General features: G+C 34.1%; 5 protein-coding genes and 1 pseudogene across 9 annotated transcripts in view; 4 read left to right on the forward strand and 2 right to left on the reverse strand.

Annotated features, from left to right (window-relative positions):
• LOC107855931 (tRNA (guanine-N(7)-)-methyltransferase) overlaps window positions 1–10,089 on the reverse strand; it is a 36,455-nt gene extending 26,366 nt beyond the window's left edge. For 3 of the 4 annotated variants that reach the window (XM_047399858.1, XM_047399861.1, XM_016700934.2), the window contains exon 1: window positions 9,797–10,089. In XM_047399858.1, the coding sequence (XP_047255814.1) occupies window positions 9,797–10,051 (255 nt within the window). In that variant the 5' untranslated portion in view covers window positions 10,052–10,089. Of the gene's footprint in view, window positions 897–9,796 lie in introns of all 4 variants that reach the window. The other variant, XM_047399854.1, reaches the window with a different exon arrangement.
• A 3,240-nt stretch (window positions 10,090–13,329) lies between these two features.
• Window positions 13,330–22,049, reverse strand: LOC107848299 (2-methoxy-6-polyprenyl-1,4-benzoquinol methylase, mitochondrial). Of its 2 annotated transcripts, XM_016693034.2 has the most exons (9): window positions 21,692–22,035; window positions 19,175–19,301; window positions 19,009–19,070; window positions 17,458–17,616; window positions 17,156–17,300; window positions 15,391–15,462; window positions 14,539–14,647; window positions 14,281–14,307; window positions 13,330–13,803 (listed from the first exon to the last, which is right to left on the reverse strand). In XM_016693034.2, exons 1-9 carry the CDS (start codon window positions 21,792–21,794, stop codon window positions 13,702–13,704), a joined length of 906 nt encoding a protein of 301 aa, XP_016548520.1. In that variant the 5' UTR covers window positions 21,795–22,035; the 3' UTR covers window positions 13,330–13,701. The 2 variants fall into 2 exon arrangements, with proteins under 2 accessions (XP_016548520.1, XP_016548521.1); XM_016693035.2 differs by lacking the exon at window positions 14,281–14,307 and having other exon boundaries at window positions 21,692–22,049.
• A 93-nt stretch (window positions 22,050–22,142) lies between these two features.
• LOC107848673 lies at window positions 22,143–26,479 on the forward strand. Its single transcript, XM_016693444.2, has 7 exons — window positions 22,143–22,708; window positions 23,481–23,653; window positions 23,731–23,783; window positions 24,822–24,942; window positions 25,081–25,203; window positions 25,887–26,046; window positions 26,172–26,479. Exons 1-7 carry the CDS (start codon window positions 22,538–22,540, stop codon window positions 26,355–26,357), a joined length of 987 nt encoding a protein of 328 aa, XP_016548930.1. The 5' UTR covers window positions 22,143–22,537; the 3' UTR covers window positions 26,358–26,479.
• A 5,095-nt stretch (window positions 26,480–31,574) lies between these two features.
• LOC107846534 lies at window positions 31,575–35,206 on the forward strand (annotated as a pseudogene).
• A 1,381-nt stretch (window positions 35,207–36,587) lies between these two features.
• LOC107848139 (RNA polymerase sigma factor sigB) lies at window positions 36,588–42,290 on the forward strand. Its single transcript, XM_016692826.2, has 7 exons — window positions 36,588–36,992; window positions 38,702–38,994; window positions 39,410–40,027; window positions 40,852–41,082; window positions 41,215–41,355; window positions 41,507–41,707; window positions 41,822–42,290. The coding sequence occupies exons 1-7, from the start codon at window positions 36,905–36,907 to the stop codon at window positions 42,098–42,100; spliced, it is 1,851 nt and encodes a 616-aa protein (XP_016548312.1). The 5' UTR covers window positions 36,588–36,904; the 3' UTR covers window positions 42,101–42,290.
• An 18,031-nt stretch (window positions 42,291–60,321) lies between these two features.
• Window positions 60,322–72,089, forward strand: part of LOC107847637 (chromo domain protein LHP1) — a 20,585-nt gene continuing 8,817 nt past the window's right edge. Inside the window, exons 1-4 of the mRNA XM_016692018.2 lie at window positions 60,322–60,970; window positions 61,141–61,166; window positions 61,667–61,753; window positions 61,874–62,584. Coding sequence (XP_016547504.2) covers window positions 60,629–60,970; window positions 61,141–61,166; window positions 61,667–61,753; window positions 61,874–62,584 — 1,166 coding nt within the window. The 5' untranslated portion in view covers window positions 60,322–60,628. The remainder of the gene's footprint in view (window positions 60,971–61,140; window positions 61,167–61,666; window positions 61,754–61,873; window positions 62,585–72,089) is intronic.

Below are 72,089 nucleotides of genomic sequence, written 5' to 3' on the forward strand. Positions count from 1 at the left end.
TAACATCGATACCCTTTTTGAACTCGAGAGTAACCAAGGAAGACACATTTGAAAGCACGAGGGGCTAATTTATCTTTTCCCGGGGCTAAGTTATGAACAAAACATGTGCTCCTAAAAACACGAGGGGGGATAAAGTAGAGATGTGATTGAGGAAATAGTATGGAATGCAGAACCTTATTCTGGATCAAAGATGATGGAATTCTGTTAATGAGATAGCAAAATGCGAGGACCGCATCGCCCCAAAAATGCAGTGAAACATGGGATTCAATGAGAAGAGTGCGAGCAGTCTCAATGAGATGTCTATTTTTCCTTTCTGCTATACCGTTTTGTTGAGGAGTGTATGGACATGATGTTTGGTGAATCATTCCTTGATGGGTCATGAACTCCTGAAACAGGGAGCATAAGTATTCTAAGGCATTATCACTACGAAAAGCACGAATAGAAACACCAAATTGATTTTGTATTTCAGCACAAAAACTTTTGAATATAGAGAATAACTCGGAACGATCTTTCATTAAGTAAACCCAAGTACATTTTGAAAAATCATCGATGAAAGTAACAAAGTAACGAAATCCCAAGGGTGAACTAACTCTACTAGGACCCCAAATATCGAAATGAACTAATGAGAAAATAGACCTTGAGCGACTCTCAATACTACGTGAAAAAGTAGCACGGCTGTGTTTCTCAAGTTGACACGACTCACAATCTAATGTGGATAGACTAGACAAACTAGGCACCATCTTTTGTAGCTTGGATAGACTAGGATGTCCCAAACGTTTGTGAATAAGGTCGGGAAGAGCTGTAGTGGAGCATGCTGCGAAGGAATTTGAAGAGGTAAGATGGTAAAGGCCCTGTGATTCATGTCCTATGCTAATTGTCTGTCCCATTTTGCGGTCCTGCATTAGAAAAGAATCATCAAAAAAAGTTATACTACAATTAAGGGCACGTGTCAAACGACTAACAGATGCAAGATTAAAAGGACAAACCAAGGACGTAAAGAACAGAGTCTAGAGTGACAGAAAATAAGGGTTTGGCTTGTCTAACTCCGTTTGGCTCTGTTCGAATTTCATTAGCTAAAGTAATAGCAGAAAGAGATTGTGAATAAACTAGGGGTGTGCATCGGTCGATTCGGTTCGGTTTTACATACTATCGGTTCGGTTTATACATTTTTGATTTTTAAATATGCTAAACCAATAACCAAACCAATAAGATATTTTTTATCGGTTACCGATTTATCGATTTTAAGTCCTTAACAGTTCAATTTTCGGTTTAACCGATAAGAAAATACCCATAAAATAAAAATAGTAGTAAGTAATACGAAGAAAAAAAACGAATCTTAATTACAATAAAAAATCCTACATGATGTGTTTTAATTTATAAGAATCTTTAATTTTGAACTAAATGTTGTTAGGAGAAATTAAGAGTTTATATAATTGAAATACTAGGTTTGTTAATTTGTATAAATTAAAGAGAAATATATAATAAGGAATATATATATATATATATATATATATATATATATATATATTATTGGGTTATCGGTTTACCCAATAACCCAATAAGAAAAAATCAAACCGAACCAATAACCTAATAAATTTATTTTATAAAACTATTAAAAAACCGTAACCCAATAACTCAATAACAATAAACCAATAACATTTTTATCAGTTCGGTTTTTGCACACCCCTAGAATAAACAATATCAGATGGAAGTGATTTGTCACCAGAAATATGGTCAGAAGCACCTGAGTCCACAACCCATGATCCAAAGGCAGGAGATTTTGCAGTTGAGGCTATTGGTAGAAATACATGCTTGCTTGCTTGATACTGAAGATACTCATTATATTCCTTGTCAGATAAATATATACGTTGATCACCTGTGGTGTTAGACTGAGCAATATGAGCATTTTTGGATGGTCGACCATGCAAAGAATAGCATATTTCACGAGTATGTCCAAGCCTTTTACAATAACTACACTTAGGTCGAGAATAGCATATGCCACGAGTATGTTCAAACCTTTTACAATAACTACACCTAGGTCGAGATCTTCCAAATCGACCTTCCCTTCGTTGATTCTTCATAAGCTCTGACATCTGAGTTTTTGATCTCCTCATTAAGATTCAGATTTAATCATGAAAAAGAAATACTGTTGGAATTTGGCCCGGAAAAAAGGAAAGTCCCCGGATATAAGATCTAATGTTCGGAAGTTGCTCGGAATCAAAAAATAATCATATGAGCAGCCTCGGAATGAATAAGCGAAGCTACTAAAAAAAGAAACTGTCGGAAAAGTCGTCGAAATTTAGAATCCGGTGATCGAAATCTTCATAGACTTGTCAGAATCAAGAAAAAACAATTGGTACAGCCTTGTAATGAAGTGGCGACCTAGCTGGAAAAAAAAAACTTGGCCGGAATAAACCGCAAGCGCCGGGGCGTGAGGCGCAGATCTGAAAGTTCTGGCGGCACGTGGATCGCCGAAGATGAGATTTGAGCACTGGGGTTTCCTCGCCTGGGTGTTTCTCACCTCGTGGTGGTGTTGGTTTTTGCACACAACACTTAAAAAATAGACGAGGGCTCAAATTGGACTTGACAGTCGCCGGAAATTGAAGTACCGGGCTGTCTTACTGAGTTTTCTTCCCAGAAATTCTCACAAAACCTGCTCTGATACCATGTGAAAAATATGAGAGAAAATATTATTGAATTGTTGTATCTAAATTATTACATTGAGACTCTATTTATAAACACTACATTCCAATCCTATTCCTAATAGGACATTACATTACAATCCCTTTCTAAGTAGAATTCAATATGCTATTCCTATTCATATTCTAACAAGATGCATATTTTCTCTCTACTTTTTTCGATTTCTCTACTCCAACTGCATCAATGGCGCATGTATGTGATTCACCATGAGAGGTGTATCCGAGCTTAGTGTTTCTCTGTTTCTATAGATTAACATGGTATCAGAGCTTAGGGAAGTTCCTTCATACTTGTAGTTCTCAATTTCTTCGATTTCGCCAAGCTGTGTTATCCTTTATTTCGTGCTTGAATATCGCATGCAAGGTGATATTTTCTATTTCATCAATTGCTCTCTCAACTTTCTTTCCTGTTTTGACAGGTTTCCACCAGGAATCAACTCTTAGTCCGTTTTTATTTGCCTTAGTGATAGATGTTTTGACGCGGCGCATTCAAGGAGAGGTGTCTTGGTGTATGTTATTTGTTGATGATGTTGTACTGATTGACGAGACTCGGGGTGGAGTTAATGATAAGTTGGAAGTTTGAAGACAGACCCTTGAGTCTAAAGGTTTTAGGTTAAGCAGGACCAAAACGAAATACTTAGAACGTAAGTTTACTAATTTACCTCATGAGGATGACGTGATCGTGGAGTTGGATTCTCAGGCCATTCAGAAGAGGAAGAGTTTCAAGTATCTTGGGTCTACGATTCAGGGGAATGGTGAGATTGATGAGGATATCTCACACCGTATTGGTGCGAGCATGGTTGAAATGACGGCTCACCTCGGTAGTCTTGTGTGATAAGTGTCTCCAAAGCTTAAAGGTAGTTCTACAGATTGACAGTCCGAGCCGGTTAAGAATTTCCACATTCAAAAGTTAAAGGTGGCGGAGATGAGGACGTTATGGTGGGTGTGTGGACTTACCTGGAGAGATAAAGTGAGAAATGAGATTATTTGGGACAAGGTGGGTGTGGCTTCAGTAGAAGACAAGATGCGAGAAGAGAGGTTGCGTTAGTTCGGGTATGTGATGAGGAGGGACGCGGATGCTCCAGTTCGGAGGTGTGAGCGGCCGACTATGGATAGTTTTAGGTGGGATAGAGGTAGGCCGAAGAAATATTGGAGGGAGGTGATTAGGCAGAACATGGGACAGTTACAGCTTACAGAAGACCTGACCCTTGATAGGAAGGTGTGGAGGGCGCGGATTAGGGTAGAGGGCTAGTAGGTAGGAGTAAGTTCGTGATAGTAGAGAAGAGTGCTCGGGTTGTATTGGTGCTTGTAGTGTTTGGTAGCCTCTTGTTCATGGTATTTTGGTGATGTTTATGATTTCGTATGGCAATAATATAATATTACTTTGCGGGTGTCTTGTTTTTTTAATTATCTAGCAGTGTGCCACCCCTTGTTTATTGTTTACCTTTATATTTTGTTATATTTGTTATCTGTCCTGAGCCGTCGGGGGTCTATCTAAAACAACCTCTCTACTTCATCTGAGGTAGCGGTATGGACTGTGTACACTCTACCCTCCCCAGACCTCATTTTGTGAGAATACACTCCCCAGACCTCATTTTGTGAGAATACACTGGGTTTGTTGTTGTTGACATCGTAGCTTGTAAATTCACTGTTCGATTCTCGATATATTTTGTATTTCTATGCAATTTGGCACCGTAGTTTGTCTATTCACTGTTCGATTCTCGATATATTGAGTTTCTCTACAATTTACGTCTCATCACCAATGGTGGAAATAGGTGAACAAAGTGTTAGGTCTGGTACTGCTGGAAGCAGTAGTGAAGCTACAATTGACGTAAGTAATCCTCTTTACATCCATCCTTCTGATGGAGCTGGTACATCTCTTGTTCCGATCGTGTTTGATGGAACTAGTTATAGATCGTGGAAACAAGGCATTTTTTGATAGCTCTTTCTGTTAAAAAAAAATAAACTAAGCTTAATTAATGATGAATGTAAAAAGCCTCATTCGAAGTCTCCTTTGTGTCATCAACTAGGAAAGGTGTGATGATATGGTCATATTGTGGATATTGCATTCCTTGTCCAAGGAAATTGCAGACAGTATTGAACGTGTATTTGATTCCCTGGAGCTGTGGTCAGAATTGGCTGATATGTATGATCAAACAAATGGGGCTAAACTCTACCAAATCCAAAAGGAGATAAGTAATTTGAGTCAAGGTGCACTTCATGTAACTGGAACGCACACCAGAACGAAGAAGCTTTGGGAAGAGTTGAACAATCTGATTTTTAATAATCCGTGCAGTTGTTAGTGCATCTGTGGATCCAAGGAATCTCTGCATAAGGAGGAGCAAGACAGACGACTCATCCAATTCCTCATGGGATTGAATGAGAGCAATACACTGTAATCAGGGGGTGGGGGGTAGTATTCTGATGATGAACACCCTACCTACTATGGGACAGGCTTTTACCTTACTTGTGCAGGAAGAGAGACACAGAGAAATCAAGCCACACCAGCAACCTCATGGGGAATCCAGTGCAATGAATGCCAGCACATCAAAGGGAAGACAACAATTCAAGACAAACTTTACTTCCAATAGTAATCAGTTCCTTGGCACCAATTATTCTAGGCTGTTTTGTGAATATTGCAAAAGATAAGGCAGACAGTGTTCCACATAGAGATACTCGAAGCCTTGGTCTATCTAAAGAAAACTATGGAAAAATAGCTAATCTGCTGAGGCAGTTTCAGATGACCAACACTACTGATGAAAACCTTGGCAACAACACTGGTGGAGCTGTGAACTTTGCAGGTATTGTAGCTTGTAACTCTTTTATTGATTTTAACAAATTATCATGTGAATGTTTCAAAGCAAAATTTGACTTGTGGATTTTAGATTCAGGAGCCACGCACCATATGACTTTTGACAAAACCAACCTTTCAAACATATCACACTTGTCGTATCCTCTGTTGGTTAGATTACCTAATGTCTATAGAGTTAAAGTGACTCAAAATTGAAGATGTGAAACTTGGTTCCAAGGTTACCTTGTATAAAGTCTAGTTTGTGCCTTCTTCTAAATACAATCTTGTTTCAATTAGTTCCTTAGTGGTGCATCTTAAATTCATTGTTTCATTCTCTGATGTTTCTTGTCTGCTGCAGGCCCCTTCTCTGAAGAGGCCTCAGGGGATTAGTAACGCCCATCATAAGTCCATGATGGGTTATACTCCTCTGCTCAGATTGTTTCCAAAAGAGCAACACTCTCTCAGAGTTCCTCTATTTGTTTTTCTTCCGGTATCTCTTTTCCACCTAATAATGCTGCAAAACATTGCTTCTTGTAAATGTCATTCCCATTCCTGTTGCCCCTATGTAAAGAGTTCTTCTTGCAGTAATAAAGATAGTGATGTTGACGTGAATTCAAGTTTGTCTCATAAGAACACTACTGATCTATTGTAGTGGGTTGGGACATGTACCTTTTATAAAAATGAAGAAAATATCCTCTATTCCAGTAACTTTTTCAACCAAACAAACTTTTTCTTTTGTCCTATATGTACTATGGCTAGACAAACTAGATTGCCATTCCCTTCCAAAACCAAGACTTCCAATGTAATTTTTGACTTAATCCATGTTGATTTGTGGGGCCCCTATAATGTTCCCACTCATGATGGTAACAAATATTTCCTTAAAATAGTGGATGATCGCAGTAGATGTACTTGGGCTCAACTATTGAGTTGCAAGAGCAATGCTCTATCAACTATAAAAGCTTTTGTTTCCATGATCGAAAACAAGTTTAAAACCACTATAAAGATTGTTAGATCAGACAATTGTCTGGAATTTACAAACAGAAAAGTCACCTCTTTTTTTGTTTCCAAAGGTATCATCCATCATAAAAATTGCCCATCCACATCACAACAAAATGGTGTCGTGGAAAGAAAGCACAAGTATTTGCTTGAAATAGCCAAGACACTTCTTTTCCAATCCAACCAGTGCACTAAAGCTCCCGCTATGCTCAGGATCCGGGGAAGGGCCCCACCACAGGGGTGTATTGCACGCAGCCTTAAGATATTGGGGTGCGTGTGTACTTGCTGCAACCCTCCTCATTAACAGACTGCCATCAACTCTTTTCAACAACAAATGCCCTTTTAATACTCTGTCTAACCAGAAACCATAAACCATCATACTCTTCTCTAAGAAGTTTTGGATGTTTATGTTATCCTCTTACACCTAAATACCACAGAACCAAATTTGACCCCAAAACAACCCCTCATGTTTTTGTTGGATATCCATTTCGAATAATAAGAGAATAGAAAGTCTTAAATCTAGCTACAAGAAAAATTGTTGTCTCCAAATATGTATGTTTTTATGAGACTATTTTTCCCTTTGCTTCTACTGATAAGTATAGTTCTGCTCCTGTGCCCATCCCTTCTTATTTTTATGATGAGCCCAATTCTTCTTCTGTTGTCCCTCCTGTTTTTACTCCTCCAGATTTTGTACAAGGTAGTTTGGGGTGCTACAAGTGGATCAGATTCTTCATGGCCACTTAATTCAACTACCACACCAAGTCCATCTCCATCTCATGTTTCTGCACCTCCACGTGTAGGTTTATACCTAGGATGTCCTGTAGGGGGAATAAGATACTATCATATTTAGATGATTACATCTGCACACTACCTCAACTCACACAAACTCTCTCTAATCAACAACAGCCACAACAACCGATTGTTTCCTCATCTTTGTGTGCCTCTTTTTCCCCAAAACACCTCATTACTCCTGCTATATTGGATTCTACTAGTCAACTTGTTATGAATGTTTCACTTGATAATGAGTCATCTTCAAATGAAGAGGCAGCTATGCATCCTACTTGGCAGACAGTTATGATACAAGAACTTCAAGCTTTGTATGACAATCAAACTTAGTTTATATTCCATACCATTTGGAAAGAAAGCTATTGGATGTAGATGGGCACATAAATCAAGCACAAAGCTGACGGAAGTGTGGAGAGGTTCAAGGCTAGATTGGTTGTGAAGGGATACACTCAACATGCGGGGATAGATTACACTGAAAACTTTTCTCCAGTTGTCAAGGTAACATTTGTCGGGGCACTTCTTGCTACTGCTTGAAGAAGAAATGGGAAGTATATCCACTGAATGTTAACAATGTTTTTCTTCATGGTGACTTACATAAGAAGTTTACATGACAATTCCACCTGGTTGACATATCAGATTCATCACTATTTTGAATCTATTTTGCAGGCTAAATAAGTCTCTCTATGATTTAAAACAAGCAAATAGGCAGTGGTGTGCTAAACTTACAGACATATTGAATTCTAGGGGTTATACTCACTCCTTACATGATTATTCTCTGTTCTATAGAAAAGAGATAATTAATTTGTCTTTATGGCAGTTTTATGTAGATGATATTCTTCTAACCGGTACAGATCATGAAGAGATCATCAATCTCAAAGCCTTCCGTCATCAACAGTTCAAGATCAAAGACTTGGGACAGCTACACGATTTCCTTGGCCTGAAAATCCTTTATAAGGATGATGGTCTTCTCATTTCTCAAAAAAAGTTCACACTGGATCTCCTGAAGGAGTTTGATTGCCACCAGTATACTAGCTTAAGTTCTCCACTGGATCCAAACATCAAGCTTAATGCTAAGGAAGGAGTTCCCTTGTCTGACCCCACTTACTATAGAAAACTTGTGGGAAAACTGAACTTTCTCACAACCACAAGGATGGACATTGCCTATGGAGTTCAACATCTGAGTCAATTTATGCAGGATCCCAGAGAACCCCACGTGCAGGCTGCTTTCCACATGCTAAGATACTTGAAGGGAGACCCTACTCCTGAGATTTTCTTTTCTAACACTGCAGACTATACCATTAGAGCTTACTGTGATTCAGACTGGCAGCTTGCCCTGATTCTAGAAGATCAGTCATAGGATACATTGTCCTATTAGGGGAGAGCCTTATTTTTTTTTTTTTTATAACTGTGGTGTCCGGGCCAACTTGCGCGCGCCTCAACTAAATCCACGTGATACCTGTCACCTCCCACCAGCAACAGGTGGTAACTCTATCCACCAAGGTTAGAACAGATGGGAAGAAAACACCTAGTATTTGTCTCGGCTAGGAATTGAACCTGAGACCTCATGGTGCTCATCCCAACTTCATTGAACCACTAGGCCACACCCTTGGGTGCAAGGGAGAGCCCTATTAGCTGGAAGTCAAAGAAGCAAGAAACCATTTCCCTCTCTCATCTGAATACATGTCATTGAGAAAAGTAATTGGGGAGCTAGTTTGACAGCACAAGTTGTTTGAAGAACTCACCGTTCCATCCTCAGGGCCTATTCCCATCTCCTGTGACAGCCAATCTACCCTGCATAGAGCTAGAAATCCTGTTTTTCACGGAAGGACCAAACATATTGAAGTGGATCGTCACTTTGTTCGACCCAAGTTGCAAGATGGTCTCATTTCCGTGCATCACATTGCCACTGGAAATCAGCTAGCTGACATTTTGACTAAGGCCCTCCCAAGGGTTGAGCATTCTTCTTCTGCTTTGAACAAGTTGGTTGTGCTTAATGCACCCCCAACTTGAGGGAGGGTATTGATATTTAGTTGGTTAGGAAATTAATTATCGCGTCTGTTTCTCTGTTTTGGTAGTTAACAGCTCTAGTTAGTTAGAATTAGAGTTAGTGGAGTACAGCTGACAGCCGGTTAGGATTACCTTCAGCTCTAGCTTTATATTCATTGTATTCCCTTTGATTTTGATCAACTTTCATAAATTGAGATGCATATTTTCTCTCTCTACTCCTTCAACTGCAGCAATGGCGCGTGTATGGGATTCACCATGAGAGGTGTATCCAAGCTTGGTGTTTCTCTGTTTCTATTAGCTTAACAGTAACCTAGGTTAAAAGTAAAAAATCCTTATATTGTCCGTATATACAAACTATACCTAAAATGAATTCATAATAGCTGAATTTGACCCAGTATTTGGAAAAATTATTTGGCAATCATACAGGAAAACTTACAATACTGCTGAAAAAATGATAGTAGTACATTGGAATTTAAGTAAAGTAAAAAGAAAAAAGATAAATTTAATAAATCAGTGGTACCTCAGAGAATTTTTCAGGAAGATTAAGGTCAGAATATTCTTTAGCAACAAGTCCAGGACTTGCGTGATGGTGTTCATCCGTCTCAGCTACACAAGGTGAAACACGCGACACTGACCAAGTGCAATAGCTTCCAAGATAGGGGAAAATTGATGGAGTTACAAAAGGGAGGTGTTTGTTGAAGATTATTTTGGGCGAGGGAATGAGGATTGAGCTTAATGGTTTTTTGGGTATGCTTGAGTACGAGGAGTAAGCCATGGCTACTGCCCCCCTATAAAAACACTATTTTCCCTCTATTTAAGCATGGAGGGATATATATATATATATATCAAGAATAAAAAAATAAATAAATACTACTCCCTCCGTTTCAGAATAAGTGAATTATTGAGGTATTTATTAATGTTTCAAAAATAAGTGAATCGTTGAATTTTTTTTCAAATTTACCCTTATGATTTGACAACCAATTAACTTTTGAAAAGATATTACAAGGTCAACTTTTTTTTTTTTTTGATAAAAATAAAAATTTATATTAAATTTATGTCTTTGATATTTTTTCCTTAATTTTTGTGTCAAAATTCAACAATTCATTTATTATGAAATAAAGGAAATAGTATATTACTTCCTCCGATCCCTTTTACTCATCACTAATTTCCTAATTATATTCCTACTTTTACTTATCATTTTCTTTTTACATATTAAAAAAAAAAAACTTCTTTTTTCCTATTTTATCTTTACCATTAGTTATTTTTTTAAAACTAATTTCAAGACTCAATATAAATATCATTTAATAATAATAATAAATGATAAAATATACCTAATCTAGTCATACAAGTGAAATTTGAAAATTATAAAATACATTCACAACTTAGAGCCCATTTGGATTTACTTATTTTAAGTATTTTTTACGTGAAAAATAATTTTTAAGCACTTGAAGTATTTGGATAAATTTAAAAAGTATTTATGAGCACTTAATTTTTAAATTAAAATATTAAAAATAAACTAAATGTCATAAGTTAAAAATTTCAATTTATGATTTTTTTGCTTAAAAAGTTAAAAGCTATGAAAAGCGAAAAGGCAATTCAAAAAGGCACTTCGAACCAATTTGAAATTGCTTGCAGGAACTAAAGTTTAGATATAATATCTAACAGAGATTTAAAAAGAGAGAGAGAGAGATTAATGCAAGTTAAAAATGGCATCACTTAGGTGTAGTTTTGCATTCTTTGAAAATTAACCTTTTTTGTCTTTACAAAAGTTTGCTATGAAGTTTTCAACAACTTGCAAAAATAAAATTTCTCTGCAAAACTATATTTGTTCGTCTTAGCTTTTATTTTTGGCAAAATAATTTAGTGGACCTTTATACTATATTCGTTTTGTAATGTGAATATTTTTACTTATATAATTGTCATTTGGATCCTTGAACCCGTTAAAAAACAACATTTTAAATCGTTTGACCGTTGACCGGACCCATATGACATTAAAATGACTGATTAGGACAAAGTGCATGCAGGCACGCACCTAGGATGCGAATGGGGTCAATTTTATATTAAAATAATTAAAAATAAATAAATAAAATCCCCCAACTACAGCTTTTAAAATTTAAATATATTTTTAAAAGTTAAAAAATAATAAATTTTTTAAAAAATAAAAAAGACCCCTCCCCAACCCCCGAACCCCGTCCAGCCACCCCCAGCCCCTTCCCCTATCCAGCCACCCCCCACTCCACCCCTTACCCTCATCCAGCCCCCCTCCCCTAACCCCCTTCCCCCGTCCAGCCATCCCTACCCCTCCCCCAGCCCTTTCCCACTTGATAGTAACAACAATGAACCTCATTAACAAGCTTGATAAAGCTTGAAAAACAACAAATGAATCATGGAAATTTGTGAAATTAAGAGTAATACATAGACCCCTGATCTTATTCGATTTTTTCAAAAAGACACATAAACTATACTTTTGACCTATTACCTTACGAATCTTACCTAAACCATTATAAATGCACCATTTTGATTAAAAATTTGACTTTGCATGTAGACATATACCTGAAGCGCGTGAATGGAAAAAAATATTGAACCAACAAATTAAAATATGTCACCTGTCATAAAAAAGACCCACTTTTTTTATTTTGTATTTTAGTTTTTTTTCTTCATTTTCCATCTTTTTCATTTGTTTCCTCTTCTTCTTCCTTCTTCTCCATTAATCTCCATTAATGGTGTCACTCGATTTTCCTCCCGATTTCTTCTTCTTTTTTATTTTTTCTCCTTAAACTTTCGCTGAATTTCGATTTTTGTGTGTGTAGTACTTATTATTTGACTAAGACTAAAAAATATTATTTTGAATAGTAACGAGTAATATGGACAAGAAACAATAATTATCTATAACGGTGCACTCAAGAAGCATTTCTTATATATATATATATATATTTGTGTGCTAAAAAGTAAGAAAGATTTGTGATGAGTATTCTGTGTGTGCATAGTGTATTGTGGAAAGATGAGGAAGATAACAATGGAGGAGAAGAAAAGAAAATTAAAAAAAATTAGAGTTAATAAAATAAGAAAAATATAAACAAAAATAAAATAAATAAATATTTAACACGTGGCAAACTGTAATTGGTGTATGATTACACTCTTTATCTTGTGACTGAAATTCAACGAAAAATGGTATATTTGCAACGATTTAGTAAGATTCGTGGGGTAATAGGTCGAAAGTATAGTTTAGATGTCTTTGAAAAATTCGGACAAAATCAGTGAGGGTTATGTATTTTCTCTGAAATTAATTCAAACTCTTGATTGAAGTTCATTGAATTTGTATTTATTAACTTGTGATTGAAAATTTAAGCCAAATAGAAAAATATTTAAGTTATTTGGAATGAATTTTATGCCTAATTTGTAAGTAAGTGTAAAAATGGAGATTGTTAAAGGTTGTAAATGGAGGCTGTTAAAATGAAGGTTTATAAAGAAAAGAAGAAGGAGAAGAGAGAGTAGAAAAAGAACAAGAAGAAAGAGAGAGAGGGGGAGAATAGGAAACGAGGTAAAAGAAAGAAAAAGGAGAAGAGAGGGAACAAGAGGAAGAGGGAAGGGCGATTGTTTTCTTTTTCTTTTTTTTTTTTAATTTATTTTAATATTTAATATTTTTTATATATAAAAATGACGTGGAAGATGGCATGACAACTGACGTGGAGTGAGCGAAAAAGTTTAAAATGTTGTTTTTTTAGTGGGTTGTTGGTTTTTAGTAGGTTCAAGAGTTTAGATGACAAACATATAAGTAGAAGTATCCACATTACAAAACGAACATAGTATAAGAATCCACTGAACCATTTTGCCTTTATTTTTTTGTTGTTGAGAAGCAGAGCGCAGGTTTTGTTGAGAAGCTGCTGTAGATCTGATTTCTACTCTAGAAGCTATACATGCAACAATGAACGTGCTTTGATCCCAAATTTCCTTTTCATTACTTCTTTCACACGAGACGAAAAGAGAGGAAGAAATGAGCAACTACGAAGATATTTGTTAGACATAAGAACAACAGTAACAGAGAAAATTATGTCTAGTTCCCAACCGAATAACATAATTTTATTGTAAACTAAACTACAAACTGTGGTGATATTTAAGTAATCAAAAGCTATAACACCAAGTATTATTGACATCCAACTTATTCATCACTGAGCTTCAGATCTACAGTCACAACTTGCAAGAAATATAATATTAACAGTTCATGAGAAAGGTCATGCTGCAGTTGCTCCTAGGACATTGAAAGCATAGTCATTCCCCAGAACATGTTAGAACGCAATTGAACACTATCTTCTCAATTTGCATCAATGTGGCTTAGGCCTATCAGTTGTGAACCTTGAACTATTTCTTTGCGAGATCTATCTTCATGAAAAACCAGTTAGCCCCATGTTAACTTGGAAGACGACTCTAAAACTTCACCCCTGAATGGATTGCGACAACTCCACCAACAAGGTTCTCGTATTCTACCTTTTGAAATCCAGCTTCTGCAATCATTTTGGCAAATTGCTTCTGCATAAAATTAAAAGAAAAGCATAGTGAAAAAAGCTGAAGCAGTTGCACAAATTATAGGTGAATCTCTGGAAATTTTCCTAAAAGATTGACTCGAACTTTTTTTTTGGGGGGGATGAATTAATATGTTTCATTAAAAAAGCATCAAGGAGATGCAAAGTTACACGAGGCATAGTACAAGTAGCAGAACGACAAAACCAACTCAAACTTTAAAGCACCAAGTGGAGGGATTTAAAACCTTCAGATACTCTACTCTGTACATCTTACATCGACATCTTATAACATACATCCTCTGCACGGGAAACCCAACTTTTGGAGTTCACTTATGATTTTGAATGCAAATGTAAAGCAGGCTTTCCAAAGGTTGGCTTTGATATCATATAAAAGAATCTGTGAAAATATTCAATGCCAGAACCTCAAGGCAATGGTAGGAATCAAACATATGAGATTTTCTTTTTATTGCAGGTGAGTGCTGACCTTTGTCATTTCATATCCAAGCTCCACCTAAGAATTGAACTTTAGCTTAGATAAGGCATCCATCCATGATCACAAGAACACAATCTCATACCGGGAAGACAAAGTACACAAAAAGCAAAATATGCAGACGTGTTCTCAAATCGGTGAAATTAAGCAATCCCCAGATAGTGGGCATTAGCTGGGATTCACCAGCGTGAGATTACTGTAAACAAATTATCTGATGCTGCAATGAATGAAAGAAAGTTCCACGCTTAATACCTGTGGGGGGAAACGGCGGACGCTCTCAACCAAGTATTGATAAGACTCTCGATCACCTGTCACTAGCTCACCAACTGCTGGGATGACTGAGAATGAATAGAAATCATACCTGAAGAAAAAGGGGGAAAAGGAACATGCAAATTTGAGACCTGCAGGGGAAAACTCGTACAAGCTCTATCATAAGTAATGAACTCATAAATCTCAAATTTTGACTAACCAATCCCAAGGAAAACCAGCATATATTATGGAAGTAAGGCTTGCAAAGTACAAACAAAGTTCATGCACAACCTGATTTTTAATTGATTGACAGAGAGCACAACTGTTACTAATCACATTATCTAAGTATTGATCTTATGAGCAAGGATTTGGTTTTTCAAATTCAAAATAAAATACAACATACATGCAGACTTCAGTTTCACTTGAGCAAGAAAACTCTATTGATTGTCTAAGTTCCACCAGGGCGTTCCAGGCTGCAAAAGTTGCGTATACAAAGCAGCATCAATTAAAGGTGATTCAGAGTAAATAGCTATTTGAATTTCAAATTAGGCCTGAGGGAATGCTTCATTTTCTTTTCCTTTTCCCCTGTACTTGATATATATTTGGTGAACAACTTGGCAAACAAAGGAATCCCACTAAGCTGTATTGGGAAACACCATGAAAAGTGATAATCTTTGGAGTGCAGTTGCAACTCATCCAAACAAAGAAGGCAAAAGTAGGAGAAAGTTGAATATATAAGTCGAACAATACTCATGGAACTCTTATCAATCTGCTAAACAATTGCATGGTGATAATAATTAGTAATAAACAACTGAAGGCATATAGGCCATCCATTCAATGGCAAGAAAAACTTACAAGTCCTTATAAATCGGGATATCAACGTGGCTTAATTCAAGGCAAAGAAACCTTCCTCCCCTTTTAAGCACCCTGACAAACAAACCAAAACCATCAAGGTTAACATGTTAACCACTAGATGAGTGCTTGAGACAAGGGGGAAAAAGGCATCTTGATCATGGTAATCAACCATATAAACTATCGCCAAGCACTCACATGAGTTAAATTTAAAATCCTATACATACTCAAGGAGATCGATAAAAATGAAAAAAGAAGTTCCTTGATATTTGCTTTTGCATCAGATAGTTAATCAAACCATCAAAAGAGCAAATCAAAAAACGATTACTATTTAGTATAATTATGGATTAGTGTGCATGTGTTTGGGGGGGGGGGGGGGGGGGGGGGGGGGGATTTCTATTATATCTTGACTTTTGTAAGGCCCCTATATTAACTGCTAAGCTAGAGGAAACAAGCTATCTCTGTCTTTATATACCACCATGAGCTGCTAAAGCTGGGGGAGACAAAATCTAGCAAATTGTTTACCAGATCCGACCCTTTCAAACTTTGGTTTGCCCCAGTTCTTTTCAAGGCACACCTACCTATTTTCAAGTGTTAGACAAAACACACCTTTGTTATTTGACCAATGTGGAATGACTTAAGAACTTAAGATGTGTTAGCCCGTAGGCGCAATACACCTATGTACCAATGTTATTTATCCAATATGGAACAATATACAGATTTAAGATGTGCTAGCCACAATATTCTTATGATATTTGTCCAGTGTGAGAAACAACAGTATCCAACTTAAGAATTTAATTGTCTAACATTCTACCACACTCCCTCAAACTCAAAGGTAAAAATAACAAGTAGAATTTGCTTATTTCGAGAATATTGAAAGCAAACATTACTACAAAATCTTGATGGTAAGTCGCCCGAAAAGCTCCGGCCACCGGAATCTCTAAAAGTCATAGCCAGAACGTTGAATGACAGGATCCTGCCAATAGAGCTGTCACCAAAAAGAATGATGCAGCTAAATAATCACAAGAAAAAAATACACTGCCACTGGAAAGTTGCCTGAAAGAGGTGCCTCGCCATCAGAAAGAACGGCAAAGCGGAAACAATAACCGGAAAGAGGCACTGTGACACTGGAGCAATTGCCTAAAAAAGGCATGAAATCTCGACATGGTTGCCGCAAAGAAGCTAATGCTGCCAAAGCGGGTCAAGGAGGCACAATGCAGTTGTAGCGATTGTCAGAAGAGACACGGTACCATAAGAATGTTTCGAAGGAAAGAGGCAGGTTGCCACCCAAGAGGTCATTGGAAAGAAAGAAAGCAGACGAAACTTTGGTTGCACAAACAACATAAGGCTATAAGCCCGAAGGTGAAGCTACATAAGCCTACCAAAATGGTAAAAGTTTTTTTCTGATAAAGGCAAAATTTTATATAAGCACCATCATCAAGAATATGCTGCCATGTACAACAGAGTACCTCAAAAGAAGATCTTACAAGTTGCATAAAGAGCTAATAAGGCCAACTAAGTTCTCAACATCGTGAGTATCAAGTATATTTGTCATATTGCTCCAAAGAGAAATACAGTTAAGAGAAGCGAAGAAGTACATCGATGAATTTAATACATGATGAACACAAGCACGATTATTTATAATCATTAATTAGAGACAAAAAATATATTTAGGCTCATTATTCTTAGGAAAATGGTTGTGCTTCTATTCATTGAGGACGTTGAGGGTGTTTGAATTAGAGTGAAATAAATATGTTACGGAAATTACCTATATGCTTCTGAGAGAGCTTTCTCTATGTGTGTAACATTCCTGATACCAAAAGCAATTGTGTAACCATCCATTGAGTTGTCTTCAAAACTCAAGGCTTCTGCATCTCCCTCCACCCAAACGAGAGACTTATCCCTTCCAAAACCTGCATATTATCAAAAAAGAGATAAAAAAGATGTCTAACAACAGAGATGCACTATTTATTCACTTTGATTTTCTCTACGAGAAACCCCAAATTGAAATCCAACTATCCACTAAATAAAAGCACAAACCAGATAGAGCCTCAAAAAAAGGCTTTATACCTCTCTCTTCGGCCCTCTTCTTACCAACACGCAACATGTTTGGATTGATGTCACATACATAAATTCTAGTTTCTTCAATTAGGTCATCATCAAGAACATCTTGCATTGCTCTGCGTTTGACATTTTTTATATTTTCAAGGATCCTGAAAGCAACATCCCCTGTAAAATGAGGAAGTTTTTCACTCAAGTTGATAGAAGCAAATGGAAAAAAGAAATAATCACTACCACGAAGAGAACATACTCAAAGTAAAACCGGCAAGAAAATTTACACTCTGCGTCCTAGACAAAGAAGGATAAGATCATACAGAAACCAATAAAATGCTAAATCACATAAGTATCCAAGCTAAATCCAATCCTTAAGGGCATACCAGTGTGTATTTCACGTAGCTCACAGCTCGAATGTAAATCAATGTAGTTCAGCCAATCACAAGTTCAGTTATTATTTTAATGGGTAAAGTGTAACAAGCTGGGAAGAGTTACAACCAAAATCATGTGAATATAACAAGTTATGTACAGAGCTAATAAAGTCAACAATGGTCAAACTATTATATACATCCAGTGGACATGTTGTACCAAGGCCTTAGCAAAATATACAATTGTTCTTGATGTTAAGCATAGTGTTTTCCTTGTTCGCAAAAACTCCATTGCTCTTCTCCTTCCAAATGACTCACCAATCACAAGTCCATCATTATAACAAAGTTCCAAATACACAGACGTTTTGGCTTTGATTGCTTATGAGGACTTATCTCTCCCTCCCCCAACACCCCAGGCACCCAGCCAACCCCACCCCCAACCCCCACCACAGAGAATATTGGCGACCACATAGATTAAAAAGGATAAGAGAGAAATAAAAGTACATAAAAGAAAGACCTCCAGGAACATTATACCGTGTAGTTAATTCAGGTGTAGTTAATTCAGGTTGAGCTAACTGGAAAAAGGGGCAAATAGGTCCCGGTTTCAACTTTTATAATTCTGCTATTTATCTATAAAGACAAGAAATTCTAGTTAGAGTTATAAGTTGAAGAGGCATAGATAGGTGGAGATTTTTATTGCATTACGCTCCTCCACTGGACATTAAATAGGACATAAAAATAGAAATTTTCTTTTCACTTCTAGATCCTTCGTCGTATCTGCTAAAAGCATTTTCAGTTCGTATCTCACTAATCAACTGTGTTGCTCAGACTCCTCAAAAGTGTTGCCGCACCCATCTTGGATCCTCCACAATGCCCTTCTTTTGGAGGATCCAACACGCACCCCGTGGCATGTTTGAAGAGTCCGAGCAACATTTCCAATCAATGGTGCTTTCCTTCTGTGAGAAATATAGGAGAAAAATATTAATTGAATTGTTGTCTCTAAATTATTACATTGAGATCCTATTTATAGACACAACATTGGACTCCTTTTCCAAATAGAACACTAACATTACAATCCTTTTCCAAGTAGGATTCTATATAATATTCCTATTCCTACTCATATTCCAATACCTTCTTTCTAATCCAAGCTTTACACAATCACATAGCAGAGATCAATTTTCAAAGCCAAAAGTATCACCTGTTCCTCCAGCCACATCAAGATGCTTCATTCCTGGAAATGGACTCAACTTTGAAACCAATCTGACAAGAAAATTGAGACAAGGAATGAAGGAAACAAATATATAATCAGGAAATCGTTTCATTTCAAGTTTGATACTTTTTAGCGTCTTTCGGGTGGGATCTACCTGTCCTTCCACAAACGATGAAGTCCACCACTCATTAGATCATTCATAAGATCATAGTTTGAAGCAACACTGGTAAAGACATTCCCAACCATCTTGCTCTTTTCTTCTTCTGCTACGTCCTTAAAACCTGGAACGCAAACCATGAAATCCCTAACTATACCATACAGTACAAATATGAATCTCAAACAAAGTAATGTCGTCGTGGGGTTTGTTTCAATCAGCCAATGGAAAGATTAAAAAGTTTGTGTATGAAACAAAACCCATAACCCAATACCCCCTTCATCATCATTAGCAAGGACATAGGGAGGTGGACTATCCACCTTCCATTCAGTCATCAGTCCCTTTATTTTGCATCATTTCCTTGAGGGATAGCAGTAAAGAGGCTCACCTTCTTCCATTCCTATTTATTTTAACTTTGCGTTGTATTTCTGTGTTATGTTTTGAATTGTTAAATGCTTACATCTATTCCAGGGGAGGTGCCTTTGTGTATGTTATTTGAGGATGATGTGGTACTAATTGACGAGACTCGAGGAGGAGTTAATGATAAGTTGGAGATTTGGAGACAGACCCTTGAGTCTAAGGGATTACGGTTAAGCAGGACCAAGACGGAGTACTCGGAGTGCAAGTTTAGTGAGGTGTCGCAGGAGACAGACGTGATTGTGAAGCTGGACTCTCAGGTCATTCAGAAGAGGGAGAGTTTCAAGTATCTGGGGTCTATGATTTAGGGGAATGGTGAGATTGACAAGGATGCCACGCATCGTATTGGGGCATGGGTGGTTGAAATGGAGGCTCGCTTCGGGAGTTTTATGTGATAAGAAGGTGCCCCGAAGCTTAAAGGGAAGTTCTACAGAGTGACAGTCCATCCGGCTATGTTGTATAGAGCGGAGTGTTGGCCAGTTAAGAACTCCCACATCCAAAAGTTGAAAGTGGCGGAGATGAGGATGTTGCGATGGATGTGTGGCCATATCAGGAAAAATAAGAGTAAGGAATGAGATTATTCGGGAGAAGGTGAGAGTGGCCTCGGTGGAGGACAAGATGCGAGAAGTAAGGTTACGTTGGTTCGGGCATGCGAGGAGGAGAGGCTCTGATGCTCCAGTGCGGAGGTGTGAGACACTGGCTATGGATGGTTTTAGGCAGTGTAGAGGTAGGCCGAAGAAATATTGGGAGGAGGTAATTAGGCATGATATGGAGCAGTTACAACTTATGGAAGACATGACCCTTGATAGGAAGGTGTGGAGAACGCGGATTAGGGTAGAGGGTTAGGGAGTCAGAGTGTGTCGATAACAATAGGGGAGCATGCTTTATTTGTGTTTGAAGTTTCTTGTTTGTGGTGTTGAGTGTTGTCTATAGTTTCGGATAGATAGTTTTTAGTATTATCTTATGGCTAGTGGCGTTAGTTTATTTTGCAGATTGTACTAGTTTATATGCATTTATGTTTTGTGTTTGTTATATTGCTATCGGTCCTAAGCCGGGGGTCTATCGAAAACAACCTCTCTACTTCATATGAGGTAGTGGTATGGTCTGCGTACACTCTACCCTCCTCAGACCCCACTATGTGGGAGTATACTGGGTATGTTGTTGTTGTTGTTACATCTATTCAATAAGATTGTTAAAAAAGAAAACAATTTTTTCTATCCAACTTCTTAATGCAAGAATCATATGTAAAAAAAATATACCACCCATATGCATGTGTTTCCTATAAGTGAAATGGTAAGTAATTTAACAAATAAATTAGTCATCAGCTTCGAGAAATCGGCTAACTCACAGCCGCAAGCGGAAAAACAAACGTCCCAAGCCCAAAAGGTTGAAAAATAAGAACCAAAGAAAAGAGAGCTTTTTAGAAACAATACATCCAAATAACCTTATGAGGTTGTGGGTTCGAGTCACCAAGGGAGCAAAGCTCCTACGAGGAGGTCTATAAAAAAAAATTAAAATCACCCAAAGGTGTGGCACTTGGTGTTGCCTGGTGGTTAATGAAGTGGTTGAGAACCACGAGGTCTCCGGTTCAAATCTAGTGAAGGCAAAAACACTACGTGATTCATTCCTATCGGTCCTGTCCTTGGTGGAAAAGTTACATGATACTTCTTGATAATAGGTGGTGATAGGTATCCCGTAGCATTAGTAGTCGAGGTATGCGCAAGCTGGATCGAACACCACGGTTATCAAAGAAAATTAACATCGAAATTACTACTTCAAAGAAAAAATTCTCTTCTTTTGGCAAGCACTAGCAAAAGGGATTAAATCATGTTCCAAAAGCCATTATGGCTAGAAAATCACCTTGTCAATAAAACCCACCAAACCTAAATTGTGTTCCTTCCATTGTAAGACTCAAGCATAAGAAATCTTGCGGAGGTTCATTTTTTAAAAAAAACTAATATGCAATACTCATAATGCACCCACATACAAAAATAATACAAAATGCAAATAAGCATACAGAAAATTCAACAATAATATATGTATATTGAACTAACAAAAAAATTGAATTCTTTTTGCACAAGATAGAGAGATAAAACTAACCAAAACTGGTAGCATGGGAGTGCAATATGGAGGCGGGACAATACATTGAGGATAATTTGTTTCTCCTCAAATTACGAGCAACTGATCGTACCAACGTCGCCATTACTAATCCAAAATTATGTAAAAAGAAATCCTTTTTTTTTTCAATAAAAAATATTGAAGAGTCAATCAAGGTAGAAAAGAAGCAGGAAGAAGGAAGAAATTGAGATGAGTCGGTTGGGTTCGGGTATAAGGGCTAGCGGGTTTGGGTCCGCTTTTATTTGCCGAAAAAATAATTTAAACTTGGGTCCACTGTTTCCATTTTTTATTTTATTTTATTTTTTGGCAAAAAATTCCAAATATGTGACCCTCGTGATGCCGTTAATTGAGTGGATAGTATTTGTGTGGAATATTTTTTTATGGAATTACAATAGTTATATTGTTGTTATAATATATTGAGATTTACTGTTACTAAGATAATAATCTTTCTAAAATCGATAAATTTTAGATAAATTAGGCGGACAGTGAACAACAGTATATGTTGTTGCAAATCACACATATATACCATCTATCTTGATAATGTCATTTTTAGTGGAACGCAAAGTTCAAACTCAGATTATACAATTATACGGGGAGTTAAATATGTTTGATGTAACTTGTAAGTTAATTGGGATATCAGTTTTGACTTGATGGTGTCCTTTTCAGGGAACACAAAAAGTTTATAGTAAAAGGTAGTTTATGAGAGAGATATCAATTTTGAAGCAAGAAAGTGTGGTGGGAATATGAGCACCACAGAACTCCAGAAATAAAGTAGTAGTAGAATAGTGAGTAATAGTTTGTGGGCTGAAAGCAAGGCAACTGGGGAAAATGGCTATGAGCCTAGCATGGTTGTCACCATGCACCATTATTTCACCATACAAAACTAATATTCCAAGGCGCTGCAGTTGCTGCTATGTCAACTCTTCTCAAGTTGATTTGCCATCGTCCCTGACAACAACAAGTAGTCCAACCACTATTCGCCCTGCTGTTATTCTTCCGGTTTGCATTTCCTTCTTCATTGGGCTTGCTCAGTTGTTGACACTATCTCAGTTTCTTGAAAATTGAGTTCTATAGTTATAGCAACTTCAGCTTTTAAGTAAACATTGGTCTACCACTATGTGTCAAGAATGGACCTTGGGCCGTGAGGATTACCCAAGTTCATATAAGTAAACCACTAGTACATTTCCCAATCAAGTCCATATAAGCAAATCACTGGTCCATTCCCCAACCAATGTGGAACTTTTATACCCACTCTAACAACCCCTCACACCCTGGCCCTACTAGCACTGGCGCGTGGACCGGGAGCCCAAAAACGGGAATGGACCTGGCTCTAATACCATGTCAAGAATGAACCTTGGGTCTAACTCAACCTCAAAAACTAGCTCTAAAGGTGAGGATTGCCCAAGTTCATATAAGCAAATCAATAGTCCATTCCCCAACTAACGTGGGACTTTTACCCACTCTAACACTATGTAGTACTTAATTTTTAAGATTAAATTATGAATTTCGTTTAGTTCAAATGGAGTTTCATAGTCGGATTCATATTGCCAACGCCAACTTCCTTGGGATTGAGACTCGATATTACTTATTGTTGTAGTGCAAATATGAAAGGGAAAGTTTTTTCATTTAGCTCCTAAGATATGAGCCTTGTGGTCCTTTTTAGAGGGGTTGGCAGGGTCTGAAATTTCAATATTTCAGCACTTGTCATTTAGATTTCTGAACTGTAGAAGCGGAATAGATTGATTTTGTGGAAACGGTTTAATTTCTTCAGGGTTTGGGGAACAATACAAATGACTATGAGAAGCTGGCTCTCATACTGAAAGGCTATGAAGTACCAACAGCAATAGCAAAAGTTTCAAGAATTGATTGGCTGAGGAATGCTGCTGGTTTATTGGACACAAATTACTGGACTGGCACTCTCCGTCCTCGACCAGTGCTTGACTGGTAACAATCCTTAACAATTGTTATGCTTAGCATCTATCAAGCCGTATTCTTATCCATTAAGAAAATATTTTGGCCAGGTACCTCAAGAGAATTGAAGATGCAGTCAGTGAAGCAAAAGAACTAGCTCAAGGTTCTCTAATTACACTTACCTATCATTAATCCTAGAATATTCTTTTAATATGTTTCACTATTGTGCTCTCTCTCTCTCTCTCTCACGCACACAAACACACAGAAGTTTCTGCTGGTTCTTTCTTTCTGTTCTTTTCCTTGTCTATTTCCATGGCTCCACAATCCTTTCTGGTTTGCAAAGTGTTCTGAGCATCATGCGCAACTCCAAGTAAATCTTTAATTCCTTGTCTTCCCTGCTTGTTAGGCTGCACATTTCACAGTCTAAATAACATGGGGATATGGTCACAACTCACAATAAGTCATTTGACAGTCTCTTCCTATATGGTGGATTAGTAACTGCACTTAATATTCAAAACTTAGTCTTTGTAGTAGACAGGTAATAGTCTTGTTATTTTATTGATGTAGTATATAGTACAACTCTTAATACATCACGGCTAAACATGATATGTATTCTAGCAGTCCCGTTTGTCTCGATAGAAATATTCTCCAACTTGATCATAACTTTGACATAAAAAAGAAGAAGAAGAAGAAGAAGTCCTCATCATTACACCCTTTATTTTAGTTGGTGCCTATCTTCTTCATCTGGCCTTACTGCATCAAAATGGATCCAATTTCTAATGCTCTCCCATTTGATTATGATCTGACCAAAATTTATGGTTGGAGTCCTCAACTTTGCCTGAATTTGTTTTGACATTGAACACAAGCCATTATTCTCCGTTATCCGTAAGTCCTACCTGCTCATTTCAGTTTTCTGACCAAAATTTATGGTTGGAGTCCTACCTGCTCATTCCAGTTATCCGCAAGTCCCAAAACATATGCTCGACTATAGTTAACCAGATTGCGACATCCTTCTTTTTCTTTACTTCTTTTTCCTAGGATTGCAATTTGTTGTCTTAGCACTTCTGACAGCTACAATCAAATGTTGGTGCTTTCTTTTACAGATTCTTTAAATATGACCTTTAACCTTGATTGACCTACACAGTCCTCTTTACTTAACAGGACATGTTGCAGTCCCATAATCAGGCCACATTTGTTGTAGGTGGGAGTGGAACTTTATCTTTTATTGGGCATTCAGCTGGAGGATGGCTCGCACGTGTCTATATGCAGGAATTTGGCTCCTCAGATATTTCCTTGTTACTGACTCTAGGAAGCCCCCACCTGTATGTATAGATTTGTTCATATATCGTATAGCTATAGTCACCTTGTTTCTATGCAACTATATTTACTACATTTAATAGGTTGAATTTCTTAGGGTAATTGATTTGTATAAGCCTAACATTGATATTTGGTTTCATTAGGCCACCACCTAAAGGTTTGCCAGGAGTAATTGATCAAACAAGAGGCCTGTTGAATTACGTTGAAAAGAATTGCGCAAAAGCTGTCTATTCTCCAGAACTTAGATATGTATGTATAGCAGGGAGGTAAATGTCAAACTTTTGGTGCTTTATTCATGTGCTCGGTTTCTAGTGCTTCTTGTGAATGCTGTTTTCACTGCGATGACACATACTCGATCTAGGTAGTCTCTCTATCTTCACAAGGTAGGGGTCAGACTGCGTAAAATCTACCTTCCCCAAATCCCTCTAGTGGGATTACACCAGCTATGTTGTTGTACCTAGACCCTACCCGATCTAGGTAGTCTTTCTATTTTCCAGAAAATGTTTTCCAATTTTCCCGTGTTTGGTTGGTTAAAATGTTTTGGAGAACATCTTACCTAGGAAAACAAGTTCCTTAATTGAGTCTGTACTTTTATTCATAATCTGCAAAGAGTGTCAGCTCACAACACTAGACAATGAAGCAATATTTACATTTTTCAGATAGTTGTACTTGCATTTTAACAAATAGCAATGAAACACCAAACACCTGTGGGAATAAGTGCTCACTTGTTTAAGGATTGCTTCCTGTGAGTATTAGCATACAGACTGCACCTAAGATTTAGGTAACATGGTCGCTTATAATTCAGTACAATCTAAAACTATCTAAAACTTTTTGTTGCCTATGCCCATCAAGGTTTAGACAAATGACAAAAAATCACCTTTTGCAGGATTAGAAAATATTTCTTACCTTAAGCCTGCTGAATAAAACCGAACGGATTTCACTTGTTTAGGTATATTCAAGGGTCTCGTTTCTTTGATTCAAGTTCAACATCTGTCATGGGAGGTGTTGAACAGCCAACGTCAGAGGTTGCTGCAGTAACCAACCCAAATGCAGAGACTCTAACAGGATCCACTTTTCGTACACGGTTTGTTGGTCAAGGCTACAAGCAGGTTTATACACAAGTGCTCTTGAGTGAAATAATGCTCAAATTACCAATCTTTATTTGTTTTACGTTGAGTTATCCATGAGCACATATGTATTACCTAACTACTCTTTCCATCTCAAACTTTACCAGGTTTGTGGCCAGGCAGATGTCTGGGGTGACGGAGTTGTGCCAGTAGTTTCAGCTCATCTGAAAGGCGCACTGAATGTCACTTTGGAAGGAGTGTACCATTCACCTGTAGGTTCTGATGATGCTACAAGACCATGGTATGGTTCTTCTGCTGTTGTCGAACACTGGATACGGCACCTGCTTGTCTGACTGTATAGTTCCATGGTAAATATTAGGCAAATTTGCCTTATTCTTTGTGGCAAATGTAGGACATTCTTCATAAAAATGTCACAGCTGAGCCAATTAATGAAATCTACATGAGTATTATTAGATCCCCTATGCTTTCGATTTTTCCTCTCGTTCTTAATCAGGAATAGGATTTAAGGACTGTCGACTTCCAGATTTTATCGTGGTTTGCATGATCCAACGGCATCTACGCGTACTGTATACAAGTAAAAAATAGTAATAAAGCTGGAAAATGAGTCTCTTGCTTATTTTCTAGCTTGAACTTCTTGGAGTCCTAACCAGCAAGTGAAAATAACTAGAATGAAAAATAGAAACAAAGCTAAAAGATCACCTTCCTTCACTAATTATGCAACATATCATGTTGTCCGAGTCTGGACTGCTAAGCTATTTATTGGGCAATGAGCAGTATAAAAGCATTTTGTATGCTTTAACAACACATAATCCAAAGGACCAAAATGGAATGTGAGAGTGCAGTAGCACCCCACTTGTTAAATGCAACTAAGTCAAGAAGATCATCCAGATCGTCCCAGTTATAGAGTGTGGATTAGTCTCTACTTTGCAATCTAGCCAAGAGGAAAGGCTGACAATATATGATCGGAACCAGTCGGCATAAAATCAATTGGAGGCATGACAAAGTGCAGCATATGTTCTGTTTTGCAACCTGTTTACATTTGTTCCTAGTAGGCTTAAAACTCATCTATTCCAAGAATTGACATGGCATGTTGATTGTTGAAGCCCATAGGTACTTTCGAAAATTATACTCCACTAATTGACCTCTGTGACAAGAGGCAAAACATCACAGATAGATTAGTCCATAGTTACAAGACCGTCGTTAAACTTTGCATAATTACAAAATATAGATATGCCTTAAATCTTTCCCTCTCTCTTGCCACTCTCCTCCTTCTCTCTCTCTTTCTTTCTTTTTTTTGTTTACATTTCCAAAAACTTGTATATTTGTATAAATAGTATATTCAATATACATTCTGCAAAATGTATATACAGATTCAAAGTTATTCAATATACACTATGATAATATACAAATCGATAATACATTTATACAATATTTCCTATTTCAGTATACACTACGATTATATACAAATTACATTCACATATACATTTAAAAAAAGGGAGTGGATAAACATATACAAAAATACATTCACATATGCATTTGAATTAACTGGTACATATATGAATACAATTGAAACATTTATGAATATTGAATTAACATACAACTAATACATATACAAATATTAATTGAAGCATATACAAATACTGAATTAATATACAACTAATGCATATACGATAATACGAATATACAATTGAAACGTGATACACAATTAATAACATTTTGTATGAATTATATTTTTCAAAAAATAAAATAAGAGAGTTGATATTATTATTGTAAGAGAGAGTGAGAGAAGGAGAAATTGGGGGGAGGGGGGATATGGTTAAATTTAGTTATAAATAACTATAGATGGTAATTATTGTAAAAATTGACAATATAAGGTAATTATGGGTTTATGTTTCTTATGCCATGTAATATTTCCTAAATATTTAAATTATAACTGTAAAATTCTTGAGCTTCTTTCAGTTTTGGCCCGGGTCCCAAGCTTAATTAAAGGCACTAGTCCGAACATACAAAACCTATACATTGATTTTGTATATGTATGTATATTTATACTTGAATATAGAAAACTTAGGGTTAAGTTCATAAATGGCTCCAAATGGGTTGATCGTGATATTTGTCCCTCATAAGAAACGTGTTACAGAAATGGCTTTCATAAAGAGTGGTCTTGATCTTTTGACCCCGCTTTAAATAAATTTTGTTTTTAAGGCAGGTGTCTTAACTTTTACTCATAAAGTAGATGTTCAGGATATTTCAAGACAATGAACCTTTATATTTGACCAAAATTTATATCCTACGGATGAAAGTTAGAACTCATGTATGTTGCCCGTAAGATAAATGTTCTAATTTTCTCCTATAAGGCAAATATTCAGGAAATTTTAAGACGATGAACCTGTTTAATTGACCAGAAGTTCTGCTCTATAGGCAAAAGTTAGAACTTAGTTATGTTGCTCATCGAACATAAGTCTACTTTTTGTCCACAAACTAGACATTCGGGATATTTTGAGACAGTGGATTTGTTCAATTCACTATAAGTTTGAGGGACAAAAGTTCAAGACCAAATATTTAACGAACAAAAATTTAAGATCAAACACTTCGATGGACACTAAGCACAATCCGGTTGAACTGCGAATATATGTTCTCTTGAATTTTGGCTCTATATGGGTTTTTGTGTATTACAATTGAGGGACGACAAGAAAGCCCCGATAAAGAGAGGATCTATTTTGTATTTTTTTAAAAGAAAAAAAAGGATAATACCCACGAAAATACCTGAACTTTAACCAAATTTCTAGTGGAGCATATTGAACTTTGTGGGGGTCCTATTACCCCCTATACTTTTTAAATTGGAATTAATTCCCCCCCTCCCCCCGGACTGTTTTAAAGTGGAATTAATTCCCCCCTCCCCCGGACTGTTTTAAAGTGGAATTAATCCCCCCAAAAATGTTATACCCAGTTTTTACGGTGGAAAGTGTGGTACACGCAATGTTTCTTCTCCATTTTATCACTTTTCAATATTTTTTTCACCATTACAACCATATTAAATATTCCAAATGATTCACTTTCAAATTCCAAGTCCATTCTTATCACTCCAAAATTTTCAAATTCAATTTTCATTTTCAAACTTTGAATTCCATTGAGTTTATGAAGAAAGTTTTTTCAAATAATTGAATGGAATTTTTCATTAATTTTCCATTGAAACTCGGAAGATTCAATTAGCGAGTTCCATTAATGGAAGATTCAATGAAACTCGCTAATTGAATGAAACTCCCTAATTGAAAACTCAATGGAAGATTCAATTTCCATTAATGGAACTCGAAAGATTCGAAAATTTTAATTTCATGTATGAAGACAAAAATACAGATTGTACATGTATAAAGCTATTCAATTTTCTGTTAATGAAACTCGAAAGATTCAATTTCCATTAACAGAAATTGAATTTTCGAGTTCCATTAATGAAACTCGAAAGATTCAATTTCCGAGTTTTCTGTTCTGAATCTTCCATTGAGTTTCAATTAGCGAGTTCCATTAATCTTTCAGAAAGGAAACTAAAACGGAATCTTCAAGAATTTAATTTCAATTCAACAATGGAGCAACCATTGTTGAAGAAAAGAAAGAAGAGAGAAGAAAAAGAATGAAAAAATAAATAAAAAAATATAAAACTTTAAACAATTATAAAATTAAGGGGTTGATTGGCAAAAAAAAGAGTTTATAACGTTTTTAACACTTTTCATGCGCTCAATGCGCGTGACTAACACGCAATGGGCCAAGTGGCAGATATATGCCATTAAAATACGAAAAAAAAGTCTGGGGGGTAATAGGACCCCATGCTCAACTGATAATCCGGTCAAATTTCAGATATTTTTGTGAGTATTCTCCCAAAAAAAATTACACAAATAATTAAAGTTATGGATCATTATTTTAAAAAAAAATCATATCTTTTAAAATATTTCATAATGTACCACTTTTTGGATATTTACCTTTGATACATATTAACTTTCTCCCAAAACAACACAACAATCGAATTTTCAGACTCAAATCTCTCCATTTTATTTTTTAAAATTTTCACCCCAAATAAAATCGGTAACTTCTCTCCAATTTTAAGTTTCAATCACTTATCTTCATCCTTCATCTACTGCAAACGTCATTCAAGTCAACTTGTGATTCAATGAACTAGAATTTGGCTCAAATTCTTCCATCTCTACTAATCTTTATTTTTTTTATCCAAAATTTTAATTTTTCTGATAATTGAATTTAAAAGAACAATAATATTGACAATTTAAATTTTGTCGAAATGATGATTGTTGGGTGATTAAATTTTGCCGAAATAATTAATGATTTTAATTTCACTAAAACTGTGTTGGGTAGTGAATTTGATATTTTCTGGCTGGCATCACTTTGGGAGGTCAGTGTGGCGTTGATATTGGGGTGGCCGGCTTGGTATTGGATTGTGCATTTGGTGTTTGTTTCCTCCGTTTTGTTCGGAGACGGTCAAATCTAAAAAATGTATCAAAAGATGAGTAATGTAATTGATAAAAAAAAATTGATGAGTTTTTTGTTTAAAGAATTAAATATATGTATTAGAAGTTATATTATATGCATGATACATATCAGAAGTATTTTATAAGATGTCTGATGAAATATGTTGAAATATGTCGCGAATATATTTTGATACATTTGAAAAAGTTATCAAAAACATCTTCTAAAGGTTTCAAATTTCCATGTGAATGAATTTTAGATTTAACTATTATCTTAAAAAAAAAAAAAAACTATTATCTATGTTTGATACATATGCCTTAGAGGATTTTTTTATACATATTTCTGATATATATGAAAAAAATCAAAAGCTATATTGAAAAGGTTTCAACTACATATTTTGTAATATATGTTTATGTTAGAATAAGGTATAATTATCATGACATACATCTAATACATGTTTATGTGGTATTTTATCTGATATGTACGTATGATATATATTGTAGCAATATTTATCCATAGACAAGATTTTTCAAATACAATGAATGAGAATATTACATATCATTCATTGAAAAGATAGATGTATATCTACATAGCATTCAAGGAGCTAGTAGACTATGATACATTGACATGCAAGTATATTCACATGTATTATGAACAAAAATAATTATATTCTTTTCCACTATGATACATATGCATAGAGATACATTCTCATATTTCATTGATACTAAACTTCATATTATATATGAATTATTAGATTATGATACATTAGCATGCAAGTACATTCATATGTATCATAAACAAAAAATACATTCTTTTTATACATGCATAGTGATACATTTGTATGTATGAAATTTATTTTAATGAATTGATCTTCTTTTACATCTTCACCACTACTGATTAACTCTCTCGACCTTCATTAAAAAACAATCAAATACACCAGCAACAACTCCATCACCATTATTGTCTTTGTCGTTATAATTGAAAATCCAACAACATTTTTAAATTTCTCCTTTTCTCCTAATAGGTGTTGACTTAAAGTGTTGAAAAAGATTCAAAATAGATAAAACATTGATGGATTAATGGTGAAAGGTAGTCGGCAGATTGTTAGTTACATTGAGTGTGGTGATCAGAATTGGTGATTATCTGACGAGGGTTGTGGATCTATGCAACAATTAGTGAAGAAAATTAATGGTGAAGTGTGAGTGAGGTGGAATTAAATTTCCTCTCAAAAATTCAAAATTTGTCCATGGTATCAGTGGATGGAGTATAAATGGTTCAATTCAATTTGGTCATCATTAATGGTATTGCAGAATAGTTATGGTATTAAAAAAAAAAATACTATTGTGAGAGAGAGATCATCGAAATTCTTGGGGAGGAAATTTTGAAAGATGAAATTCCGTAATTTTAAACTACAATGGTAAAGTTATATTAAATATGTATTAAGAGCAATTTTTAATTTCTGTAATTTTTTTAAATTCTTTAAGTGGTATGAGTTTATGTATTAATAATCCTAATGTTTGAGAATTTATGTAATTTATCCAAAAAAATAAAAGAATCTATCTATATATATAATAAAGGAGGATAGTCTAGCCTTAATTTATGTCAAGTGGCATCTTAAGAACTACCCTCCTTAAATTAAGACAACAAAAAAATATCATTATTTACAACAAAAAAATATCATTGTTTTAATAAAAAATTATCATTTTTTTACAGTAAACTATTAAAATTATTTCTTTTTTCATATCTATACATATAATAAAGGAGGATAGTCTAGCATTAATTTATGTCAAGTGGCGTCTTAAGAACTACCCTCCTTAAATTAAGACAACAAAAAAATATCATTATTTACAACAAAAAAATATCATTGTTTCAATAAAAAAACTATCATTTTTTTATAATAAACTATTAAAATCATTTCGTTTTTTATATTGTAGTAAAAAACAGTTAACATTGATTAACTATCATTTTTAACAATAAACTATTAAAATCATTTCTATTTTCATATTATGGTAAAAACCCATTAAGATTGATTTCTATTAGATGAAAACTATTTTATTGATTATTTAAATATTTAATATCATTTCTTACATTTATTGTCATGGAATGAGCACTATTAAATTTTATTTTATAATATTTCATATATCTACGTAAAACTAAACTAAGATTGAATCCTATTAATAATATAGATATTAAGCTATTCTCTTATTGAGTGATGAGTCTTGAAAATGATACATCATATAATTACTCCTAATTACGTAATTTTCTCCCCTTATTTTATAATTCAATTCATTTTCCGCAATTTTGTTCCTAAAATACGCAATATTTATTTATTACCATTCAAAAATTTAGATTCCACAAGACAAGATGGTAATATTTTTTAAACAAAATATAAATATAAAATAATTGTAAAATATAGTTAGGTTTTACAGCTAATAATGGTAAGTAAATCAAGTTGATTATAAACAATACTTTGTTAAACTAAATTATGTCAACATTATTGACTAATACGTAATTTGTGTATGGTAAGTGCTACTAATTGTTCTTACAGTTAACCACAATTAGCATTTAATAAATAAGATAAATAAATATTTGATCAATACTATGGTAAAGTAAGACTGATTCCTATTATAAATATAGAATATTAAGATATTCTCTTATTCATTGATTGATCTTCAAAGGGATATATAATATAATTACTCCTAATTACGTTATTCACCCCCTCCCCTTTATTTTACAATCCAATTCATTTTTCGTAATTTGTGTTCCTTAATTACGCAATATTTCACAATACCATCCATGAATAGTGTAGGACATCACCTTCACTATTTCAAAACTTTTTTCTTTTTGTCCATTGAACTAAGAGCTTTATATTAGTATATAAAATAATATTATTGGGTTGAAATATTTTCTCAACATCGACAAATCAAATTTGAAAAGCACTATTTCAAGATATCCCTTTAACAAAGAAATCAAATAAAATTCTATCAACATCATTAAATTAGATATTTTTTTAGTATAATCATGTAATTTAAATCTTTATATTATTTTTTTCAGATGCAGAGTTATGCGATGATGAAGTAAAAAATTGATGTTTACAAAAGTTGAAAAAAAGCTTGAAAGGTTGTGGAAGAAGTTTTCAAGATTTTCCAACAATGCCAAGACCTCTTTACAATGAGGAAGAAGTTGACAATAGCAACAGATTAGTCAATGATGAATTGCGGTATAACAACCGCTCTTTGTTGGATGAACATCGACGTCTATTACTAAACTTGACAACAAAATAAAAATCCGTTTATGAGAAAATTATGACAGCAGTGGATGAAGACAAAGGTGGATTGTTCTTCTTATATGGTTATAGGGGAACTGGAAAGACATTTATTTGGAAGACTTTATCTTCTGATTTACGATCTAGAAGAGATATTGTACTAACTGTTGCATCAAGTGGGATTGCATCTCTATTGTTACTAGGAGGTCGAACTGCTCATTCAAGATTTACAAGTCCCCTCAATCCAAGTGAAGATGCTACATGTAATATAAAGCAAGGCAGTCCACTTGCAAAATTGATCATCAAGACGAAGTTGATTATCTGGGATGAGGCGCCAATGATGCATAAATACTGTTTTGAAGCTCTTGATAAAACTTTTCAAGATATTCTTAGATGTGAAAACACTTTAAATTTGGATCGACCATTTGGAGGTAAAACAGTTATTCTTGGCGGTGACTTCAGGCAAATTTTTCCTGTTATTACAAAAGATACTTGACAAGATATTGTTAATGCTACTTTGAACTCTTCTTTTTTGTGGCCCCACTGTGAAGTCTTGAAATTGACAAGGAATATGAGATTGTAAGGAAATCAGTTAGGGTCACATTTAGAAGAGTCAAAAGAATTTTCAAATTGGATTTTGGCGATTGGTGATGGAAGAATTGGAAGTTCTGTTGATGGCATCGAAAAGGTTAGAACACCTGATGATATTCTCATACATAATTATGATGATCCAATATCTGCAATCGTAGAAAGTACTTATCCTGACTTCCTCAGTCATTCTAATTACATTGATTACCTCCAACAAAGAGTAATTCTTGCTCCAACTCTCGATATGGTGGAATCTGTCGATGAATACATGATTTCACTCAATTATAATCTGGAGAAAATCTATTTGAGTTCTGATACGCTGATCATGCTTTTACAGTTTTGGACTAAGTGCATACACCAGAATTCCTAAATAGTATTAAATGTTCTGGAATTCCAAATCACTCTATTACTCTAAAGATAGGTGTTCCTGTGATGTTATTGAGAAATATCGACCAGTCATCAGGATTATGTAATGGTACAAGATTGATCATCACAAGGCTTGAAAATTGAGTTATTAAAGCCGAGGTTTTATCAGGTAATATGGCAGGAGAAAAGGTGTTCATCCCAAGAATGACGTTGACTTCGTTCGATGCGAGAATACCTTTTAAGTTTCAGCGACGACAATTTCCAATTATTGTTTCTTTTGCAATGACAATCAATAAAAGTCAAGGCCAGTCACTATCTCATGTGGAATTATTTTTGAAGAAATCAGTATTTACGCATGGGCAGTTGTATGTTGCTCTTTCACGCGTGACAAGTAGGAAAGGATTAAAGATTTTAGTTTATGATGATGATGGAAAAATAACAAATGAAGCTAGAAATGTAGTGTACATTGAAGTTTTTCGTAATTTGATTTGACACGTTATTTAGAGGTTTCAGGATTCAAGTGTTGTGATCATGAATGATTTAGCTTTATTCAACATGTTCATGGTTTAGCCGCGGAACCACGTGTATATTTGATTGGATAATTTCATTGGTATCTCAAGTGTAGTTTATAAATGATTTACTTATCCTACACATATCTTTTTGCTTTTTCTTTTTTGATGTTAGACAGGGTATATAAGGGTGATTGCTCAAGTTCAATTGTGTATGAGAGAGGTACAAAGGAGATTGCTCTTTTGTTGTTAGTAGAATCAACTGTGAGTGTACCAGTCATTGAATTTAATATTTTACTGCATAGTTGTTGTACATGATGTCGGGAACTTACTGTTACGACCACCTAAATATATTAGTAGTATCCCTGAGTTTGCAAAAAAGCATTTGATTCGCTTTCAACAAATGAACTAAATATTAAACTATACTATTTATATGACATGATTTTTGTTGATAACTTGCATGCAGGGCTCTTCAGTTCATGTATTAAACATCTAACAATTTTCTATATGGAAGAGATCTATATGTCACACTCAAGGATCACACTGTCAAAATTACTTCTCTGAGGTTAGAGTTACTGTGTATTTTATTTTTATTCGAGTGGTAGTATAGTGTGGTAATCCATATGGATACGTCAAACTCATCTATGCTTCAAGGTGGGAAATGTTCTTAGAAAGCTATAATGTAAACATTTCTGGAGAATGTTATGCGGATGAGGGGAAGTTTCTAAATTGTTCCCTTTATAGACTTCACACATCTTTGAAAATACATTGGAACCTAAAAGCATTGTTAAGCTTTTTTATAAATCAATTCTTATGATTTTTTTTTTTTCAAAAAAGATATTATCCGCGCATCGCGCGGGTACTACATTAGTTATATTATATCACAACTTCAACTTAACTTGTCATAACTATTTGAAATTTTAATTTTTTTAAATAACTATATAAATTTTTGATTTTACTTAAAATTTTAAATATAAAAATATAATGTATCTGTATAAAATGATATATTGAGAAGAAAGTGAAACATCTTATAAAATTTAGTAATATATTTGAAAAAATTTGATTTGATTTCTAATAATTAAAAAAAAAAAGAATTGAAATTAGGATAAAGAGGAAGTAGCTCAAAAGGTTGCATTTATGTAAATTATATACTTCCTTCGTTTTAAAAAAGAAAGATTTAATTTGACTTAACATGAAATTTAAGAAAATAAATAAGATTTTTAAATTTATGATATTAAATTAAAAATATATCAAATGTATTAAAATGTTCTTTAATTTTGTGATTTTAAATATAATATATGAAAAATTAAAATTAAAAAGTTACTAAAATATAATATGTCATTATTTTTGAAATGGAATAAAAAGAAAAGTTGAAAAGGAGAGGGAGTAAATAATTCGTTGTCTCTTTCTCGGCCTGGTTCCAAAATCCCAGAGGCTAAGTTCTCTTATCCTTCTACTTCATCACTTTCTGTCAAACACAAACACATCCCCCCTTCTCTTTCTTCTTCAAGCTCAATACTTTTCTGGGGTTTATCTTCACCCCATTTACTCAACGTTACAACTCATTTATGTTGAAAATATTTGCATATTTATTGCCTGATTAATCTTTCAAAAATTATCAAACTCCATTTTTATTTATGAGCCCCCATATGTTTGTATATGAATTTAAAGTAGAAAAAAGATGTCTTATTTATTGCCACAATTGCAGAGCTTGCCTGATACTTTTGTACTTTCTGCCAAAATTCAACACCACAACACCATCCACCTTTGTAAGTCTTTGTCTATCTCTATCTCTTTTATTGAGAATTATGTTGTCACTGATATGGGTATTGGGAAAGTTTTGTTCTTGTTCAGTGTTAATGCTGTATGAGATATGTGAAATTTGCTTGATAGTCTATTCATTCTCTTGCATTTATGAAGAACATGAGTTGCTAGTTTTGTAAGTGGGATTGAGTATTTTTTTTAATTTTTTTTTGGGAGTAGCCTCTATGTTGTGGGGATTGTTTGTTGAAGACAAGATCAAATTTTGGTAGACAAGTGTAAATAGTATGGCTAAACGTCTGTCCTTTATATGAAATTTCAGATGCTTTAAGTAGGAAATGGATCTTGACGTTTCAATACAACTATATACAACAACAACAACGTACCTAGTGTAATCGAATGGGTGTACATAAACCTTACCTCTACCTCTTGTGCGATAGAGAAGTTGTTTCCTATAGACCCTCGCTCAAGAAAAGCGTTGTCCAGAACAGTTTTTTTAAAAAAATACAAGAATAAAAAACTATGATAAAGATATCAAAGAAAGAAGAGATTAGTTTCCCCCCGGGAAAATAAGTAAGAAAAATGTTGACTAGAAGTAAAAGAGACAATAGCGGTAGTAAAATTGAAGAATAAGATATTTCAATGAAGGAGAGAAATGGATTAGGAAGTGGTTCTAATTGCATGCAATGCCTCCATTTTCGTTGAAGTCAAGCAGGACCATTCATAGGGTAGGTCATTGTATTATTATATCAGGACAAACATTATTCAATTGTTACTCTGATTATGAGTGATATTTTCCTACTTAAAGGGGCAGCTGGTGCACAAATCATCCTTTGTTAGCAGTGCCTGGGGAAATGTATACACTAGATAGTCTACCTTAATGCTTGCAGTAATGGCTGTTTCCACAACTCGAAACCGTGACCTACATTATTGATGGGAGAAAGGGTCCTTCAGTTATTGTGATTTTCTTAGCAATTGGTATTTTGATGGCCTGTCGTTTCAGCATAAAGAATTAGAAAATCTTGGTAGCTTACTGCATGGCAGCCGTGTTCCTCATGTAGTTAATGTTGTCATTTTAAGGTCATCATGCTGTGGTTTTGATGACTTAAAAATGGAAATATGTTGTTTTGCAAGGATGACTATATTCATTATGCCCCTAGAAAACTTAGATTCTCAGACTGTTATGAACTTCATTCTGTTCTCAAAAGTAGAGGAGTTATGTGCAAAGGAGACCATGCTCGCTCACAAACACACACTGAATGGAAGAGAGGAAGAATCAGTAATGGGCGGTTAAGTCACTAACTAGACAACTTCATATAGTTTTCCAAGTAAAAGCCTGATGTAAGTAGAAAAGTCCATTGTCCTAATTGTATTTTGAGGAAGATATTGGCTTTGCGCTTCAGTATTCAGTATTTCTTTTGAAATTCCTTATATGAATCTGTAAACTTGGATTTATGATCTGGTGCTTTTGCTCTAGTAAAATTGTGGCTTTCTAGATACGACTTTGACTTTGGGTGATTGACCGCTGGTTACTCCTTGCCAGTTTACCGTTTCCTGATTTTACTCATATGGACCTAGAAGCAGGAATTGTAACTAAATAGTTAAACTTATTAATAGAATCTTGTGGCTTTCTTCAGTCACTAGTGAAAGTTTTTAATGGTTCATCTTATAGACAGAGACTTCTGTTGTTCTTACTGTATCCTTCGCCAAAATGCAGCAAAAGGTAGAGACCATATTCATTTGAGGACACAATGCGTCCTATCCAGTGCATCTGCAGTAACATCAACAACAACATCTAATGTACTTGGCATTGAAAAGCTACAGTTACCATCTATTGAAATCCTCTCAAATTCAGTCGCAGCAGAGAGATCATGGATTCCACCATCAACTGCCACAAACACAGTACCTGATATACAGAAGCTAAAGTTGTTGTCCTTGGAGGATGACCCAGATTCAGTTGCCCCAGATGGGCCATGGACATACATTGGGGCAGTTGGTCCACATACAGAGGTTAGAACTTAAATAAATAGCCTAGAAATTATGGAAACATTAAGTTTGAGAAACTGAAAGGACAGAAGGTCTTCAATCTACAATGAAAATATTGAGTTCTAAGTTTTTGTTTTTTCAAAATTTAGATGTACTTGCATTCTCGAAATATGGACCAAAAGTAGTTTTAAACTTCAATAGGCCATTATCTAACAATCGGTTGACGTTGGAATACAAAAACAGTCAGTGAAAAGGTTTTCCGTTGCTTTAGTTATCTTGGACTCTTGATCACAATTTCCTAACCGTATTATTTACCTTAGTGCCATTTGCCAAGTTCCAGTCTCCTATATTGTACTCTATTTCCCGTTAATTGATGTAAACCTTATTTGGCCATGGAAATGCCGTTACAAGTATAATTGTTGACTTTTTATGTTTACAGGCGAACAGTAAACCTGCTTTAGCTATAGAAAATTCTCTTGCTAGTGAGGAAGCTATTGTAGCTGCTGCAGCCGCTGAAGCAGTTGCTTTGGCAAAGGCTGCATTGAAGGGCGCACAAGATGCTGTAATGTTGGTCGGCCATAACAATTTAAAGGACTTCGATAATGTTGGCAGAGGTACTCTATCAGAAGCTAGGATTGCTCCATTTGAGAGTGTCCATCTGACTCTACCTGGTGAGACAAGGAGAGTTGATGTTGGTGCGGAATTAAAGGGAGGTGAGATAAAGTGGAGTGGAAGTCGTTTATTTGAGGACTTCCTTACAGATTCTGATGACTTGGAGCCATCACCTGAAGAACTGAAAATTCTTCAGTCACAGCTGTCAAATGTCATAGCTGTAAAATCGAACCGTCAAACTGAGCGGAAGGCCAGAAGAGCTAGGGCAGTAGAGAGGGCTGCGGCCAATGTTGTGTCTCTGAAGTCTGGTTCTACTAGTCGAAAGAAGCGTGCTTCAGTACAAGATGTTGATTACACGGATCCACTGCATTACTTGAAAGGAGCTACATGTAGTTCTAAGCTACTGACTGCATCTGAAGAACAGGTGTTATCGAGAGGAATACAGGTGTGCTTTAGCTTTTCCTAAGTATGTGACCCTATGGTGTTATTGTTCTTTTTCCTTACAAGACTTTGCCTCTGCCTTTTTCCTTTACCACATCAACATTCTTTCATGTGCTTATTATACGAATTCCGGCTTGAATGGATTTCCATGCATGTAATGCTTTATTCTCTTAATTCTTCTTTTAACTGCTTTGGTTTGGACAATTAGTGGACTTCCTTTTTTCTTCTCTCCATTTTTTGCTCTTTGTAATAGAAACTAAGTACATGCCGGTTTATCAAATTATTATTACTGAAGCAAGGAAATTTTCAGTATTTTTTACTTGATAGGTGAGAAGTTTGTAGCACCAAACAGATGTAATGTGCTCTCCTGTTATCTCACTTGACTTGCCTTCCATTATTTTGTTCAAAGCTTGGCGTTCTTCTTGTAAAACACGAATCTGAGAAGCTACATCGTCTCTTATGAAAAATTCTAGATTTAAGTACATTGAGCTTCCTGGAACCTGGATAGTTTGTGAATCTTCTTTCTCTTATTGACCTCCTATGTGTAGTCATTCTTGGCTTTGGCTTTTGAGATAATATGGAATAATCCTGTACGGATCCTTTTCAAGGATATTTTTTTGTGTAACCAAAATTTGCCTGTGTTCATTAATTGATAAAAGCTTTCAGAATGAACCACAAAGTGTGCAATGGATAATTAAATGTTTATGGCTTCAAATGTCATATCTGTACTATATTTTGCTCTGGACTTTGCGTCCTACTTCCTTGCAAATCATTTATTTCTATTTGTGTTCAATTTTTAGACAATTTATCAGCCACCAAATGATACAGGACCTGTTGAAGTTGGAAAAACTTCAGGTGGAGCTTGCAGAGCGTTGCGGAGGTCAGCCCACTTTTTCCCAATGGGCTGCTGCAGCCGGAGTTGACCAGAAAACCCTAAGGAAGCGTTTGGACTATGGCATTCTTTGTAAAGATAAAATGATTAAGAGCAACGTGAGGCTCGTTATTTCTATTGCCAAAAATTATCAAGGAGTAGGGATGAATCTTCAAGATCTGGTTCAGGTATATATGGTGCAATTATATCCTATCTCAACTCTACTTCTATTCCAGTCAAGACTCTATTTCTATTGAGGGATCAAAACCATCTGAACTATCATCTGCTGATCAATCTCATTTTTGGAAATTTAAATGCAGGAAGGATGCCGGGGCCTTGTAAGAGGAGCGGAAAAATTTGATGCTTCGAAAGGTTTTAAATTCTCAACTTATGCTCACTGGTGGATTAAGCAGTCTGTTAGGAAATCCCTCTCTGATCAGTCCAGGATGATTCGGTTGCCAGTACGTGATCCAACTTTACGTGGGCATTTTTATTTTATATGCCAATTAAACATTGTTGATCCTGAACTAACTTAAAAAGAGAGAGTGTCTATATATAGGTCTTGTTGACCTTCTGTTTCTTCTCTTACCATTTTGATTTTTATGCTTACAGTTTCACATGGTTGACGCTACATATAGAGTTAAGGAAGCAAGAAAGAGATTGTTTACTGAAAATGGTAGACATCCCAACGATGAGGAAGTAGCTGAAGCAACAGGGTTGTCAATGAAGAGACTTTCTGCTGTGATGTTAACTCCTAAAGCTCCAAGATCACTTGACCAGAAAATCTGGTTCAATGAAACCCTCAAACCTTCGGTTAGTCGTTAACATATCTCTCTTTTTCCATTTTAGTCTGTCAGTTTTCTGTCCCGTCATGCAAAAGTTCGGCTTGATACTTCATTATTTTAACAGTTGTGTTGATTTTCCCAGGAAGTGCTTGCAGACCCCGAAGCAGAAACGTCAGAAGAAATACTGACCAAGCAGTTCATAAGACAGGACCTGGAGAAGGTATTAAACACCTTAAATCCAAGGGAAAAGCAGGTTGTTAAATGGCGATTTGGACTAGTGGATGGCAGGGCAAAGACTTTACAAGAGATTGGTGAGTTAATGGGCGTTAGCCGGGAGAGAATACGCCAAATAGAGTCTTGTGCATTCCGTAAGTTGAAGAGCAAGAAAAGAACAAAGATTTTGCAGCAATATGTTGCTTAAAATCTGTTATATATATATCAAGAAAGTTGATTTGATCTTCTAGTCTTTGAGTCTTCGTTGTAAGAAAAATTTGAGGCTTAGGTAAGCTTTGGTTCTTTAACTGTTCTTATTCTTTAGAACTCTGCAGATATTCTGTGCATAATACAAATTTTTGGCTCAGATAATCAGATATTGTAAGTTAAGATGCTAACATTTGGATTTGTTGTAGGTTTAGTTTTAGAAAGATCAAAGTTTCTTTCAAATATTTTTAAAAAATGTTACTACCTTTCTTGAATTAGGAGCTTGGAGCAATGCTAACGCTGTCTCCAACTTATAGGTCACAGTTTCAAAGCTGTGGAAGCAACTACTAATACTTGCATTAGGGTAGCTTGTCTATAGTATACCCCTTGGGGTGCATCTCTTCTCTGTATTCTACATGAACGTGAGATTTTTTGTGCATTGAATTATTTCCTTTTTTTATCCTTTCTTGCATGTTGGAATTAGCGTAGGTCAAATTGAAGAAATTACAATTCAAATCCAATCCAAGTAAGTTCTGATAGGATTGAATTTTTAAAATTTTGATTTTGGATTAATTGATTTGTATATTTCGGATATTCAATTTTGACGTTTAAACTCTTTAAGGCATGCCACAACAATTAACAACATCAAATCATTTAAGGGGTCGTTTCGTAGAGAGTATTGAAAAGTTAATGCATGCATTAGTCTAATGTGTATTGCTAATATCTTGTTTGGTATACTTTTTCATCCTATGTATAACTAATACACTCTATTATATATTGAAGTGTGCATTACTAATACATCAAAATCCATGGTATTAGCAATGCAATGGATCCAATGCATGCAATAACATAATTAAAGGGGAAAAGGCATCGTTTCCACCTCAAACTATACCCGAAAAGTCGAAGTCACACCTAAACTATACTAGTGACCTATTACACACCTAAACTATAAAAAAGTGAAACTATTTACACCCTATTAGGCTACCACCACTTGCATGTGGTGTAGTATTTTACACGCGCTGCCACGTCAGTAAAAAGTATCACTTTTTTATAGTTAAGGTATGTAATTGGTCACTTATATAGTTTAGGTGTGGATTCGACTTTTCGACTATAATTTGGGGTGGAAACGATGCCTTTTCCCTTAATGTTTTTAGCCGTTTACTTTTGTTATTTAATAGGCTGGACGCACCTAAAATAAGTGTAACACACGCACCTCAGAATGGGGGTCGCGGGGAGGTAATAATATCACTTTTATATAGTTAAGATGTGTAATAGGTCACTTATATAATTTAGGTGTGACTTAGACTTTTCTTGTATAGTATGGGGTGGAAATGATGCATTTCTCCTAATTAAAAACACTCTTATCCCTCAAAAAAGTTTCTGCATTCTTCCAACATATATATGGAGGATATTTTTGTAAAGAACTTTTTTTAGAAATTATTTAATTCGTGTTATTTTTAATACATCAAAACATATATTGCATAAAAAAAATACAAGAATAACTAATGCATAGCAACATAACTAATACAAACATTACTAACACGTCATATTTTACATTATTCTTATACACTCTGACGCTCATGCATGTAATTCCTAGTACTAATACCGGGGTATAGGGTGGTACAATACTAATTTATTGAACCTTTTGAAATTGAACTTGTCGGCATTGACACATATGATATGGATAAAATCGTATATGAGACATAAAAATTTTGAATTTTCGGATAGTCAAAAATCTATAGTATTAAATTTGATATTCAATCTAAACTCATAAATTAAAAAAATAAATTTCAAAGTTCAATTCATAAAATGAAAATTTAAATCGTGATATCTTGGTGAAGATACAAAATCTAAAGAAGAAGAGAGGTAAAGGAAGGGAATGAATTTGAACTATGTAAATAAATTGATTAAGCATTTAATATCAAATCTTATATCGTTAACTAGCCCACTATAATTGACATTGGTACGTGTATATATATATATATATATATATATATATAATATTAGTCAAGAAAAAATAATGTAACAACGACAAGATGTGTAAAAAGAATGGGTATTAAAATAATATAAATTATTCTAGACTCTGAAAAATATTGACACAAGTATTTTGACTGAATTAACCAAAAATATTGACATAAGTATATTGACTAAATTAACCACACAATCGTATTAATAGAGGCATTTAAGGGTGATATAAATAGAGTAAAAACATAATTACCTTCCTAAAGTTAGACCCTTTTTTCAGAAAGATACTTGAACTTTGTGGATGTCCTAATACCCCTAAACAATTTTAAACCGATATTATTACATTATTTTAAAGCCACCTGACATGAAGCGTGAGTCTCCTCTCTTAAAAGAGCGTGATGAATCTGAAAAAAAAAAAAAAAAAGATTTTAACTTTATTTTTACAAGTTTTTCCTTATAAAAGTATTCTTTTATTTTTCTTATATATTTTAACTTTATTTTCTTATTCTTTTTCCTTTTCTTTCATCTTTCTTCTTCTTAAAATTCTTGTCATCTCTAATGGACCTTCCACATTCAATGCTTCACAATTTTCGTTGCTTACTCTACTCGCTTTTTTTAATATCACCATGTTTACTTTCTTAAATTTCAAGTTCTTATTTCAATTTTATTTATTTTTTTACATTTTGAACAATTTTATAAAATCCAATATATTCAAGATGATTAGGACTTGGGAGTGTTATTTTGTTTATTTACATTTAAATACGCTATTTACGGATTTTAGAAAATTCACTGATTCATTTACAAAAAAAATCAATTTTGATATTATTTTTCTCAAAATCTTCATTGCTAAAACTATATAAAAATGAGATAAATTAATTAATGAAGTTTTTAAAATATCAAAGTCTATTCAAATAAAAGGATGATTAATTTTATATTAGTAACTTAATCAATAAATTAATTAATGAAGTTTTTAAAATATCAAAGTTTATTCAGATAAAAAGGTGATTAATTTCATATTAATAACTTAATCAAAGTTAAGAAAGTGTTAAAAAAGAAAATTATAAAAGCAGTTTTTAATTGTTGTTTAAATGGCTAGCGAGGATGGAGAGGTTTTGTAAAGAAGAACCAAAAGAAATATGAAGCTAAAGGGAATTGGTTGTAGAGGAAATACGTGGAGTGGGATAATTGGTGGAGAGGGAAGAGAAAGTCAAAAAGTAAGAGAGAGGAAAAAGAAGAAAAAAAATTAAAACAAAAAATATGTATTTTTTATTAAGTCAGATATGTCAATTTTTAATTGGTGTGTGTTAAGCATTTATTTTTGAAGCTAAGATTCGTCCAAAAAAGATGTAGTAATAGCGGTTCAAAATTATTTGGAGGGGAGGGGGTGTATTAGAACATCCATAAAATTTAAGTATTTTTTTTAAAATTCGAGACAATTTCAATGATGTATTTATGTCTTTTCTCATATAAATATAATCAACAGATTGGGTTAGAACATACTTAAGTTGGCAAAATGCTTTGACAAAGTAGTCTCACCGTCAAGATGGATTCAAAATTTAAAGTTTATATGTTTTTTATATTAGACAAAAATAAAATTAATAGTACCTTAGGGGATTTGAACCTACAATCAAACAACTAACAAAAATTTTACAAGTTCCTTTTCTCTACTAGACCAACAATACTTTATTTATGGGTTCCAACTTATAAATCTTATATATTTACTAGATTTCTCAATATAAATATAAGATCCGCAAGAAAATTACTGGGTTTCCGAGAACCACCCCCACCCCCCTGATCTGCCTTTGCCCTTCATTCATCTTTACTTGTCCTCTATATTAAAAATAGATATCCAGCAACACTCGTCCAGTTTTGAAAATCAATGGATAATTTATCTATTTGTGCTTATTTTACTCTTAATATTAGATGTTATTCATAATGCAATGCATTTTTCAAAAGAGAAAAGACATAAAGTCACCACTGAATTTGTTTGAAATTTTCAAAAAGACATTTTAACTTTGCGGGTGATCTATTACCCCACAAAAGTTATATAAATCATTATAAGTGGACCATTTGATTGAATTTCCAACCCATATATTTTATCACGTAAGAGACGCGCGTGAGGAGAAAAAAATTGTTGAACCAACAAATTAAAAACTGCCACATAAAATAAAATAAAATAAATTCTATTTTACTATTTTTTCTTCCCTTTCTATTTTTTTCTTTTGTTTCTTCCTTCTTCTCCATTAATGGTGTCTTGTTTTCCTCCTTCCTCTTCTTCTCCATTAATGGGATGATGATGAATTTTATTATGGTAGATGTTGTTTTTTTGATAAAAATGATAAAGATATTACAATAAGGCCGGTAAAAAGGAGATAGTATGTCAGCCGCCATTTTTTTCAGCGAAAAAGTATTTTTCGACGTCCCAAAAAGTGATGAAATTTTGTCGGATTGCTAATTATAATGGTGGAAGAAATCAATGTTAAACTGGGTCAACAATTTAACAAAATTTTAGTAAAAAAAATCATAAATAATTATAAAAATCACTAATTTTCGTATGATATTAGAGGATAAAAAATAACTAACTAAATAATTCAAAAAATTATATCCAATTTAATTTGCTAAACCTACTAAAATTATTGAAGCTTGGACAGTGGAAAAGAGGAACGAAGGAGAAGGGGATTAGTTGAAGAAAAGAAGGGCGAGGGTATTGGCCGGCGTGGAGGGAGGAGATTGGATAAGAGAGAAAAGAAAGTCAAGAGAATAAGAGAGAAAGAGATAAAAAATACATATATTTATAAATAAATTAACACATGTCAATCGGTGATTGGTGTGTATTTAGCACCTATTTTTAGAAATTGGGATTGATTTTAAAATAATGTATTAATATAATTTCAAAATTGTTTAGGGGGTAATAGGATGCCCACATACTTTAGGTGTTTTTTTTCAAAATTCGAGATAACTTCAGGTGTCTTTATGTTTTTTCTCTTTTTCAAAATATTAAATTTATTATATTCAAAGGTTAATATAGTAAACTCACTTATACATTATTTATTATTTTTTAAATTGTGTGTCAAGTGAATAGAGAACAACTATTATTGGACTGAGGAAGTACTTGAATTTTTATCCTTGTTGAATCCAACAAATTCAATGCAATCAAATTCACTTAAATTTTTAATCATAAATTTACGTCAAATGTAATGTGACAAATATTTTGACTAAAGTTTAAAATATAGTTACAATTTCAAAATATTATGACATGTAATACATTTGAGTTTTATAGCAAATACGTAACATACCCGCTAATAATGTAATAAATGTAATTTTTTTATTGCCACAACTAATTTCACCCCATATAACAAATGTAACTACGTTTTTAAATACGCAGGATATAACTACATTCATAATTATACTTTAAACTACAGTTACTTCTAACACTTTCTCTAAAAAAAAAAAGCACAATGAAAACAGATTCTCCTACTTCCTGTTTTAACTTGACTTAGAGTTTTAAAAAAAAAAAAAAATCTTATGATCTTAATTAAAGTTGAATGTACCAAAACATTTTTAATTTTGTCAGTTAAGCGTGACTTGATAAGACATTTGAGAAAATAAAAATTTTATGGTCTTAAACTAAAGTACTCTCTTTGTCTTAAAATAGCGGGCATGTATAGGTTTTGCACAATTATTAAAAAAATATTAATTAGGGATATGATTGACTAATATATCCCTTGTTAATTTTTTAATCGTTGTTCATTTGTATGTCTCTTAATTCTAGAATAATTATTACCAAGGATTGAGTTGAAAAAAATTGATTAATTATATCTTGATTTTTTAAACATGCCAACCTTTTTTAGACAAATTCTCTTAGAAAATATGTCAATTATTTTGGTTCGGAGGAAGTATGTTAGTTATATCAAAATATCTTTAATTTTGTGGGTTAAACGTGACTTGACACAAAGTTTGAGAGTATAAAAAAATCTTATGATCTTAAATTAAAATATGTTAAATGTATAAAAATATCTTTAATTTTGTGGGTTAAAGGTGACTTGACATGAAACTTAAGAAAATAAAGAATTTTATGATTTCAAATTAAAGTATATTAAATTTATTAAAATATCTTAAATTTTGTGGTTTAAGTATATCACGTGAAAATTATATCAATCAAATTAAAATGGGGAGCACATATAATCTTACAACGAGAATATAAGGAAAAAGAAAATATTTGAAAGAGAAAGTGGATAGAGGGTGTGTTTGGTATGAAGAAAAATGTTTTCATGAAAAAAAAATTCTTAATTTTTTTTTTTATGAAAAAGAAGTTGACTTCTTACTTATTTTCTTATATTTGGTTAGTGAGTAAATATATTTTTTAGTGTTTGCTTGATGAATGAAAAATATTTTTTAGAAAATACATTTTTATGTTTAGCTAAAAAGTAGAAAATACTATTTATAAAAATAATTTTTAACCCTAAAAAATATTTTTTTTTAGGGTGTGTTCAATATGGAGGAGGAAAATAAGTTATTTCTTGCTTATAATCTGGTGTTTTTTATGCAACTAGGAAAATGTTTTCTAAAAGTATTTATACATATCTAATAAAAAACATGAAAACGAATAGGATAAGAAAGGTGGGGTGAGAATTTTTTTTTGTATTTTTGTAAAATAAATTAATTTTTTTTTTAAATGATGGGGGTGGGGGTGGGGTTGGTTGGTGTTTGGGGTCAAAATAGGGTAAATCTCAGGAATAGACCCAAATTGGAGTGACTTTCAAATTTTAACCCCAAATAAAAAAGTTTCCTTAAAATAGTCTTTATCTATTAACTAATATTTTTTTAGACGAAATCCCCCGACCAATGGAGTAAATTACATAAATGATCCTCATAATGAATAACAACTCCATATTTATTCATCTTTCAACTTTTTTTTTTTACTTTGATTTTATTTATTTTTTTCTCTTTTTATTTTTTATTTTTCTCAACCTTTACTTTTTTCCTTTTTCCTCTCAACTTCTTTTTTATTTCTTTTACTTTGATTTTTTATTTTTTATTTTTTATTTTTAATTTACTTTGATTTTTTGTTTTTTCTTTCCTCTCTTTTTTCTTGTTCTTTTTAGTTTTTCTCAACCCTTTATAAAAACTTTATTTATTTATTTCTTTTAAAAATTTTCTCAGACTTTATTTTTATTTTTATTTTTATCAGCCTTTATTTTTTTCCGTTCTCTCTCAACTTTTATATTTTCTTTGATTTTTATTTTTCTAATATTTTTCTTTTTTTTCCGCATTTTTAAAAATTTTTGTTTCTATCTTAGATTTCTTCCAGTCAAGTTACATCTCATGAGCAAGAGTTGACACTATCACATTATAAAGACAAGACTTATGACTTTCAAACAACAAGTTACATTTCATGGGTAAGAATTGACATTATCGCATTGTAGAGGCAAGACTTATGACTTTCAAACAACAAGTTATGTTTCATGGGCAAAAGTTGACACTACCACATTGTGTTTTGATTTATGAAATATTCTAAAACTTTTACCTTAGAGGCAAGACTTAACTCAAGGACTTTCAAACAACAAATTATGCCCCCTAGGCAAGAGTTGACTCTACCACGTTATGTTTTCATTTATGAGATGTTCTACAACTATTGCTTTAGAGGCAAGACTTAGATTAAGGACTTTCAAACTACAAATTATGCCCCAGGAGCAAAAGTTGACACTACCACGTTATGTTTTCATTTATGAGATGTTTTACAACTCTTGCCTTACAGGCATGACTCAGCTTAAAAACTTTCAAACTATATATTATGCTTTACGGGCAAGAGTTGACACTACCACGTTATGTCTTCATTTATTAGATGTCTACAACTCTTGCCTTATAGGCTAGACTTAGCTAAAGGATTTTCAAACAAAAAATTATGTCCCGTGGGCAAGAGTTGACACTACCACGTTATTTCTTTATTTATGAGATATTCTACAACTCTTGCCTTAGAGGCACGACTTATCCCAAAAATTTTCAAACAAGTTACGTATATTGGGCAAGAGTCAACACTAATATATTGTGTTTTTTACTTATGAAATGCTCTATAACTCTTGTCTAAGGGGTAAGACTCAGCCTAAGGACCATCAAACAACAAGTTATGCCCCACGAACAAGAGTTGACACCATCATATTGTGTATTGATTTATGAGATGTTTTATAACTCTTCCCTTAGAGGCAAGACTTAGAACAAGGACTTTTAAGTAACAAGTTGTGCCCCATGGGCAAGAGTTGGTATTACCACATTGTGTTATGATGTATGAGATATTCTATAACTCTTGCGCCTTAGAGGCAAGACTTAATCTACAAACTTAAATAATAAGTCATGCCTCACGGGTAAGAGTTGACACTATCACATTATATTTTGATTTATGAGATGTTTTATAACTCTTGCTTTAGAGACATGACTTAGCCCAAGGACTTTTAAACAACAAGTTACGCTTCACGGATAAGATTTGACCTTACTACACTGTGTCTTGATTTATGAGATGCTTTATAAATCAAGGAATTTTAAACAACAAGTTATACCCTATGGGTAAGAGTTGACACTACCACATTATGTCTTGATTTGTGAGATGTTTTATAACTCTTGCCTTAGAGGCTTGAATTAGTCCAAGGACTTTCAAACAACAAGTTAGCCCTATGGGCAAGAGTTGACACTGCCACATCGTGTCTTGATTTATGAGATATTCTATAACTCTTGCCTTAGAGGCAAGACTTAGCTGACAAGTTACGCCCCATGGACAAGAGTTGACACAATCATATTGTGTCTTGATTTATGTGATGTTCTATTAGTTTTGCCTCTAAGACAAAACTTAACCTAAGAACCTCCCAAAAAATTATGCTCGAACATTCGTGAGTTGGATTTTCAAAATTGTCCTACCCAATTGATTTGACGAATTTTAATAATTGGGTGGGTCGGGTTTGAAAAATGGATTGGGTAGAATATTTAATTAGAGAGCAATCTTTTGTTGTGATAAAAGTACATCAATGCAGGGGTCACACATGATAATATAAATGGGGATATAACACTTAACAACTCCAGAGAAAATACGTGCCCAAAGTAGTGTCATCCATAAATCAAATCAATTCGAATATTCAAACCAAATCGAAGCAATTTGAACAACTCAATTTGAATTGATTTACGAATTTAATCTTAAAATATTTTAATTTTTTGAATTGTATATGATTGAGTTTGTTCACAATTCAAATCAATTCGGGAAATCAAAACTTATATAAGAACAACAACAATAACAATAACAAGAACAAGAACAAGAAAAAGAACAAGAACAAGAACAAGAACAACAACAACAATAAAAACAACAACAACAATAACAACAAAAACAACAATAACAACAAGAACAACAAGAGCAAGAACAACAAGAACAACAACAACAACAACAGGAGCAACAACAACAGTAGGAGCAGGAGCAGCAGCAAGAACAACAACAATAAGAGCAGCAGGAGCAGCAACAATAAGAGCAGCAACAACAACAACAAGAGCAGGAGCAGGAGCAGCAGCAGCAACAACAACAACAACAACAAGAAGTTACTAATTACTTAAAAACCTAATGCAACATTTAGAGTATTTTAATTTAAAAACATAAAACTACACCTCTCTTTAACATCTATATGTTAATAGAGTACGGACCTAATCTCCCAATTTCACGCCTATCATACACAATATTTTTAGATTTTTGAACTATCGTGATTGAATTTTAATTTCACTGCAAATTTACTTTAGGTTATTTAAGGCCTAATTCTAAGATTTTGTTATTTTTTATTGTGTTTGCTCTAAAATTGAAATGAAATAGTTGCTTGTTGAAATTTTAAAATAGAACAAATCGATTCGTAAAATTGAATCAAAATAATAAAAAATGAATGAAATTGGACCTAGAATGAATCAAATTAGGATAAGAATTTTAACAATTTGAAATTTCAATTCGATGATGGCTAAAATCGATCCAAATCGATTTGTGCACATGCTTAGTCCAAAGTCGGATGGTAAGAGCAAATATAATCTTTTTCCCTTTTAGGTATGTTCAATATAAATATATAATGAATATATTGGGGGGAAAATGCTTAATTAAACTATTTAAATAAGAAATCAGATTTACTCCTATCCTTATTGAACCAATAAATTTAACATAATAAAAAAAATAAACTTAAATTTTAATGGTAAATTTATGCCAAATGCGATATGACAACGTAACAATGCATTTGTCGTTATTGAAATATCTTTTCTTTTTTTTCTGTTAAGAAGAAATGCATTAAGTAAGGATAGTTACAATCCAGATTTAGTAAATGTCAGTAACCTTAATCGTTCATATATGTTAAGATCATTTCTAAATATGAAAGTGCACTAGCTATGAATTAAGGTCATACGAAACCCTCAGCACAAAGTTGAATTAAAAAATATCCTTACTGATTGAGTTTTGGTATAAATTTTTTCTAGGATCAACTTCAAATGAACACCCCTTACATGACTCAAGACTTACTAAATTAAAGATTTTTGAGTCTTTTTTCCAATGCCATTATATCGGTCACTCGTCAATTAAATTTTATAATAAAAAGTTATGATCGTTTTACTAAAAGGTATCAGTGTTGAAAAGTTATTGCAGGTGAGGCACGTTGTCGCGAAGCTACTGTATCGACCATAGGTCCATTGCAAGGGTGACAAGTAGTGTTTTATGTGAGTTTTGCAGAGTTTTATGTCATAAACTCAAAACTTCGTTCCAGAGCCCTGGAGGAGTAATTTTTCAAAAGGTATGATGAAATTTTTTTATTGTGGTAAATTTTTCCATCAACTTCTTAATCTAATAATTCAATAACACCTTAAAATCATTGAAATGATCATTAATGGTGAAATTATGAGTTAATTTTTATAGCAAATACATAATATATGCGCGTTCATAATGCGATAAAATAAGTATTTCGCTCATTTAATTGATAACCTTATTCCAGCTAATATTCACCATTGATATTCACCTCGTATAATAAATGTAACTATGTTTATAAACATGAGAGATATAACTACACTTATAATTATACTATAAGCTGTAGTTATTTATGACTCTATCTCTTAAAACAAATACAAAGTAAAAATGGAAGTAGACTCCCCCACTTTATTAGTACATATTCGAAAAAAATAATAATACTCCATTCTTTTTTAAATAAATGATTTTTTAATTTAGGCACATCTCTTAAGAAACTATTTATCGTTTTAGAAGACAAAAAGTATTTTTACTAGCTCATCCTTAATAAATATTATGAAAAGAAATTGTTGAAGACCGAATCAAATCCGAGAAGCCAACCACAAATTAATTTATTGATATTAGATTATCGAATAAATGGTTGGTGAATGAATTAAAATTTTATAATTAACAAATTATTGATATGAGGATGCATTCCTCAATTTTCTTATTATAATTTATATCCTATTAATCCTACATCTAAAAGTTAAAGTCACCTCACAATCTGCCGCCTCAATTTTTAAAATTTTTTTAGTTATACATTTCATCAACCGTGAAACTTAACCCTAAGATTAAGTAGGCATTTGATTATGAATTTTATTTTATTTTTTTCAAAAAATTATTTCATTTTAGTAAAAAAAGTAGAAATTAGTGATGTTTGACTATAAAAATTATTTCACTTTAGTGAAAACTTTTTTTAAAAAAATGAAAATAAGTTTTACTTATTTTCACTTTCATTTCTCTCATAAAAAGTTAAAAGCAACTTCAATTTATATTTATAATCAAACACAACTTTAACTCCAACTTTAACTTTTATTTCAAAAACATATCTATGATTGTGTATTCTTATCCATGGAGCTGGAATCTTTTGATGCACTACCTTCATTCGTTTTTACTTGTCATAAATTTTTTAATTATATTTTTATTTTTATTTTTGATATATAATTTTTTTTATTTTTTAATCTTTTATATTAATTACTTTTTCTTTAAATTAATTTTAACACATAATATAAACATCATTTACTAAAGATAAGCCACGTTATTAATTATTTTTTCTTAATTGATGTGTTAAATTAAATTATGATAAGTAAAAATAAACGGAGGGAGCAATAGAAAAAGAGTGAAGTGAATGCGTTAAAGAAATACATAAATTGATTTTTATTTTCATTTTTTAAACATAGAATCTAATACTGTTAGGGGTCGTTTGGTTGGAAATGTAGTTATGCTGGGATAAGTTATGATGGAATAAGTTATACTAAATTAATTACGTTGGAATTATTTTTTATTGAGTGTTTGATTTGTTGTATTCAAAGTAATATGCATGGTATAATTTCTAAGAATAAATTAATTGATTACCAAAATACCCTCCATATAAATTAATTGATTACCAAAATACCCTCCATCTTATTTAACTTTTTTTTATATACATTTCTTTTCAAGTTTTAAATATTTATTATTAAAAATAAAACTTTCATCTTATTTAGCTTAATTTTTTTGTGTGTGTGCATTTTCCTGATTATATCGTGTGTATTTTAAAAATAAAACTTTCATCTTATTTAGTTTTAATTTTTTTGCACGTGCCTTCCTATGATTATGCCGGGTGTGTTTAAGAAAAAATCTTGTTACATCTTATTTAGTTTGAAATAAAAACTTCTAACTTAAATTTGTTAAAATAAAAAAAGATTTGTTATTTGTGTCACTTCATTTAAACACATATCACTCATATAATATAAAATATTAAAATTCATTTTAATTGATATATACAATATCAATTTTTAAGTGATTAAAAAACTATTTAATTTAAAATATGTAATTGAACAATGGAGTCGATTGTGAAACGATAATGTGTCTTAAAACTAGGCAACGCTTTTGTAGTTGCTAAAATATTTTACAGATTACCAGTGAATGGTAATTATTAGTATAAAATCTACTTACTTTAATTAATCTTTTCATTGTGTAGTAAAAACTTTTTGTGTTTGTCAATTCACAAAAATAACAGTTGAAACTTGAAAGGAAAAAGTTGATGTTGAATTTCGTTTTTCTATGCTTGAAAAATTATAGTACCTACATTTTGTTGGATATATAAAAAATTATAGTACCTAATTTTGATCCTTATTATGTATGAATCTAACATATTTTTTATTTTTAATTTGTTAATTGTGCATTTTGATCCTTTATATAAGAAAATAGCGTATAAGTTTGTAAAATTCGCAAGAAATGGGATTAATAAAAATACAAATTTCAATTAATAAGAGGTTAATTTTTCTTAGTCATATATTTTCGTCGTTCCAAAATAAGATATTTTAGTCTTTTTAATTTGTCATAAATAGCGCGTTTTAGATAATCAAGTAGATATCAATAATATTTTTTAAATTTCAAAAGCAATAATTAGAGATTGAAGAACTAAGAAGAGATGAAAAGATTGGAGAAATGTGTTTGTAATGGATTTAGGGTGTTTTATCCCAAGTATAAATTATGATGGGATTATCCCACCAAATGTGGGGATAACTTATCGCGGTACTATTTATTAGTCCCGGGAGAAGTTATCCCGAATATTAGCAACCAAACGATGTATTAAATTTTTTATTCCGAAACTATTATTTTATCTCGAGATTATTTATTCTAATACCTTACACCAAACGGCCCCTTACATATATGTGAATATTCTTTAAACTTGCAAGTTCTTTTCTTGTTTGTCCCTCATCCTCATTATATTATGGGCGTAGTGTAATGTGTTGTGTTGATGGTGTAATAACTATAAAGTTTTTTGAGCTTTGCTTGTGTTTGCCAGTGCTATTGGCATAGGTAGTTTAATCCATTTTATGTTGTGTGAAATGATATAGAGTTAATACATAGATATGACTCTAAACTTGACACCAAATTATAAATTTGACCTTAAACTTTAATAGTGCACAAATGGGACTTTTAACTATTTAAAACCTGAACAAATATGACCTCCGATTTTGTAACCCCATGCGTAAGTCTCACTCAAACCTGCGTGGAAGGGTAATCCAATCACACGGTGCCACGAAGTTAAAAGGGCTGACTTGAAAAGAGGTCATATTTGTGCAGTTTTGAATAGTTAAAAGTCATATTTGTGCACTGTCAAAGTTTTGTTTTTGTGTTAAAAGAACGGCGTTTTTATTATTATTATTATTATTATTATTGTTATTATTATTATAATAATAATAATTTTTTTATTTATTTTTATAGCAGCAGCACCTAACTTTTTCCTAATTAAAAAAAAATATTATTATTAGTATTTTTTTATTTATTTCTATAGCAGCAGTATCTATTTTTTTTTAATTAAAAAATACAGCCACTAGCAGGGATCGAACCCGTGAAGTAGGCTGAAAGAAACGCCCAAAAAGAGCAAATAACACCACTGGGCTATCTAACTGTCTATTTCATGTGGTTCTACATTAATATACGTACATAAATATACATTTTCTATTTTTTATATATACAACGTAATTTTTTTACCGAGGGAGGTCGGGTGAACCCCATGGTAACCACGTAGGTCTGCCCCTCGTTAATTTAATAATGTTTTAATAATGTTAATTTAATAACATTTTAATTACGTTAATTTGATAACATTAATTTAATATACTACTACTATCCTTAGTAAAATTAATTTAATAACGTTTTATTAAAACAATAATTTTTTTATTATTAGTATAGTTTCATATTTAATTTAATATTTAAATAAATAATATTTAGATATATTATATAACTTAAATTCGTCCTCTGTTTTATAATACATATACATACCGACGTGATTTTTTCGTATGAGGTTGACCCGCCTAATTAATAAATCTTCAATATTGCTCTTTTTCCGCAATGACAAAAGAAATTAGATGCCATTTTCATCTTTGAACCGAAAATAATGAAAAAATAATAGTGAAGAGGCATTTAAAGGTCATATTTGTGTAGTTTTGAATAGTTAAAGGTTATATTTGTGCACTGTCAAAGTTTAGGGTCATATTTATGTATTATGCCCTTATATTTTAAGTTGGACGCGCCCAATTTTACGTGATGAACACGCGTTTTGCCACGTAGAATCGGAGGTCATATTTGTGCAGTTTTGAATAGTTAAAGGTCATATTTGTGCACTGTCAAAGTTTAAGATCAAAGTTATAATTTGATGTCAAGTTTATGGTCATATTTATGTATTAACTCAATGATATATAGAAATTCTTTTCTTTGATGATATATCAAAGTGATGATTTAAGTTTTCTCATTAGGAAATAAAGTAATCAGATATGTCACGTAGGCACTAAGGTTGCTAAAAATAGAGTTTTAATTAGTCAAGGCGATAATAAGATCCCCTTTAAGTTCGGATGTATCGCAATAATTTCATTTATAGTTCAAGGTGGAAACAGTGCATTTTTCTTTTAAAATCGATAACTGATGAGTCAAATTGTTAAGTGTAATCGCATGTTGATAAACACCCCTACCTTGAAAAAGATGAACTCTTTAGTACAAGTATCTTGATTATGTAGAATTAACTTTATTTAGAGAAGGATAAAATTGCAATAACATCATTAACGCGTTCTTGATTATTTAAATAATCACTTATTTAGGAATAAAATAGAAAGACCAAATGAGCACATTTAGAAACGGAGGTAGGAAATAAAAATAATACTTCTTTCGTTTTAAATTGATCGACCTGTTTTGATTTGACACAAAATGTGAGAAAGCAAAAAATCTTATGATCTTAAGTTAAAGTATATTAAATGTATCAAAATATTCTTAATTTATGGATTAAGCGTGATTAGGTACAAAGTTTGAGGAAATAAAGAATCTTATTTAACATGTCATGTAAAAAGTATATATATATATATATATATATATATATATATATATATATATATAATCTTATAAATAGACTATAAAAGCAATTTTTATTATAAAGAGAAAGTGGATAGAGAAACAACAACAAAATATCCAGTGTATTCTTATCTAGTGGGTGTGAGAAGGATAAAATGTATGCAGTCCATACCACTGCTTCCGAAGAGGTAGAGAGACTATTTCTGATAGACCCCCGGCTCAAGACAAAAAGACACTAAACAAAGGCCTATTAAAACATGAAACAAAATGAAATAATCGAAATAAAACATCCACAAAGTATTATTATACATTATCCAACCAAAAGAACTTACCTAACCCAAACCCTCTTAGCTAGCAATTCTAACCTATGCACACAACTCTACGACTACTAGCCAGGCTACACCCACACATACTAGCCCTCTAACCTAATTCGTCCCATCCATACCTTCCTATCTAGGGCCATATTCTTAATAAGTTGTAACTGCTCCATGTTACGTCTAATCACCTCTCTCCAGTACTTCTTCGGCCTACCTCTATCCCGCTTGAAACCATATAAAGCCAATCTCTTACACCTACGAACTAGGGCCTCAGTGTCCCTCCTCATAACATCCCAAATCATCTTAATCTTATTTCTCGAACCTTATCCTCCATCGAAATCACTTTCACCTTCTCTTGAATAGTCTCATTCTGAACTCTATCTCCCTTAGTAAGTCTATGCATCTAACACAACATCATTATTTCTGCCACCTTTAACTTTTGGATGTGCGAGTTTTTGACTGGCCAATACTTAGTTCCATACAACTGTTGGATTCAAAATTGAGAGAGCATCATGCAGAAGCTTAAAGTTGCAAATCACGGAGATGATAATTTAGATGATAAAGAAAAACTAAATTAAAAATATAATATTATTGATATAATTTGGTCATCTACCTATTGAAAATCTAATATCGAAAAATCATAAAATCTATTAAAATTTATCGAGAGAAATCTCCTCTAAACAAGTCTCTCTGAGGACTTCATTGTGTATGTTGTTGTGTCATGACTTCAGATGAGAGATCTTCTATTTATAGAGTTACAAAACCCTTCCTCTAAAAAAGAACAAACCTCATAGAAATCTAATAAGAAAGATTTTTCTTACTAGGAAATATTTTGCCACTTAGAAATATTTTTTGGAGTAAAACACAATTACGACAGAACCCAAGTAAGGACGGAAATTCAGGACAAATCCTCACAAATCTCCTTTTAGTCTGAATTTTCTGGCAAAATTAATCATCCTTGTTTTCTTCACGTATTCATCATTGTTACTTGTCATGATTAAAAACAAAGTTCAAAATATTATGAGTTAAAAATAATTTTTAAAAAATATTTTATTCTTTATTTTTAAAGATACAACAACAGGAATATTTAAAATATGCTTTAAACTACTCCACATGTAGCTAGTTTTTTTTTCAAACCATCATCAAACTTATTTCTGAATAGGTGTTTTGGCTATAAATAGAGACACATACGAATTTTTAACTACTTCTACATATAGACAAAGATCTTTATTATCATCAAATTGGTTGCTACTTTGATCTCAACTGAACTATCAGACCATTGAACCACAGACTCTGATACCACTTGTTGGATTCAAAATAAAGAGGGCTTCATGCGGAAACTTAAAGTTGCAAATTATGGAGATGATAATTTAGATGACAAAGAAAAACTAAACTAAAAACATAATATTATTGATGTAATTTTATCACGACCTAAACTACTGGACCATGCAGGCACTTACACTGTTCTAAGCAGCTGGGAGAACCCTTATTACCCAACTAAAAATATGCGGAAGATTATTATTTTAAGAAAATACTGAATTAAATATAATAAGTTAAATTAAATATTAATAAATATTTTTTCAAAAACTTCTTCCAAGTGTTCTTCACTATCCCAAGACTTGATCAGACAAGTACATGAGTGATCTACTATAACATAGTCTGGCAGTAAAATAAATAATACAAAGACTCTAACATCAGGAAGAAAGTGCATAAGTTAATGCTGAATATCATCATTCATCTAGTAACTGCAACTAACCTACATTCAGTCTACACTCAAATATATATATATATATATATATATATATATATATATATGTCTATTTTTATGGCTAAAAAATGACTAGATACGAAATTTGAGAAAATATATTAATGTGATGACGGGTTAACTTTTTTCTGTTCATCTTTAGTTATTCATATTACTAAAAATAAATGTCCAATTTGAGAAAATATATTAATGTGATGACATGTCAACTTTCTATGTTTACTTTTACCTGTTTGTCTTATTAAAAATAGATGTCCAATAATGTTTGTTCAATTTAAAAAATTAATTGATAATTTGTTCACTTATGCTTATTTTGTCCTTATTATTAATTACTATCTATTATCTAATTTATATTTTAAAGTATTAAATATATTATATTTAAAAATAATATAGTAAAATTATTCATATTATTTATTATTTAGTTTATTCGTTTCATTTTAATTGATCATTTTATTAAATCTAAATGTCTTATATTAATTTATTATTTTTTAAATTAGGATAAAATTAATTAATTTTTAATTTTATTTCTTTGTGTTAAATAAAATGTGTGTAAGTAAGTTAAAACAAATTTAAACTATATATAAAGGTAAACAAAGAGGCTGTAAAAAACAAAAACAAAAAGAAAAATCTTAGAGAGAGAAAGTGGATAGAGAGAGAATGAAAGGAGGGAAAAGAAAAAACTCAAGCCTCCCGTCGGACGCCGCCAGCTCCGCCGGCAGCTGTAGCCGTGACATCCGTGAATCGGACTTAGCCGGAGAAGCTGTTAAACATCTCGAACCTTATGAAAACGCCGGCGCCGGCGAGGAGGAGCCTCTGTCTCCGGTGGCCGGAGAAGAAGAGGAAGAGGAAGATAAGAATGAAGAGTCTGATGAGATTCCGGTTGAAGAAGGAAGTGTGGATGGCGATGTGGATGGTGATGGTGATGCTGAGAATGTAAAACCTAAACTTGCTGAAGGTTTTTACGAAATTGAAGCTGTTAGGAGAAAGAGAACTAGAAAGGTGTGTTTTTTTATCTGTATCTGTTTAATGGCTGATGAACTCTTTTTACTAGTTGTTTTGATTAATGTGAAGTGGTTTTAATTTATTATTTTTTCCTGAATTTTGGGCATTTAATTTCTGTGGTTTGCTTCTGGATTTGGGAATCTTTGGAAATGCTATGCAAACTGAAGGGTCAAGTTCAGTATCTGATAAAATGGTAAGTACTCCTATAGCAGAACGCGGAAATTTAGCTTTTTTATTGCTGTTTTTGTTTCCAAGTTTCCATCTTTGGAAGTTTCTATGTGAATGGGTGATGCTCCCTCCGTTCTGAAATATTTATCACGATTTTCTTTTAACAGGTATTTTTTTTCATTGATATGAGAACAAAAAATGAAATTTATGGTACTTTTTGTGTACTTTCTGAATTTATATTTTTTCATCTTAAAATATTGAATTAATATAATTTATTTTAATTTTGGAAATTAATTGAATTGACTCTCGAGAAGCAAGAAATGTGACCAATATTTTGGAATGGAGGGTGTAGATTCCTACGGGGACAGCCCAGTGGTTAGGATCCTGACATTTGGACTATAGTGCATGAGTTTGTATTTCGTCATGGTCATCATTGTCTACTTTGTTTTTTCTGTTTCCAGTAAACTATGTGAAAAAAAGAAAAATAAGTTGTAGGTGATGGATGTTATGGGTATCTTTGTCCAGGCGTGGCTGGCCGGAGACGGCAAATACATGGGAACCTGTGAAAAATCTGATGTCCTGTTCTGATGTTATTGATGCGTTTGAAGAGAGGTTTCTTCTATTTCTATTTTGAATCCCTTTTTTAGTTCCTTATGCTGATTAGTGTTTAGGGTATAGTTCTCTTGTTAATCTTTGGTACCTTTCTTGGTCTGTTTTCCTTTCATTTTGAAGCTTGAAACAACGATCAACACGCAAGCGTAAGCGGAAGGTAGGGGCTACACAAACTCAACCCAAGAAAAAGCAACAGCAGCAGCAATGTTCACCTGCAGCTGCTACATATAATGTGCCAGCAGTGAAGGTTAGAATAATTGAGGAGCCTACACCCTCACCTCCTTTGAATGGTTTGAAGGCTACGAATCGTGCGAACAGTAATGGTAGTGACTTGAACAGCAAAGTAGACAAAGTGGTGAATGGAAATGGTTTGGGATTGAGTCCCTCTTTAGAAGAAAATGGAGAACAAAATGAGTTGAATTTGAAGCTGAGTGAATTAAAAGGAGTAACGTCAACCAATGAGAACCCTCTGGAGGGTAATGGTCTGTCTAATGGATTTCCAAAGGCTAATGGTGCAGAAGCCTATCAATCTGATCGTTGCATTGGAGCTAAAAAGAGGAAATCTGGCTCAGTTCGGAGATTTAAACAGGATACTACCCCAGCTGTGATGGATGATATCCAAGATGCTTTAGCAGGTGGTCTGTTGGCTACTTTTGCGCAGGAAGGAAGTCATAATCATGACATTGTGAGCGGCGACTTGGTTTGTAGAAACCAGTCTGATGGTTCCAAAGATGCGTATACCATCACGGAACTTGTCAAGCCTATCGGCTATGCAGCATCCTTATTCAATGATATGCAGGAGGATGTCTCAGTAACCTTTCTTGCCAAGAGGTTTGTGAATTAAAACCTACATTTCTATTTCTTTGTTTGCCAGCTAATTTTGTCAATGTGTGTTGTGGCTTTGTGATAATCAGAATGTGCAATCTCTGAACTTATTTATTTATCTATAAGTCAATAACTTCATTGATATCAAACCAATACTCTGTGACTATAAATGTGGGATCACATCAAACTTCAAAATAAATTTCATCCTACTATGTATCACAAAATTTCATCCTACTATGTATCACAAAATTTCATCTAAGAGGAGCACCACCTGCAATTCTTAGACGATAATATGATTTCACCAAAGCTTTCATTGATGATCCGGTCTATAGCACTTCATCTTCTTTTACAAACTCGTTATAGTCGGCATCAATATCATCACGTTCCCTAACTTGAATGAGTCTCGTGAAAGCTATTTCCTGGTTATATTGCTTTATGTCTCTTCATGTGCATCAACAACGCATCCTCGTACGTTGTGATCATAAATAAACAAGACAACTCAACTTTCAAAGCTCCATACCAAACTACCAACTAGAATTGAATATAATTTCATCCTCTGTAAAGCCGATTTCTTGCCTAACCTAAAAAAAATCGATGTATTTGGTTAGCTTTTTCCATATCCTTTGAAGTCCTTGTTTCACATCTCTCTTTTGAGTTAGGACTAAAAAGAATGACTTAGATCTTCTCGATATGTTATGGATGGAAATGGATCGTACATTTTTTTAGAACCATCTTTCAGCACGTCTGGCAGTTTTGGAAGAAGTCAAAGTGAGAGTGCTAATTCAGGTACCTTATCTCTTCATCAATTCTCATGGCCTCCTCTACGCCGTCTTCTTCGACGAAGACATCACCGTGACCTTCATTCTTCCTGTTCATCACATGGCAACCCGTGACCTTGTTTAATCTCCATGTGATGTGTCTTCTATGTGCATAGTCTGTTCGGCAGTACAAATGGTTTTATATCCCTAACCCAGTCTAGTCTCCTCATCCTCTGAGAGTTCCTCATTGGTGACATGTAACCTCTCCATGTATGCATTGTCTGTTCAGTGGCAATAGGGGTGTCAAATGGGTGGGTTGAGCTGAAATTGGAAATATTTTTTAAGAAAAAAACATCTTTCAGCATGTCTGACCATGTTGGAAGAAGTCAAAGTGAGAATGCTAATTCAGGTAGCTCATCTCTTCGTTAATTCTCATGGCCTCTTCTATGTCATCTTCTTTGACATCATCGAAACCTTCATTGTTCTTGGTCATCACATGGCAACTCGTGACCTTGTCTAATCTCCTTATCCTCTAAAAGTTCCTTGATGGTGACATGTAACCTCTCATATGTGCATCGTCTGTTAGGTGGTACAACATGTGTTATAGACCTAACCCTATCTAATCTCCTTATCCTCCTCAGAGACTTCTTCGTTGCTGATATTAAACCTCTTTGTGTAATGTATCTTCGATGTGCATTGTCTGTTCGGTGGTACTAGAGGTCTCAAATGGGTGAGTTGGGCTGAAATTGAAAATATTAAAATGGGTTGAATTAGAAACTGGGTTGGGTCATGACCAACCCAAATTTAATTTGGGTTCAAATGGGTTGAGCTAAAATGGGTTAAAACTGAGCTGGGTCTCGATCCGCCCAATTTGACCCACTTAATCTAAAGAATATTACAACAATGTGCCCAGTATATTCCCACCAAGTGGAGTCTGGGGCTAAAGAATATTAATATATTGATGTTTACCTCTTGTAACTATTGAATATCAGTGATTTGTAAGTTAATTTACTTAAAAACCACCCCACATCTTTCCTCCGGTGATCCTTCCGATCACCGAATTTCTCTCTCTTCCCCTTTAATCCTCCTCCTCTCTCCTCTCTCTTTTTCCTTCATTATGGAGAACACTATGTATTTTGCTATTGGATTCAAGTCTTTCGACATTACCCGGTCAGGAAGTAGATTGGTACGAATGGACCGAAAGAAGTAGAAACACCATCACAAGAACATCCTTCTCCAAAAAGACAATGGAATGGATCGTTCCGTTTCTGTCTGAAGCTTCTAGGACAAAAGTAAATGTAGTCAAAAGGTGTAAGAAGAAAGAAACACTGTCAGAAATATTTTGTGCTAGGAACTTCAATAAATTTGGTAGATACACTAGTCTCATTAATGTAAGGGGCAGAAGGAGGTCAGTCATCATCATCCCAGAACTGTTCTTCAACTCAGTCTGGGCCTACATTGCCGAGAAAATTCGGGCATTCATTGACAAACAAAAAAGAGAGATCAACAGTGACAACCTCAGATTTATAGAAGACAGACTACTTTTTGCTGAGGCAGTCATAAACAGTAAATGGTGTAACAGGACAGAAAATAATTCATAGGACCTCCAAGCATTTAAGAAAGGGGATGCCATTTGCATTAGTGGCTTGTTGCCCTCCCATAATGAGGTATTAAAGAAGAGTTTGGTCGGTTTCTTCGAAAATGGGGCCAGTTTCTATCCGACACTGTCAGGAATACAGAGATGGGCCAGCAGCTTATGGAAGCAAACGCATGGCCTAAACATTAATGAAATGGACAGGGGTCTCTTCTTTTTCGAATTTGCCTCCAGGATCACGGCGGAGCAATTTTTTTTCGGTGGTTGGATGTGGAAAAAAATGCTGCTCAAGCTTCAATGGTGGACCCCAATGTCGGGCACCTTTGAACCAAAAGACAAACAAAATTCCACTTGGATCAAGATCGTAGGGCTTCCTCTTCACCTCTGGGCCCCAAAAACCTTCAAGGCCATCGGAGATCATTGCGGTGGATGGATTGAAACAGAGGAAGAGACGACCCTCCGAAACCATCTCAAATGGGCGAGAATCAGAATCCATGGAGACGGCAGCAAAGTTTTGAAGGAGATCTCTATTGAAAATGACGGAATCACCTTCTCCATGCAAATCTGGACTGAACTTACGGCAATGGCGGTCATCGGATATGGTAGGAATTTGAATCCCAACATCCAATAGCCACCGGGTCTTTACCTCATGGATAAAGAGATGACTGAGATTGGCATTCTACCATCTGCAATGCCTGCAGATGGTACAACTGTGACAACTCATGCAAATGTTGAGTCAAGTGGGACAGCTGTGATAAGACATGCCAATGCTGAGTCAAGTGGGATAGCTACCAGGGTCGGGTTAAACTTAATTCAGGGGGTCTAAGTAATTTTGACCCAAAACTTATTTCCGAAGTTCAAAACACTCCCCCTTCCTCATTTATTCCACAACAACTGAAGTGTACCTCCAGCACTCTTAAAGAATTGAAGAATATTCGCGAACTGGCTTCGAAATTTCTCGAATCCTTCATGGCTTTGGAAGCATCCTCTCCAGATTCCGACAATATAGAAAGTCCGATGAAAGCAATAACAGGGACCCTGATCATGCAACTCGATGTTGTCTCTTAGAATGTCGAAGAGAAAGGGACTAACAACCAATCTAAAGAGTTTAACAGAGGAAATAACCCAGCTTATCCCCCTCCCAGATGAGTCCAACATGCAATTGCAACAGGTTCACGATGTTGAGCCTGTTGCTACTAAAATTCCGGCAGCTCTAGAGGTAACTGAGATGAAGGCTTCTCATTGGGTAAATTCTCACATCCTCGAACTAAGTAACACGTATGAAGTGGATTTCGAAGGTTTCGAAGAGGAAACACTAGCTTTACTCATCAAGCTTGATAAAAAGAAAGCGTTACTGGAGAAGAAAGAACAGGAGAAGATAGTCACCACGCCTAAGGGCAGGGGAGTTGGCAAAAATGAATTGAAAAACCTACAATCCAGCCTTAATGAACATGTAGAAGGTGTCAGAAATAGGGGGAAAGCTCTTAGTCTCTCTTACAAATGAATGTGAACCTGGTCACATAGAATGTAAGGGGACTTAACAAGATAGAAAACAGGAATCTTGTTAAGAGTTTATTTCAAAAGTAGAAAGCAGATGTTTACTGCCTTCAAGAAACAAAGATAAGAGAAAAAGTTGAGGAGGTAGCCAAGCAGTTATGGCCTTGTAGATGGATGAAATGTGGCTTTATCAAGGTTGTGGGAAGCCAGGGAGGTATCCTACATATGTGGGACAGCAGAATTTGGTTTGGGAATTTGGTAGAAACAGGACAACACTCTTTATCACTTATGGTTTTATCCACTCCCACAACTCTTTTACCTGGTATCTCATTGGAATTTATGCTCCACACACTAGAAGTGAAAAATTACTATGTTGGGAGGAAATTGCAGCTTGCAGAGAGCTTTGTGAAGGACCTTGGGTCGCTTGTGGGGACTTCAACACAAACAGATTTATGTCAAAAAGAAGGGGGTGCTCCAGAATCACTAATGTGATGTCCGATTTTTCTAGATGGGTTGAGGACATGGAACTTCATGATCCTCAACTATATGGGGGGAACTTACTTGGTTTAGAGGCATCAACCACCCTGGTGCAGCTAGGTTGGACAGATTTCTTTTCTCCTCAGAATGGGAAGAGACTTTCAAAAGCATCAAACAAAGAATACTGCCTTGAGTTACTTCTGACCACAATCCCATCATGTTAGAATGTGGAAACTGGGAGAAAAGGAGATCAAATTTCAAGTTCGAAAATTGGTGGCTTAAGGTGGAAGGCTTCATTGAACTGGTAAACAACTGGTGGAGTGATTTTGAGGTGGAGGGGTTCCCTGATTTCAGGTTCAGCAGTAAGTTAAAGATGCTGAAACTGAAACTCAAAGAATGGAGCAGAAGAACTACTTTTGGTGAATTAATTAACAAGAAGAACAAACTTCTTGAAGAACTGGCTTACATCGACTTAATTCAGGAGAGCAGAGTTCTGACAGTAGATGAAATGATGATTAGAGCAACTATAATGGTTGAATTGAAAGAGCTGGCTGGAAATGAGGAATCCAGGTGGAGACAAAAATCAAGAGTTTTGTGGCTAAAAGAAGGGGACAACAACACAAAATTCTTCCAAAGAATGGCAACATCACATAGAAGAGTCAACACCATTGATAGATTGATAGTAAATGATGAGGAGATTCGGGAACCTGCAGCTATAAAAGAAGCCATGATAGACTTCTACAAAAAGCTATACTCAGAATCAGAATCCTGGAGACCTCCTTTCAATCCATAAGGCTGTCCCAGAATCACTGATGAAGAAAAAGAATGGCTTCAAAGACCCTTCTCAGAATCAGTGGTACTGCACATAATAAAAAAGTTGTGATAGGGACAAGGCCCCCGGACCTGACAGCTTCACTATGAGTTTTTTCAAAGCTTGCTGGGAAACGATAAAGACTGACTTAATGCAAACCATCCACAACTTCCACTAGAAGGAATTTTTTGAGAAGTCTATGAATGCCACATTCATAGCCTTAATCCCAAAGAAAGCAGGTGCCAAAGAATTAAAAAGCTTCAGACCTATAAGCTTAATGGGAGGGACTTACAAGATTATCTCAAAACTTCTCACTGGAAGACTGAAGTCTGTCATGGGTAAGCTAGTGGATGAACACCAGATGGCCTTTTTGAAGGGGTGACAGATAATGGATGCATCACTTATGGCAAACGAGCTGGTAGACTCCAGAGTGAAACAAAAAACACCTGCAATCTTGTGCAAGCTGGATATTGAAATAGCCTTTGATCATGTAAATTGGATTTATCTACTCAAAATTCTTGAAGATATGGGGTTTGGCAGGAAATGGATAAATTGGGTTAAATTTTGCATTTCTAATGTGAGTTCTCCCTAGTGTTGAATGGTGACACTGCAGGCTTTTTTAAATCCCAGAGGGGGCTAAGACAGGGCGACCCTCTCTCACCCTTCTTGTTCATATTGGCTATGGAGGGTCTTAATCATATGCTCAGGAAAGCCAATGAAAATGGTTGGTTGAGAGGTTTCGAAGCTTAAAACAATAGAGCAAATGCCATGAGAATTTCCCACCTTTTGTATGCGGATGACACTCTTAGTCTATGTGATGCAGAGGTGTCACAAGTTAGACACCTAAGAGTTATTCTGACCATTTTTGAAGCCATATCAGGACTTCATGTGAACTGGCATAAGAGTTGTCTCTACCCAGTCAATGAAGTCCTAAATATGCAATTGCTGGTCATGAATCTTGGATGCCAAGTTTCCTCTCTACCCACAAATTATCTCGGATTGCCATTGAGAGCAAAAAACAAGGAACTTGAAGTCTGGAGCTCAATGATGGAGAGATGTAGTAAGAGGTTATCAAGATCGAAGAGCCAATATCTATCCTTGGGAGGTAGACTGACCCTCATAAAATCTGTCCTAGATGCTCTACCCACTTATATGATGAGTTTGTTCCCCATCCCAAATAGCATTGAAAAAAAGGATGAATCAAATGAGAAGGAACTTTCTGTGGCAGGGGAATAAAGAGAACAAAGGCTACAATCTTGTGAAGTGGGATGCCCTTACCGTCAACAAGCATTAAGAAGCTCAACCTTCACAATAGCTTCCTGTTGCAAAAATGGTTGTGGAAATTCTGCATAAAAGACATGACCCTATGGAAGAGACTCATCATAGAGAAGTATGGACTCCTGGATCAATGGACAACTAAAGAAGTGGATGGTACTTTTGGATGTAGTGTATGGAAAACGATTAGAAGACTCTGGCCACAGTATAGTACCAACATATCCTTCAAAGTGGGTAACGGTATGAAAATCCAGTTCTGGAACGAACACTGGATAGGTGATTTAGGCATTCAGAAGCTCAACCTCCACAACAGCTTCCTGTTGCAAAAATGGTTGTGGAAATTCTGCGTAGAAGACATGACCCTATGGAAGAGACTCATCACAGAGAAGTATGGACTCCTGAATCAATGGACAACTAAAGAAGTGGATGGTACTTTTGAATGCAGTGTATGGAAAACGATTAGAAGACTCTGGCCACAGTTTAGTACCAACATATCCTTCAAAGTGGGAAACGGTATGAAAATCCAGTTCTGGAACGAACACTGGATAGGTGATGAAAGCTTAAAGATCACCTTTCCTGACCTCTACACCCTCAATCTCCAAAGGAATGAAACTATCTCCCAGATTTGGAGTCCACAGGGGTGGAACTTTATTTTTAGAAGAGCCTTAAATGATTGGGAGATAGACAAAATAGCTAGTCTCCTAGAAACTTTGAATACTTTCCCAGGTTACCTCCTGACAAACCTTTTTGGAAACTGCACAGTAAGGGAGTTTTCTATGTTATTGGAACAACACCAGCCTTTCCTCCACCAGAATTTGGCCTTGGAAATTGGTTTGGAAAATTAAAATCCCCTTGAAGGTGTCATGTTTTATTTGGTTGGTGATTAGGAGAGCTTGCCTAACCCACAAAGTACTACAAAGAAGAGGTTTACTGATTTGCTCAAGGTGTTTTCTTTGTGACAAGGAAGCAGGGGTAAACAACCACCTTTTCCTACATTGCAAAACAACTGTAAATCTGTGGAACATGTTCTTATGTATTCTTGGAGTAAGCTGGACAATGCCTAAGGACACTATTGATCTGCAGAGGAACTGGGAGTCAATTGGTAGAAGAAACCCTGAGGAAGACTAGTGGAATCTAATCCTAGCCTGTGTTTGGTGGATCTTATGGAAAGAAAGAAATGCAAGGTGTTTTGAAGGCAAAAATAGCAACATCCAGAAGATCAAAATGAACTGCATCAGTCTTTATTTTTGGTGTAAACAAGATATTGTGGGGGATATAGACTTGTTAGTTGATTTCATAGGAAAACTGTAATGCCTTAGACTAGACTAGATTTCTAGTTGTTTTTTTTCAATGCCCTTTGGGTTGTAACTAACCAAGTTATCATTTTTTGGATGATGCTTCCCATGTGAAATACAAAGTTACCTTTACCTCAAAAAAACTATTGAATTCCAACTCAAAAAACTAAAAAGACAAGTTCTTAATTTTGAAAAAGAACGTCACCAAATATTATACCAATGAAATAAAATATACTGTGGGTGCGTTTTGTATGGAGGAAAAATGTTTTTGAAGAAAATATTATCCGTGAAAAGTTCTTTAAAAAATACTAAAAAAAATTAATCACTTTCTTTTGTGGGGTGGGGTGGGGGTATTTGGGGGTGAGAAAACATATTTTTTAAAAGTTTTTACAAAATAAAAGAAACTATATATATATATATATTTTTTTTTTTTTTTTGGGTAAGGGGTGGGTGGGTACGGTGGGGAAGTAGAGATTGGGGTAAGAAAAGAATTTTTAAAAACGTTTTATAAGAAATAAAAAAAATAATTTGTTTTTTTTTGGGATGGGGGATGGGGGATGGGTGTGGGTGAGGTGGGGAGGGGAGGGGATGGGTGTGGGATTTGGTGGGGTGGACGATTGTGCCACTTGTTTTCTCCTCTTCTATTAAGGAAATTATTTTCCTTATTAAATGGGTTGAAGTGAAGATTGAATTGGGTTCAATTGAATATCTTTTCAAAATGGGTTGAGATTGAACTCATTTGTAAATTATCTTGAGCCCAACCCATAAATATTGGGTTGGGTTGGGCACGTTCACTTAATTTGGGCTCATTTAGACACCCCTGGGTGGTACAATCTGTATTATAGCCCTTTTTCTTACGTAGTGATGCATCGTTTTGTGTCATTTTTTAAAATGAAAAAGGTGAAGATTTTATGAAAGAGTACCAAGAAGGGACATACAAGAGTGCAACACAAAGGAAGTAGAGGTTTTCCTTCTATAAACTGAAGGAGTGCAATATTGCTCCTATACGACAAGTAAAGACTTTTCAAATTCAAAAATCTGGATTTTACAAGTGAAATACTTTCTCTCCTGCCATTAAACATTTGTTATTCTTGTCTAGCAAAATATTCCAAAAACTACAAAGAGGAATAGAGATTGTACATTCCAGCTAGTTAAAGCAAGGTTAACAAATCCTGGCATAGTCCACTTAAGTCAAAAGATAGCAAGGAACATTGCCCAGATTTGTTTGGTAAATGTGCAGTGAAGCAGTAGATGATTCCTACTCGTTAGTTCACATTAAAGCTTTTACTGCATATGATGAGACCCCTATTTTATATAAATTGTCTTGTCTTAGACAAGCTACTTGGGCAGCAATCCAAGTACACATGCAGCTTTCGGAGGTGCCATGGTTTTCTAGCTGGTTAATTTTGATTTCTTCCCATTTGCTTTATTTTTTTTTAGCATATGCCTTCATTGCGAATTTGCCATCCTTATGATGTTTCCACCATAATGTGTCTTTTGATTTTTTTTTTTGAAACTGGTAACTTATATTCCTCAGCATTCAGCACTATGCTGGCCACCTCCAAAAGTAATTACAAATACGAAAGATACAAAATAAAAACAGAATTATTTACAAAGAACCTATGAAATCCACTAATTGGATTTCCTCTTCTATATTTTGTTCTTTGTACCAAAAACCTAAGGAAGTAATTATTGTCCATTTAATTTTCTGTATTGAGCATTCTTTTCCTTCAAAAATCCTCTGATTCCTTTCCTTCAAGATATTCCACCAGATACAAGCAGGTTCCTTCTTCCACCATTTCTT

The sequence above is a fragment of the Capsicum annuum genome, chromosome 1 (genome assembly GCF_002878395.1).
Source record: "Capsicum annuum cultivar UCD-10X-F1 chromosome 1, UCD10Xv1.1, whole genome shotgun sequence".
NCBI lineage: Eukaryota > Viridiplantae > Streptophyta > Magnoliopsida > Solanales > Solanaceae > Capsicum > Capsicum annuum.

What these genes read in the sequence shown, in the direction of transcription:
- LOC107848299 (XM_016693034.2), bottom strand. Translation starts at nt 21,794, where the DNA reads ATGGCGACGTTGGTACGATCAGTTGCTCGTAATTTGAGGAGAAACAAA. An exon ending in TGATGTGGCTGGAGGAACAG is followed by an intron (nt 17,617 to 19,008) that starts GTGATACTTTTG and finishes CTCATTTTACAG; the next exon opens with GGGATGTTGCTTTCAGGATC. An exon ending in ATCCCGATTTATAAGGACTT is followed by an intron (nt 14,648 to 15,390) that starts GTAAGTTTTTCT and finishes CTTTTTCTTCAG; the next exon opens with GTATGATTTCTATTCATTCT.
- LOC107848673 (XM_016693444.2), top strand. Translation starts at nt 22,538, where the DNA reads ATGGCTATGAGCCTAGCATGGTTGTCACCATGCACCATTATTTCACCA. An exon ending in TATGTATGTATAGCAGGGAG is followed by an intron (nt 25,204 to 25,886) that starts GTAAATGTCAAA and finishes TCACTTGTTTAG; the next exon opens with GTATATTCAAGGGTCTCGTT. An exon ending in TTGGTCAAGGCTACAAGCAG is followed by an intron (nt 26,047 to 26,171) that starts GTTTATACACAA and finishes AAACTTTACCAG; the next exon opens with GTTTGTGGCCAGGCAGATGT.
- LOC107848139 (XM_016692826.2), top strand. Translation starts at nt 36,905, where the DNA reads ATGTCTTATTTATTGCCACAATTGCAGAGCTTGCCTGATACTTTTGTA. An exon ending in CCACAACACCATCCACCTTT is followed by an intron (nt 36,993 to 38,701) that starts GTAAGTCTTTGT and finishes GCCAAAATGCAG; the next exon opens with CAAAAGGTAGAGACCATATT. An exon ending in ATCTTCAAGATCTGGTTCAG is followed by an intron (nt 41,083 to 41,214) that starts GTATATATGGTG and finishes ATTTAAATGCAG; the next exon opens with GAAGGATGCCGGGGCCTTGT.